Below are 72,089 nucleotides of genomic sequence, written 5' to 3' on the forward strand. Positions count from 1 at the left end.
CAAGTCTGCTACCATACGGGTAATCTCACTTATGGGCCGCCCTAAGTGAGGGCCAAGAATGGCCACTAGTGGCCCAAAGAGGGATGTGGGAGCCATTTGAAGCATGTTTTTCATCCCTGCAGTAAAAGGCTCCTCATCTGGGCTGTAATTTTCTGGACAATAGATGGCATTTTTCACACCTAGCTCCTGTACCACCTGTTGGAGCTCAGCATACATCTGCCATATACCAGGGAAGTATGGTAAATCACCCTGATTGGGCCACGCAGAACAAAGTGTAGCCATAAGCCAATTGAGAAGGGAGTGGTTTTCTGAGGTCTAATGTGCATTTTGTAATCACTGCCTCAAGGAAGGATCAACTGTCAGGGAAGCCAGCCATCCCATCTCTGATTCAGACAGTACAATTCCATCACCCCCATATCCCAAAGACACAGGAGCAAAGCTGATATTGACCCCAAGGGCTTCTGTCAAAATTGGGAGCCCAAATCCACCAGCTCAGCCTGAGTCAGAGCATAGAGTGCTTCATGACCTGGGGAGGGGGCTGCACCTCTCCCAGAAGAACCCTCAGTTACTGTGTCTTTATTTTCTTTACAACGACTGGGCGTGCTTTCAATAGAGGAGGGGTCGGTACCTCCGGCACCAACCCTTAGTCCTTCCCCAGCTCCTCCATTTCTGGGGCTGATAGAACCTTTCTCTCCACTCCTCCAAGTGCCTCCTCTGCTACACCCTTTACCTTTTCTACAATGCCTCGCAGCAATGCTAGCTCAGTCTTCAACAGTTCTCTTACCTTCACCTGAATACCTCGCAGCTGGCATTCTCATGCTGCCTCTTCCTATGCTTCCTTCGGGAGTACAACCTTCTCCTCCATGGCCTTTGCCTCCTTCAGAGCACCTGGCAGCACTGCTGTCTCATTCTGTAAAGAATCTTTTACCTCCTCCACTGGACCTCACAGTTCACATTCTCACACTACCTCTTCTGCTTTTTGCAGGGGTATGTCCTTCTCCTTCATGGCCTTTACCTCCTCCACAGTACCTTGCAAACACCATTTCATTTTTTAACATATCTTTTACTTCCTCCACAGCACCTTGCAGCTGGCATTCTTGTGCTGCCTCCTCTTGTATCAATGCCATTTCATTCTTCAACGAATCCATGGCAGTTCACAGCTCACATTCTCATGCTACTTCTTGCGTCTCTTTCAGTAGACTTTTAATACTGTGAGAAACAGCCAACCCATAGTTCCTGCCACCTCATGGGCATTCTATTTCTCAAAGGACCTTCTTATCATACCAAGGGCCACCTCTACTGCCTCAGGTGTCACCTTCACCTGCCTCCAGTCCTGGGGTGGAGCCCAGCCCTCTAGATGGCAAGACACCTCATATCACATGCACTGTCACACCTGACACTCAACTGTCTCCCCATTCACAGGGGCAGCCTGCTGAAGCACCCCTCCTATAAGGGCAGCCTGTTCTGTTCCTCAGTCAACTGGGGCTGGGATGGAATCACAGAACACAGGTGGAAGTAATCACCTTAAGGACCCCATAATTTCTGTATTCCTTTCAGCACCTTCTGTGGAACTGGTGTCCACTGAAGCTTTTGATGAGTTCTTTGCAAGTTGCCAATTTTCTTGACATGGGTTTCAGCTCCAGGGAAGTTCACTATGGATTCAGTGAGACCGAAGAGTGACAATGGAACATTCTTGGGGTAAAAGGGCTTATTACCCGGCTTTGTTTTTCCGGGATAGGTCAAGCACTAGAATTATGTCTGCATCCAACAGTCTGCAGGTCTGTAATCCTCCTTCATCTCTGCCTCCACCCAGAGCACTGGGTAGAGATCTCTTTATATAGTGACTCAGTCAATAATAGCTTATTGCCTATGGGTGTGGAAACAGTAGTCTAACAATAGCCAACTACATCATCCAGTAGTTTAGGTTCAGGTGAGGATCCTGGTCATAGGAACTTCAATTTTCCCCACAAATATGTTCTCATTTGCAATTAGATTAAAAATAATAAATGCTTATTGACTTATTCTTTGAGATAAATCTTACTATTAATAGTTGTATCTCAAGCTATACATTATTTTATGGGGACTTTTTACTATAACAAGTCTTCTTAAAAATCTTTTTTTAAAAAATTCTTTTGTGGTTTTCCATTATTACAGAAAATATTTAAAAATTAAGCACTAAAATTCATTAAATGGTTTCAACTTTAAAATTTTTCAAACCCATCTCTATTTCCCACAGCAGACTATTTCTTTCATTAAAGTTGCTTATCAGCTTACATATCCTTGGGGCCAGTAGCTAGGATGGAATCACAGCTGAGAGAGAGAGAGAGAGAGAGAGAGAGAATGTGTGTGTGAACACAGGTGGAAGTGATCACCTTAAAGACAGAGAGAGAGAGAGAGAGAGAGAGAATGTGTGTGTGAACACAGGTGGAAGTGATCACCTTAAAGACCCCATAATTTCTGTATTCCTTCCATCACCTTCTGTGGCACCAGTATCTACTGAAGCTTTTGATGAGTTCTTTGCAAGTATTCATTTGCAGATCTTTCATGGTGAGGTGAATTACTGAGTCTGAAATGATTGAAAAGAACATGTTGTTTTGGATGTTGAAAGCAAGTGAATAAATAGAATGGATTGTAAACATGTTGGGAAAGGGCAGTTTTAAATACCTAACCATATCATTCCCTGCTTAAAAATCTTGAAAGGGTTTTGTTTTGTACTTTCTTTTATTATTAAGACTTTATGATTTTAGACAAGTTTTAAGTTTACAGCAAAACTGAGCAGGAGATATTGAGTTCCCATATACTCCCTCCTTCCCATCAATATCCCGCACCAGAGTGGTCTATTTGTTAAAAATCAGTGAACTTACACTGACACATCATTACGAAACAAGGTCTATAGCTGACATTACCTTTCACTTTTGGTGGTGTATATTTTAAGGGTTTTGATAAAATGTATGACATATATCCACCATTATGGTATCAGTTTCACTTTAAAAACCCCACGCTCTGCCTATTCATCCCTGCCTCTCCCTAACCCTTAGCAACCACTCATCTTTTTACGCTCTCCATAGTTTTGCCTTTTTCAACATCAGAATTGGGAATCATATGGTATGTAGCCTTTTCATATTGGCTGCCACTTGGTAACATGCACTTAAGGTTTCTCCATGTCTCCTCATGGCTTGATGGCTCATTTCTTTTTAGTGCTGAATAATATTCTATTGTCAGGATGTACCAGTTTATTTATCCAATCACATACTGAAGGTTATCTTGTTTCCAAGTTTGGGCAAATATGAATAAGGCTGCTATAAACCTGTGTGTGCAGGTTTTTGTATGGACATGTGTTTTCAACTCACTGGCAAATACCAAGGAGTGGAATTGCTGGATCATATGGTAAGAGCATGTTTACTTATATAAGACAAAATTGTCTTGCAAAGTGGCTATACCACTTCATATTCCCATCAGCAATGAGTGTTCCTGCTGCTCCACATCTTCACTGGCATTTGGTGCTGTGTTCTGAATTTGGCCATTCTAATAGGTGTGTGATGGTGATCTCATTTTAATTTGCACTGGCTTGGTGACGTGATGTGGAGTATCTTTTCATATCTTTATTTTCCATTTGCCTATCTTCTTTGGTGAGGTGTCTGCTCTCTGGTCTATTTTTTAACTAGGTTATTTTATTGTTAAGAGTCCTTTGTATTATTTTGGATTAACAGTCCTTTCTCAGATGCCTTTTGCCAAGCAGAAGTTTATTTTAATTAAGTGCAGTTCATCAATTCTTTCTTTCATGGGCCATGCCTTTGATGGTGTATCTAAAAACTCTGGGCTGACTCTCATTTGTGCTTCCTGCACTGTGACCACCCTGCTGTGGTACTCACACACTATTATAACTTGCCTATTAATTTGCTATGCAAATTATAACCCCACAGGGCTATAAGCTTTTTTGTTGTCTTAGCAACTAGCACACACTAGATGACCAACAGTTATAGGAAAAAAGGACGGTAAGAAATAAAAATAAATGTTTTTGTCAGTTCAGGCTGCTATAACAAAATTCCATACACTGGGTGGCTTAAAAAACAGAAAATTATTTCTCAGTTCCAGAGGCTGGGAAGCATAAGACCAAGGTGCTAGCAAATCCGGTGTCTGGTGAGAGCCCTCTTTCTGGTTACAGATGAGTGCCTTCTTGCCATGTACTCACGTGGCTGACACATCTTTCTCACATCCCTTCTTAAAAGGACACTAATTCCATTTATGAGGGCTTCACTTTCACAACAGAATTATCTTCCAAAGGCCCCACCTCCAAATACCATCACATAGGGAATTAGGGCTTCAACATAAAAATTTTAGGGGGACACATTCAGTCTGTAGCAGATGGAAGGTAGAAAAATGGATAAAAAGATATAAGCTAGTTCCAAATGCTTATGCAAAGACAGGAGACCAAGAGAAAGCTGAAGTGGCCCAGCTTGTTGAGATGTTCCTGGAGTACTGTGGTGGAAGTTTAAAATCCACTTAGCTTAGCTCAGACTGCGGACAACCTACTTCAATATGTATTTTATGATGCACTTGTATATAGCAAGAACTTACCCCAAGAACTTAAGTCCACTCAGACAGAAACACGTTGACTCCTATGGACTGGGTAAATGAACACACCCCAACAATTACCATGTAGTGCAAATAATTATGCTAAGTGCATAAACACTACCTCACTGAACCTACTGAAAAGTCCTACATGGATGCAAAAACAGGTTGAGATATTAATTTCCTATAATTACACATAAGTCCTGAAATGGACACGCTAGCTTAAGTTCTATGTTTTTTCCCACTTCTGTTTTACTCATATTCATTAGCAGGAAATGCATTTCCCATCCATCCTTTTGTTCTTTCATGCAACAAAACTGACTAATTTAAGGGCCAGATGCCATGTTAGGCATAAGCAAAAGATATTCCCCCAGGGAAGAGCACTGTTGCAGTCCCTGCCCTCAGAGAGCTGAACCTTTGTGATAACAGAAAACAGGTAATGCGAGGCATGTGGTGTTGCAAAGGGGGAAGCACAGTGCTGACAGGAGCCAAGTGGTTCAGGGTGACTTCTCTGAGAAGTGAAGACTCATTAGGAGTGAGTGAAGGAAAAACCTGGAGCTATAAGGGAGGAAAAGTGAATCATGCAGATGGAGAATGTGCAAAGGGAGAAAGAGAAGGTACATTCAAGAACCTTGGCTACAGGTCAGTTGGAGGCCAGATCACAAAAAGCCTTGTATGTATGTATTTGGGACTAATCCTAAACAATTAGAAGCCACAATTTTTAATTCTTGAAATTCCTTCCCTACAGCAAGAGGCAGAAATCACTTAATTATAAATCACCTCATTTTAACACTACCAAAGCCTGTAGGATAATTGGTTCCAACTAAATTTCCCTGGTCCACAGCAGATGTAGGGTACTATGGAGTTGGATCCCATAGGAACCCAGGTAAAGGACTACTTTCCCCCAAACTTCCAATTACAAGCCCTGCTGCCCCAACAGCACTATGCAGTTGTTCCCAGGAGGGCATGTGGAGAGCTTGGGAAGAGCAGGTCCGCCCCTTCCAACATCTGAACTAGTGAAGTTAGTTACATTATACCACTGCCGCTTGTAATTTATAGTTTGTCCTTCCTCCGCCTTGGGTAACTGCCTCCTCTCTTTCTCTGTGTATTTCAGCTCTTAGGCAATCTCCAAAGGGCACAATGCTCTATCTTCCCTCCTCTGCTGTTGGCCACATCCCACAAAGAATCAGAACATCTCTTGTTAAATTCTGTGAGTCAGGAAGAGTGGAAACCCTCCTTTCAAAACGCATAGCAGGTAGGCAGTATTCTGGAAAAAGTCTAAGGAAGTTATAAGAAAGCATAGGAAAGTTATACTGTTAAGTCAACCTAATAAACTAGCTACCTGGTTGAAATGGGCAAGAAAGCCCTTTGAGCATTTCAGGACAACAGAAAAGAATGAACACATATGGAAAAAAATCACTGATAGTAAAATAATTTTATTTAGTTTCTTTTTAAAAAAGGTAGCATTTCACATATAAATTTAGACTTCAAGATTACAGTGTGTATTTGCCAAAAGGAACATCCCTGAAGGAGGGATTAACTTAAGAGTTTGAGGGAACACAGGGAAGCACACTCCATGGGGAGTTTAAGTGGAAGTACTTTCGTTAAAACACCATAACACTATTTCCCTGTTTTTCAACTCTGCCACCAGGGCTTCCAAAAAAACCCACATCCATCACTTTAGGGCAACAGCTTTTAGCTCATGGGAATAGGAAACATCTCTAGAAAGCACAAAGGTCAATGATCCAGATTTCCCACAACAATCATTATTTATCTGCAGCAATAATATGACAGGTGAGTTTTTATAGTTCCAAGGTTCTTTAGAGGAGGGCTACAGAACACAAAATCCATTCATAAAGAGAATATATATAATTAAACGAGCAAAAATGAAAAAATGATTTTCTATTACAAATGCCTCTCTAGTATAAGGCCTAGGGAAAAGACCCACTCAAACTGGGGCTCTGTTCTCATATAAAGTGTTTGGCACAATTCACAAACTGTCATGAGACTGACAGGACTGAGAGCTCAAAGATTTCTGGGAGTGGTCCCATGACTTTTCTGTTAGGCTTGAACACAATGTAGCCAAAATGTCTTAGGAGGCTACACAAACTCAGGCCTAACTATGGGGCACACAGTTTCAGGAATGTTCACCTTAAGGGAAAAAAGGTCAAGAAGAAATAGGTCTCCCATAGCCACAGACTAACTCTGTCATCCTCCTGTGGAAGATTAAGTCCACTGGCTGCCCAGAATGCAGTGAAATCCTGATCACCCAGGGAAGGTGAAGGTTGAAGAACAACTCTGATTTCAGCACTTCAGGACCAGGAAGGATGGGGACAAAGATGACCACGGATGCTTTCTAAGTTACTTTGTTCCACACTACGTGGGCTCCTGATGAACAACAGGAGGAGAACCAGTTGTGCTAATAACCTGGGCAACCCTAGGATTTGGCCTTCAGGCAGAGGTATTGGGGCAAATGACTGTACCCCAAATCCAGTTTTAAAAATAAAAACTTCCTGCAGTTAATGATATGCTACTGTGCAGTGAACAGCTAGGAATCTATGCTGCTGCTATTTCTGGTAAAATCCTGCCCCACTCTTGACCAGCCAGAGCTGAGAGGTGGCATATAGGAGTTGTTTGTGGCTAAAAATCAGGCACCTTAGTCACACATGGCCTGGGGCAGTGACACAGACAGTCATCACCTAACAGAGGGGAATGCAGGGCCCCAGAGCTTTGGTTCAAAGCAAAGGTTTCATCTCACCCAAAAGTTCAAATCATGCTCTATATCTGAGCCTACTAAAGCAATAAACTAATGATTAGGAATCTCTGGTTGGATGGCAGGTACATGTTGCAGCAGGCCACCAACTTGACTGGAGGAAAACAAAAAGGTGCAAGTCATATCAAGTAAATGGTTGATCAAGTGGAAGATCGTTTCCTGGGAAACTTCGGTGGACTAATCACATGGATGAATGCTGAGATTGGACCCCAAAGAGAGTCTGGGTCCCAGGTGCAATCAGTCATTTTCACACTTACCACAGCCTGGCCGTCTTCTCTCTGGCCTCCTATCTCTTGAATGGTTGAGCACACATTTCCCAGGGGACCAATGTAAACATTATTCAATGTATCTTAGCTCAGAAAAACACAGCTTGTTATATATTTAATGTTTAACATTCCAGTGCAGGCAGTATCTTAGCATCAGACCTTCCCTACTTCGTGAGGACCAGTTTAGAAAGCACACACACAGGATACTTGATAAAACTGCCACTGAAAAGACCACTGGGTGCCAGACAGCTGGCTCTATTCTGCAATCAGCTGATAAACCAGGACTACCATAGAAGAGGCAGAACAGACAGAGCACAAGTTCTCTGTAAATCTGAAGAGTTGTATAACCATCATTTCCACTTAACCCCTTGGGCCACATCTTGATATGGGAGAACATTTCCACCTCTTGCATCAACCTGTGCTCTCTTTGTTTTGGATAGGGTTGTCTCCAGAGGGTTCAAGAGCCTCCTCAGAGGGGAGAGAGTTTCTTCTTCCAGTCCTAATATCTGAATATTTCAAAGCACAAGAGGAGTCCACGAACATGCTAGGGATGTTGTTGCCAAAGTAGATCTTACTGTTAGAAGCAATGGCTTCGTACCTTTTGAGCTCCAGATATTCCGGGGTCAATTTGTGCTGTGTTGGGGCAAACAAGAGCAAAGACATCAGGACACTTTGGTGCAGTAGTCATTTCCCTCTGCATTTTCCCTACTGCTTGCTCTCCTGAATATCATTACTGAACTCTGAATCAGTGCTAAGGACCCTCTTTCACTTTAAAGTACAACTATCACATTCACAGTTACATTCCAGACTTAAAGTTCCTTCAACAAGTCCCTGTCCTAATGTAGGAGAAGCTGTTCATTTTTAAATTAAAAAAAGGATTGAAGAAGTGGGTTTGGGGAAACAATCAGTGATTGTTAATAACAACTAACATTTCCATAGTGACTTGGGGCCTGTAAAATACTTCCCACTTCACTTAGCTGAACTCAGCCTGGAACTAGCCTGGAATTTCTGCTGGTTCTCTTGAGTGGCGGACAGGTCAATGGGTAAGAGTGGCAGAGTTTCAAAGGAGGGGTCTGGCCTCATAGCCTTTTAATTAACAATCTCTGATTCTGCTTTTCCTGACCACATTCTACAACTGGGAAAGATCTCAAGAAATCACCTGGTCTGGCCTCTGGTTTCTATTTGGAAGCTGGATGGTCAAACTGTTTGTGATGGACAGATGTTTGTCAATTACCAGATCTCTCTCCCTGTCACAGTGTTTTATTTTGCTTAAATCATGTTGCCAAGATATATCCAATCAAAATCTCTCTAGGTTTGGTTACTCATTTCCAGTGTTTCCTGGAATATACTCTTCTCAGAATCTTCCCTAGTGATCCTCTCCTTGAGTCCCTGCCTGTCCTCTAGGCAGAGCCCATCTTGTCTTTATAGCTCTGCAACATCTCCCACTCTCGGATCTACACCCCCTCCAGTAGATTCACATCCTGTGCTGTAACACTGCAATCGAATCTGGCCACAGTGCATAACCAAATTATTTCCTAAAGCCTTATTAATATATGTCAATATCTGAATAGCATTTTTCATAATGGCATAAAACCACTACCCCTTTCATCAGAAGGCTGATCTAATGACAATGTCTTGATACCCGGGGCCTGGCTGGCCAGCTCCCATGACAGAGTTGGATGGCTAGTTTTTTGTCAGCTGAAGTTTCTCATCTTGCCTTCATCTTAGACAAATTCTATTCTATTTTTATAAAGCATGTCTTACAATATGTTAAATTTATTTCTAAATGTATAATGGATTTCAAAGCACTTACAACTCATTATATCAACCTATCATGTCTTACATTTCTTCTGAATACAGATTGTGGTATTCCTCTCTAAATTGAAAAAGTTTAAGCCCTGTCTGTATCTTGAATCTTTTTTTTCAAGATTCAGTTGTTTCTACTTCTATTACATGAAAAACAACAGAACAGAGCTTTAGTGGTCAGATTAAGACAAGCAATTCCCATGACTCAAAACTGTGTGGCCAAGTGACTGAAGCATCAGCACCTGTCTCAGAGTCTACTGCCACACACATATGCAACTGTTGAAAATAGACAACTACTTATTAACTCATTAGTGTTACAATTACACTGAAAATTTACATATCATTGTTGCTTTTATATAACTGTCCCAAACTTGCTGTTCTCTAAATTTATCAATTTAAGGACTATTATATTAAGAAATATTTCATTTATAAATCTAATGCTAAATTTTCCTTGCCCAATGTTCCCTTGGTAAACATGGTGAATGACCCAATGAGTGAAATTAATAGCAGGCTTTTTATACCTTAAATTTATGACCCTAACCCTTCAAACTGCATTGTGCACCTTAGCAACCTCTTTCTCAATTCTCTGTTCCAATCCATTCTACAGTTAGTAACACCTTAAAAACCTTGGTCATATTCTTCCCTTCTCAGTGTATCACATGGGTTCTAGCTGCCTCTTAATTAATTCCAGCTAACTCGGCCTGTACTCTCCAGACCCAACCTCACCTCAGTCCCTACACAAAGATCACTCACACATATACCACTCAACCTCCTTTCTCAAGTTACCACACAGCAAATTCCTCATGACTAGGACATTTAAAACATCCAGTAAACAAGCAGTACTCAACTGGGGGCATTTGGAAATATGTGTGTGTGTCGATGGAGAGGGGGTGTTGATAAATAATTATGAGCACTACTGACATTTAGTAGGCAAGGGTAAAATACCCAATGCATGAGATAGTCTTCCACAATGAAAAAAAGCATTTTTTCCCCAAGTGCCAAGATTATGTCTGATAAGAAAAACTGCTCTAAATAAGCTGAGCATCTTCAATATCTGGGAAGCAATTCTAAATGATCTGTACTCTCCTCCTGTCACTCTTGTCATTTTAGAAGACCCTCAACTATCCTGATTTTTAAGCCTTTATACAGTAGCACAAACAAATGTAATTATGGCATTTGACCTGTGTTTATGTATCTGCTTGCTTTGTCCTAGCTACTCACTTTTACAAGGAACTATATGAAGTTCCTACCCAATAAATGTGCAATGAAATTGCTAAGTGACTGGCTGATTCTAGAGGGTCTGATGATAACTACCCTTCCTTGACAGTGTAAATCATCTCTGTCACATTAGAGCTCCCCACAAGGGAAAGCAAACACCCAAATTATAATACTAGGACAGTAGCTTGGAGAGGCAGTCACCTTGTTTGAGGTGGCATATTTATGTGCAGCATAATATTCAGCATCTGCTTTTGCCTTCTCTCGGGCCAGGAATGCAGCATCTAGCAAGCAAAACAGAGTCAGGGTATTTAAAACAAAGAAAGGTTGTGATCCATTTTCTCAGCTGGCTAAAGAATCTAGACTTTACTGTAAGTAGGAGTCCCTTTCTCTACTGATATTTTAATCCTTTACTTGTCTTTAAAGGCATATAACAATTATTACAGTTTTCAAATCTCAGGCCCCAGACAGCTCCTTCTCAAGGGGGAACACTGTTGTCAGTGTTAAATAATTCTCAGCTCAACTGAGCCCATTTCATTTTCCACCTAAAGTTGCTCCTTCTTTCCTCCAGCCCCTATAACCCAAAGTCTCACACCGCACCCATGCTCTGGGCTTCAAGTAAAATTACTAAGTTCAGACATGAAATCTCTGCTTTATTTACTGCACACTGTCCCCTTCCCCTCCAAATTTGATCCAGAATGACAGGAAGGAGCAGTATATAAGCAAAAGAGGTCTTCAAGACTACGAGCTAAGAATATCAACATCACATTACATGAAGTCAAGGAGCTTGAATCTCTGTGAAACTCCTTTTTTCCCAGATGATTAAAAAAAAAATTCTTTCAGTTGACAGGCAGAAAAAGAAACTGGTAGTGGTTGGGTTTTTTACCTTGTATATTCTTTACAATTGGTTATGGGTAATTCTCATACCTTGCTTGCCTGAGAACAATTTTGGGAGAAAAAATAAGTCCCAATTTAAGGACAGAAAATGACAGGTTGAGTTACCCACTGTCCTGAACCAAACCAAGTACTAAATAAGTAATGGTAATTAAAAAATACATATGTCTAGAGTATCAGGCCAGCCACTTCCTGCAGACCGGATTACCTTGCCTATGGTCTTTCCACCCACCACAATCAAAAGCCCAACCCTCTGAGGCAGAGAGGCGACTCAAGACAGTCAGAGCCTCTTCTCTCCGAGGTACCTTCAATTTCAGAAATGTGCTTTTCAGTTTCTTTCTCCATCACCTTCTGCTGAAACTGAATTTTTGCCACTTGTGCAATCTTCTCTGCTTCTATAATTATACACAAAAAAGACACATTCAAAACATTTGTCTAGTTTCAGTGGTACTGAGAATCATCAGCACAAAGTCTAATACTTAATTATGTAAGTTTTAATGCGCTAATTATTTCATTAAGTTTAATCCATCCAGACTGTAAAAAACTCAATGGAAAAAAGGTAATTTATTTCCTATTTCACTGTTCTATTTTAACAGTGCTAGTTTTGTGGAAAGGGGGAGTACAAAAGATAACAGTTTCAGTCCTTCATGGGATTAAATAGCAATGGTCCACAGCTAATGGGAAAAAAAGATACTTCATGAAGTACTTGGAACAAAAACAGAGCAACGTAAATGCATGGCAACACAGGACAATTATATAATGTGGCAGGAGGAAGAAAGAATAAGGAAGATAAGTTAATCCAAGAAAGGCCCTCTGGAAGAAATCTTAAATAAAATAATGAATGTGACCTACAAGAACATGGCAGAAAGTGTAAAGACAAGAGAGCAAGTCTCAATGAAGAGGTGATTTGGAGACAGCTAACAGGACAAGACAACAAAAAATAAGTAGAGAGAGGGCTGGAAAACCCCTATCTTGAATGACAGGCTGTACAATTTAGCTTTAATATACTCAGGATCGACTGTTAAGTTAACCATCAGAGAAAAGACAAGATGAAAATAACACCAGAGGAGGAGTATTCTGACTGCTGTAGAAGAGGAAGCAGGATGATTCAGTAGAGAATGTGCAAACAAGCGTTGGGAATGAACAACTGCAGAAGGCAATTAAAGGCAGGAAAATACCCTTAGTAAACCTTAGGCCTAACCAAAAGATCCAAGGACCAGGGAAGAAAAACACTAATTACACTTTCAATTCAAACACTGCAATTTCTAAAGAACATTCTCAATTCTCCTTTTCATCCAAAAAAGTTAAGTATTTTAACACAGTTTATCTCTGGCCCCTGAGGGAAGTACATAATGGAAAGAAAACTTCCAGTGGTTTCTTCTTTACAGAAGATAGTACCTTTTATCCACTACTGCAGGGCATACTTCCCCATCAGTGTAATACTCAATCTGTATCATACCATCCTAAAAACAGACCACTATGTTCAACCAGGCTAGAAATTTAACTATAAGTAGAAACTCAAGATGAAAATTGAATAAAAGGTAAGGAATCTGAAGCCTGCAACTAGAACTCAGAGAACACTGGGGAACTTTCAGTAATCCCATTTAACACTGCTCTCTTACATGGGGGAATAAACCAATAAAGAGCATGACCAGATTTCTAGTTCTAAAAATGATAGAGTAGGCTAATGAGAAAACTCTTCAGCTAATACCTTAAAAAGCACTAAATAAAATACATCCACTTTTTAATGCATGGCTAAGATCACAAGAAAGAATGGAGATCCTTAAGAGACATGGCAAAGAGAAAGGAGAGCTGAGAGCTTGTATGGTGGCAGCCCTGGGGGTAGTTATTAGACAAGTAAGGGAGACCTGGGTTTCTGCCTATGCATGGCCAGTTCATGAGGCTTTGAGATGTTAGAACCAAGACTCCATTAAAATGGAGACTGCTAAAGGGCTTCAGCTCCTGTGAAACTAAAAAGCTGTACCCCCGAGCCCAGACAGAAGTTAGCTTTTCTCTACCTAGACACATCATAGTGAAACTGGAGAACACCCAAAGACAGGGAGGAAAATCTTAAAAGTGAAAAGAGAAGAGCCCAAACAAAAATGAAATAATACTGCCAAAGTGACAAAGAAAAATAAGTTCAATTGGGCTTAGAACTGTAGGCTAAATTACCATTAAAGAATGAAATAAAACACATCAGACCAAGCAAGACTGAGTAAGTTTTCCACTCGTTAACCTTCCTTGGAAAAAAAACTAGTGGAAAAAAGAATGAATTGCCAGAAGCAATGGAGAGGGAAAAAAAAAATCACTTAACACATATAAATTAAAATGATGATGACAATAATCAATGGGAGAATAAAACCAACATGAAACTAAAATACTGGGCAACAATAATATGTAAAGTGGAGGACAGTGATAAGAATTAAAGCATTCTAGAGTATTGTTCAAGAAGAGGATGGAAAGAATGGTTAACAGTAGACTTTGTCAAGTCAGGTAAGCTTTGTTAATATTTTACAGGTAATGACTAGTTATACATCCTAGAAACAGAATGTAAAACTTTCAGTCAAGTGAAAGAAAAGAATAAAGAAAATTTGATCAATTCAGTATCAATCAGAAAAGAGTGGAAAAAGCAGAGAAAAAAACACATGGTAAATAGCATAAAATTCAATAATACAAACAAATCCAAAAATAGCAGTAACCACAATAAATATAAAAAGACTAAACTCACCAGTTAAAAGACAGATTCTCACATTGGATAAGATAACAAAATCCAGCTATATGCTGTTTACAAGAGACACACCTAAAACATAATGACATAGAAAAGTTGAAAGTAAAAGGATGGGAAAAGATACATCAAGAAAATAACTAACCAAGAGAAATCTGGCATTGCTATATTATTATCAGACAAAATAGACCTTAATCCAAAAAGCGTGTTTGGGATAAAGAGAGTAATTATATAACGGGAGTAATTCTCCAGGGAGATGTAACAATCCTGAACCTGAATGCTCTTAATGCTACAGCCCCAAAATATATAAAGAAAAAAATGGCAAGTCAACAAATCCATGGTCATAGTGGGAGACTTTAACACACCTATCTCAATAATTATAGCTCAAGAAGGCAAAAATTAGATGAATACAGAAGCCATGAACAACAAAATTCATAAGCCTGATCTAATAGATATGTACAGAAACCTGTATCCAACAACTAGAGAATATACATTCAATCTTTTCAAGCACACATAGAACATTTACCATAAAGGATCATATACTGATAGGCCACAAAGGAAATTTCAATAAGTGTTTAAAAATCCATATAACAGATCATATTTTCTGACTACAATGCAGTAACACTAGAAAGCAACAATAAAAGGTAGCCCCCTGAAAGCCCTTTCAATCATACATTTTAAGTATGTTTTTAATAACTCATGAGTCAAAGAAGAAATCACAATGGAAGTGTTTAAAAAATTAAAACAGAACACCACTAAACCACATTTTAAAACTTGCAAGATGTACCTACCTAAAGCAGAATTTAAAATAAAACTTATAATCATACATTTTTTCCATTAGAAAAGACTGAAAAGTAAAGAATTAGAAAAGACTGAAAACCAAAGAATTAAGCAACACAAGAAGTTAGGAAAAAAATGAGTGAACTCAAAAAGGGTAAAAAAAAGAGAAGGGTAAATAATAAAACTGAGAACAAAGTGACAATAGATTGAACCAAATCAAAATCCAGTTCTCAGAAAACATGAATAAAGATAGACCCCTGGCAAAATTGATCCAGCAAAAGAGAAGGCACAAATAAACAATATTAGGAATGAAAAGGAAGCACACAGATTTGGTAGAAGGTTTTAAAAATCATAAGAGAATTCAAACAAATGTATGTTCCTAAATTGGAAATGTCAGATAAACTGGACAATTATCTAGAAAAATTTAACTACCAAAACTGACTTAAAAAGAAACAAATACCTGATTAGACCTATATTCATTGTAGAAATTAACTCAGGTTAAGTGTTATCACAAAAACAAATGAGTATATAAAAAAGCACAAACCCCACTAAGACCAAGATGGTTTTTATAACTGAGTTCCACCAAACCTACAAAGAGATAGTATCTTATACAAAATGTTCCTGTGCTCTCCAACTCATTTTGAGGCTAGTATAACCATGATACAAACAAAAACAAAAACAAAAAACAACTAATAGTAAGAGTATAAGAAAAAAATTACAAGCTTATCACACTTATGAAAATAAACATAGAAAATTTAAAGAAATAGAGAACTGTATTGGAGTGACTCTCCTACATTATGACTAAGTGGGTTTATCCTAGGAAGACAAATAATTCAGTGACAGAAAAATTTATTCATATAATTCACCACATTAACATCTCTAAAAAGAAAAATTATAATGTCATCTCAAAAGATAGAGAAAAAAATTCTAGAAAGGTTTAAAGGCCATTCATGAAAAAAACTCTTGGCAAGTAAGAAATAGAAGAACGCACCACTAACCCAATAAAACTTACTATTTCTTTACAAACAAGGCAAGAATGCCAGTTGCCCCCTTTCTTTTTAACACTGCACTGGAGTCATAGCCTAAACCAGTTAAGATGCAAAGAACTAAAAGGTGTGGGACCACAAAGAAAAATTCAGAGCTGTCCTGATCTGAAGACAGTATAACTGTCCACATGGAAAATCCAAGAGACTATTAGAAATAATAGCATTTTCAGCAAGATTGCAAAGTAAAAAAATTAACAGCATACCTATACAAAAGCAAAAACAATTAGAAAATGTACCTTCAAAAAAGCCTATTAATAGCAAAACTTGAGGAATATATATAGTAATAAATCTCAAGCAAAGAATGTGCAAGAACTTTAAGAACAAAATTATGACATTTTTTGAAAGACATTTTTCATAGAGAAATATGAAAGATTTGTATGACTCAATATTATAAATATTTTAATTCTCTCCATATTGATGTTTACAAGTAATGTAATTACAATCAAAACCCCAACACAGTGTTTCACAGAACTTGAGGAGCCAGTTTTAAAATTTATATAGAAAAATGAAGGGCCTAGGATAGTCCAAGATCATTTTAGGAATAGTTAAGAACATTTAAGAGCAATAGTTAGTAAGGAGAAACTTGCTCTCCCAGATACCAAGACTTAACATAAAAGCTACAGTAATTTTAAAAAGTTAACACTAGAGAAGGACAGACCAAGAAATTAAAACAAAATAGACCCAAGCAACAGAACAAATTATATATTGGATCTTGTTACATGACACGTGTGACATAAGAAATAAAGTAGAGGGAATAATGAACTTATTCAATAAATAGTCTAAGATAATTGGCTTGCCATTTAGAAAAAATAAAGCTGAATTCCTATGTCACACTAAACACAAAATAAACTCCAGATGGAATCAAGACCTAAATATGAAAAGCAAAACTTTTTTAAACTTTTAGAACAAAATTTTTACTTTGGGGTTGGGAAAGAAGTCTTAAGCAGAAGGAAAAGCACAAACCGCAAAGAAAAAGACAAATCAATTTGATTACATGAAAATTAAATATATTTGTATATCAAAGACATCCTAAAGTTCAAAGACAAATCACAAATTGAGAGAAAACATTAGCAATGCATAAACCTGGGAAAGGATTAATATCCAGAAAATATAAAGAACATCTACAAATCAGTCAAATAAAAGTAATCAAATAATGGATTGAAGATCTTATCAGGCAATTCACATACCAAAAAAGGGGAACTTGAATGACCAATAAACAATATTAAACTCTACTAGTAATCAGGGAAATTCAAACTGAAATTATGTAATACTATGTTAACCATCAAACTGGCATAAATTTTCAAGTCTGAAAACTCCAAGGGTTGAAGAGGATATGTAGAAAGAGGAATTCAACATAGCAGCACAGAAACTGGAACTCAAATACTGCTGAAGAGGGGGTAAATGGAAGAATCACTCTGGAGGGCAATTTGGCAATATGTTGTAAATTTAAAGCTGTGTGTACCCATGACTCAGCAATTCTACTTTGAGATGTGTATTCTAGAGCAGTGCTTCTCAAACTTCCCGTGGGCATTTTTTTTTTTTTTTTTTGGTATTTCATTATGTTAGGAATGGATATTTTGTAAAGTATAATAAAAATGAATTACTAGGAAATAAAAACAAACTCCAATTTTTTATTATTAGATTCAGCAGACATAAATCACCATGTTAAAATGCTGTTAACACCTTCTAAACACTCATTCTCAATTTCTGTAGTGGCCTCACTGCAGATCAGAAACAAAAAGCTGGTGATAAGACACCAACTCACACCACAGACTGGGTAGCACTACTCCAGGAAAACTCCTGCATGTGTGCAGAGAGTCATGGGGAAGGGCATTATTGCAGCACTGTCTGTAATAAGGAAAAACTAGAAACTACTTAACTCTTCATTAGTAATCTATCAGAATGAACTGAGGTTCACTCACAGAATGAACTAGGTCTACATGTCTCAATATGAATAAAACTCGCATTTTAGTTAAAAAAAAGGCAAGCTGTGAAATTAGAGTTTGGTACCTTTTTTGTAATTTTAAAACAATTCTACCAATCATGTATTGTTACATGCTTACAACAAAAGTATAAAAATGTAAACAGAAAAGATATATATCAACTTCAGAATAGAAACTACTCTGAGAAGACAGGTCAAGAAATAAGACCAGGAAGAGTACAAAGGAAGCTTCAAACAGATACATAAATTTTCTCTTAAAATATGATCTGAAGGAAATGTGGCAAAATGTTAAGCCTCCACTATATTGGTCTCTACACATTCCTGCATATTTGAAATATTTAATAAAAACTCCTCAAACTTTGAGCATTCCAAGGAACCAAATAAGAGCCTAAGATTGCAGTCTAACATACAGTATCCTAGAATATTAGGGAAATCACTGTGATTCAAAATGAGCTGTTAAGTAATCCTGCCATACTTTTAGAAGTAGCAATCTATCCATCCAAATAAAACAGGGTGCATGTTAATAGCAAGGATGCATGCTGTCATTCCAAGCTTTGGCCAAAAATTTCCTTATTCTTAATCTGTATAAGCAAATGCTCTACTCTGGGAGGCTAGAGCTGCCCCCAAACCAGATCCAATCTTCCTATCCTTGAAATAAACAATACCGGTGTCCAAGAACATAGTGAAGAGCCAAAGCACTTCATATTTACTGGCCTCATCTACTTTTAAAGGCTTCAGGACATCTGAATGCATAAACAAAGGAGTTTCCATAATTCCCCACTATGTATGATGCAGTCTTATGTCAGTCCCATCAATACGCAACGTGAGACTGACAAAGAACAGGACAAACTCATAACACATGTACTCAGACACATCCATTTCAGAAAGAAATCCAAGTACCTATAACAGCCTTTTTCCTCTCTGTCTCAGCTTCTTTCTCCACCACCTTTTGTTTCTGTGCAGCTATAAGAAGTTTTGTCTTCTCAGCCTCCCTGTGGAGCAAAATATTACAAAAATTAGAAGTGCTATGTAGTAACAGGTAGTAATTCTGACTCTATAATGGGTCAGGGAACCATTTTCAACAAGAACTTTCTGACTCATTAAGGTAGATAAGAGAAGTGTTAACCCTATTTATAATGAATCTGAGGTTGAAACGTTAAATGATTTGCCTAAAGTCTTCCAGATATAAGAATCAAATTTAGTACATCTGAAGTTAAGTGTGACTCTTTCCTCTAATTCTACCATGGAAAGGCCTATGATCTGGAAGTAACTGGAATACATAAACGCTTCCTTTGCTGTTAGGCCTCCAGCTAGCCCATTCACACTTCTGGGCCAATCAGCGAAAGAGAGCAACCTCTGGGCAGATGCAGTCCTTCAGGTGCAGTTTGGCAAGCAGAATGGAGCTGGATTCCATCCTCTCCTCAGGCAGACAACCTTACGCAGTGGCCCAACTTGTACGGAAAATACAACTAGGCAGCAGTTATAGGTGAACTGAGGTTCAATGTAAGGAAGAATTTTCTAATCTGAGCTAATAATGGAAATGGCTGTCCTATCACCAAGCGTGTCAAGTGGCGACTAGGCAACCACATGGTAGAAATGGTATAAAAAAAGATTACTGTTAGGCAGGAGGTTAGACTGGATGATCCCAAGGTGGCTTTTAATTTTGGAATGCCAGTAGTCTATAAAATTAGGAAAGATGCAGAATTATCTGAAAAGTAACTCCAATAGGTTCCAAAAAACATTTCCCCCAAAACCCTCCCTTTTCTTCCGGCCAACACTGATAAAGATGTAAAATGACATTCTGTATGCTATGAGTTATTTGAGGGCAGAGAACACACAGTATTCATCTTTCCATCACCAGAAGCTATCATATTTAAAGCCTAATACACCTTGAACCTTCAATAAATTTTTTTTCAATAAATGGACTAGACCCATGAACTACCCAGCCTTGCACTGTGTCCTTTAGAGTTCTTTTTCTACAATGAAAAATGGAAACTAAAACTCTGCATAATAGAAGACATACACTTGGGACAGTAAGGATACAGAAGTATACCCTCCATAAAGAACTATTATTATTATTGGACGCCCTGTATCTATTGTATTCTCAATATCTGCAAAGTTATTTTTTCAGCATTTCGTATTTTTCCTCTTAACACATCAGCCAAATTTCCCAACAAATTGTTTCTTCTTTTTAATACCTGTATAATACTAATTTTGCATTTTTACTGCAATACATATTTCCTTAAAAGGAATCTTCTAAAACACTTAGAAACTAATTTCATGTCAAGCAAGAACTTCCCATTCTCAGTCAGACACATGAAAGAGAAGACTATCAGGAGTCCAACTGGGAAAAGCTTCCCCAGAGGCAAATGATCAAGATCCAGGTCTAATTTTAGACACATAATCACACACAATGGAAAACCAAACTTTATACCAATAAGTTGTCTATTCTTGCCATTATAATACAGTAACAAAATATAGGCATTCTCTTCAACCTTAATAGCTAGGACTCTTTTTTTCCTCTATTAGTATTTAATTCGAGGTATTTTTCACACAAATTGTAGCTCCTTCAGACTTCCAACAATAGTTATATATCAAACTGCATTCTTAGCCACTGAAGCTGTTCCTAAGATGTCCATACATAGAGAAAGCTAGTAAGAGTCTAGTGGGAATTAAGACACCAGGACAGGCTATCTTATTAGAATTAAAGTATGGAAGACAGACATATACCCCACCCCAGAATGTACTCTCTCACATGTAAGTTTCCTCTAGACTGGCATATTAATTATGTAGACAGCCCTAATTAGAAATATTGGGATCCCATGCACATTACTCACATTAACTCAAAATTTCTTCTTATGGCTTCTGGAATTTTGGGTTTTGTAACACGTACAGCCTAAAAAATAAAAGTGAAAAAGCCAAAGTATATTTGAAAAATAAACCTTCTAACTAAATCTTCTACAGAAGAGCTTCTCAAATGAAACTAATAAAAAAACTTTGACATAACTGCCTACTAACATATGTGAGGATCCCACAGAAAATCTACTTTTCATGCCATTACACCAACAATCAAAGATAGGCTGCTTCCTGTTTTCCCTAAAAAAAAATGCTTGGCTCACAGGAAAAACCACTCTACCCACTGAGGAAATTAATTCCTTTAAGAAATAAGTTCTCCCTCAAAAGATCTTTCACAAGGCTGTTTACTTGGGTACTTCTGTTGCCTTTTCAAACCTTCAAACCAAATGGAGCTGTATTTCAGCCCCTCCAGCTGAAGGAAACAGAAGGCAAAATTCTAAGATTTAAACTGTAATATAGAAAACAGTCAAAAACAAAAACCAAAAAACCCAGGTCAGTATATGCAGTTTACTGCAGTGGACAGTAAATTAGTTTACCACTTCCTAAATCTACAAGCACTCAATACTGGCTGTAAATAAAACAGCTCAACACTGAAAGAAAACAAATAGCAATTTACAACTTATTTTCTTTCTTCCTAGAATCTTGCTTAGAACAAAGTCTACTTTTTTTGCAGACATTGTTTACTAGATACTTTCTTTTCCTAATCATAGCGTACTTTGTTGTAATTAGGATTATCTGTTTGGAAAGTATACTTTTTTGAAGGCTGATTTTTCTACATCAAGGACTTGATCTCTCAAAAGCTTCTGCTTTTACTTGTTAAACATCCCTCACCCCCTACTATACTGCAAACACACACAAAACACTTTGCTGATCTGAAGAAAAGTTTTCATTTCCCCCTGAAAACTGGCTAAACTTTGTAGCAACAAAGGCTTTAAGCATATAATCTTCTCTTAAGGGTCTGGTAAGATGAACTTTTAAAACTTTTAAGCAACATAGTCTTCCTAGTGAAAGAGAACAATTAATCTGTATATAATTTTGAGGACTACCATACTAAATACAAGAATTAGAGTGAAATGGAGTAAGAAGCTGGGGACTATGATGAAAAAACTCGTTACATGCTGAGGATAAGGCAATTCATTGAGGTATCTATCAGACTCAATTCAGAACTGGTCACTTAGGAGAGATGCCAGATTTCACTAGGTGGCTATGAGAAATACAGATGACTTCCAGTATGTTATAATGAGATTCAGAGGGAAGCACTGTCATACTGCATTTAATTAAGACACTGGTCATATATTTTTAGTCTTATAAAAAGAAGTACAAAATAGGACTGTCTTATGAAGATTTCCATCTTGCTGTATGAGGCTGAAGAACATACCACATGCTTGCCAATCTTAGGAAATCTCCTAAGTTTCAAATATGTGAAAGTATAAAAATCTACTGTAACAGAAACATGAGTAAGTTGCATCATAAGAGATTTTAAGAAATGACAACATATCCAAAAACAATGGCCAAAATAAACACACACAGATACATATGTACACTATATAGTGAGTGGAAAAAAGGTGATGAAATGAATATATCTGTTGAAACTGACTCCTGGGTTATAAGCATATATTTTAAATCAAAAGCCAGCATGTAATATAGTCACTCTCCTAAATAAAATAGGAAAAAAAAAAATCAAGGATGCCTACCTCCACTACTCTAATTTGATATAGTGGTTGTTCAAGAAGAAAAATGGAATATAAACATAGAGAAGGGAAAACAATACTGATCGTTACAGAGAAAGTTCATTTGATAAGCATTAACTGGGTGATTTAGTCTGTGTTTGTTTTAGGCAAAAAGTGCCATTTGTTCTAGGCACAGTGGATACAGCATGAAGATATACAAGATATCTTGTAAGTATACAAAAAGTTTACTAAGAATTATTTGTATTCATAAATGCTTTTAAAAAAAAGACTACATATTTAACAGCATTTAAACTCTTTAAATCCTTAAGTATTAATCTAATTTGGGACATGAACTGCTCACTAGGTCAGAAATTCCAAAAGAAACAAAATTGTTATGGTTAAATAAAGCCATAAACAATGTTCCTAATTTTTTTTTTTTTTTATTGAAGGGTAGTTGACACACAGTATTACATTACATTAGTTTCAGGTGTACAACACAGCGATTCAACATTTATATACATGATAATTCTAGGTACCAGCTATCACCATACCAAGTTGTTACAATATTTTGACTATATTCCTTATGCTGTACATTACATCCCGGTTACTTATTTATTTTATAATTGGAAGTCTGTTTATATATATATATATATATATATATATATATATATATATATATATATATATATGTATGTATTTTTTTTTTGTGAGGGCATCTCTCATATTTATTGATCAAATAGTTGTTAACAACAATAAATTTCTGTATAGGGGGGTCAATACTCAATGCACAATCATTAATCCACCCCAAGCCTAATTTTCGTCAGTCTCCAATCTTCTGATGCATAACGAACAAGTTCTTACATGGAGTACAAATTCTTACATAGTGAATAAGTTACATGGTGAACAGTGCAAGGGCAGTCATCACAGAAGCTTTCGGTTTTGTTCATGCATTATGAACTATAAACAGTCAGTTCAAATACAATGTTCCTAATTTTAAAACTTACATGCCAATTTAAGAACCTGAGATAGCTTGAAAATATCAGTAATGAAAACTCATCTGGAAGAATAAAGCTGCTAGAAATACAAAGGCCTTTATTTTTGGAAAGATAATATTTCTCAAGAGATCTTAAAAGTGAATAAAAAGTTGAATTCTCATAACCATATGGTTATGTGTTAAAAAGAAAGGCTGAAAAATGGCCATGAAGTTCTAAAAATTTATTCCAATTATTTTATAACAAGTCTAAAGCAACCAAAACACTGGAGATTTTGATCTACCAGTTAAAAAATGTACCATAAATCAACATTTCTGTCATTCAGTAACTATTTTTATAAAGACAACAAATATAACTAAAATTAAAAGATCCTTTTTCTGCTGTGCATAAAATGATGTGGACAAGGGGGTAAGAGGGAAAGCGGGGAAATGACAGGAGACAGCTGTAAAAGTCTAGGCAAGAGATGGTAGCTGGTAGTGGCTATTTTATCCATTTTAAAGAGTTGAAATAATTAACATATAAAAAATGGTTTATGATGAGAAAACAGATAAACAACTAAAAAACGAGCAAACACAATAAAACATTCACAAATGAAATACAAATGGCTGTTGCCCTTAAAAATAAAACTGTCACATAATACCAGCAAAAATGGTTTTATTCCGGATTAGCAAAGAATTGCAATTCAGGATATGCAAGTACTGCAAAACCGTATGCAAGTCCAACCAGTAAAGGAGAGGTTAAGTTATTTTATGGAGAGGAGGAGGAAGCTGGGAGGGGTTGTTTTGAAGGAAAGTCCATTGGAGAAAAAAGCAGAGTTCAGGGTGATTAGTTGCTCCCTGGCTGAGTTGAGGGGTTGTTCATTTCTTGCAGGAGATGCAATATACATCTTTGTGGGAGGGAGTAATTGGTGAATCCTGCCTCTTGACAATTCTTCTACGGGGGTCTGTAACTGACAATTCTTCCTGTAACGGAAGAGTGGTATAGCTCTCCTTTCTAGGCTCCTGACTCCACTATAGTGAAGCTTCCCTTTATTAATTTTCATATGGCTGATAAATATTTTAGGACATTCAACCTTGATAATTAATACAAAATATCAGATTTCTCTAAATTAAAGATTAAGTGAGTGGGTGTGCCTCTACTAGTTATTTGAGTACAATCACACAATCCAATGTGTAAGCAACTGTAGAACACCAACACTGCTGATGAGAATATAAGCTGCTAACATTTTTCTGAAAGGCAAATCATCAATATGTATCAAAAAGCCTCCAAGAAGGGCATATACTTATCAATCCTACACTTAAAAATTTATCCCAAGGGAAGGAGTTTAAAAGTTGTATGCATAAGCTCGGTCACTGCAACATGTATATAATAGTAAAAATCAGAAGCCATAGAAATTAATAAACAAAACCATTAAAAGTGATGATGTAGCAAATCTGTATTTTTGACTTGAAAAGATATATACTGTTAGTGAAAAAGCAGCTATGGTATGATTCCACTTTGGTTTTGACATTATACCTATAAACAAACATATGTTCCTCTCATTAAGGAGTCTGGAAAGATATGACAAATTGTGTTATTTCTGCATAGTAAGATTACTGGTAAATTTCACTTTGTTATTCATCTTTTTCCTAACATCTAATTTGTTTTACAACATACATAGCATGTGTATAGAATATCCAGAATATACAAAGTACTACTACAAATCAGTAAGAAAAAAACCCAAAGGAAAAATGGACAGAGGATATGAATAGACAATTGACAAGAGAGTCAATATAAATGGTCAAAAAAAATACCAGAAGAATTTCAACCTCATTAATAACTAAAGAAATGCAAATCAAAGAGAGATAAAACTTCACACCTATCCATATGACAAAAATGATCATATCTGACTGCTTTAAATGTTAATGAGATTGTGAAGAAACAAGTATTCACATATACTGCTGGTTAAGAATGCAGATTTGTACAGCTACTTTGAAAGAATTTGTACATACAAGGTGATGTCAGGAATGTTTACAGTTAATTAAAAAAACTGTAAAGAATAAGAAAATGGTTATGTAATATAAGGCAATGAACTCAAGGCAACTGGTAAGATGAATGAGCCAGACCCCCAATTAACAACCTAGGCAGAATCTAAGAATCCATGACATTCACATTTATTATCTTTAAAATTGAAAAGCTACTCTAGCTACAACCAAATGGACAACCAAGAGGGTTTCACAAAGTTAGCTCTGGACATTTCAGATGACCCCTGAACTTTGGTAGCTTCCCCTCAGTCACTAAAGATAATGGCACAGCATGAATGAGGATGGAGAAAACATTCATCACTTTTCTAGTCTTGTTGAGATCACGCATGGTAATTCACAGTGAATGGATACTCTTAGTAGCAGTGCGACACTTAAGGCATGTGACACCAAAGAAAGCTTTAGCTTTAGCTACAATCAGGTTCATCACAAGAATCAACTGATCTTCTAGAAATTGTAAGGACCTAGAGAAGCCATATTACCACTTCTCAGGTAATACAGATAAGGAGCAACAGCTTTCAAATGTTAATTGACCACAACCACAGTGGGAAAACGCATTTTACAATTATACCCAATATAAACACTTACCCCACACACTTTGGTACAACAAACTAGTTTCACAGAATGATATTTAAACTTACTACATACTATGCCCTCTGATATCCCTTCCTATTCAACTCCATTTCACTTAAAATTCTGGTCATGACTACCTAAAACTTATTTTAGATCCCATTAATGGATTTCAACCCAATCAAAAAATACTGACCCCCAAAAGCAGGCTTATAACCTCTTAACATTCTCTCCCAATGCCACCACCACCACTAAATTCATCTGCTACCTTGCTTTAACCCAGGCCACCCCACTCACTTGAAATACCTTCCTTACTCCTTTCTCCCATATAAATCCTATTAACTCTTCCAGACTACCTAAAATCCCAAAACTCAGACAGTCTTTTCCAGGCAGACTCAAAATGTTCTCTAATTCTAAATTTTAGCTGTAATCATCACCCAATCAATTCATCTGTCAATTAATACTTTATGACACCTCTTTTGTCTGTAATTGTTCAACTCTTATATTTGAGATCCTTTTTCATAATCTTAGTGAAGGCACAACATTACTCTTATTAACCATTACTGTATCTTAATGCCTCATGCATAGCAGTATACAGATTTTACTTCTTTGTAAGAGCCTCAGTTTTTCTGTTGCCTATTAGAGTTCAGAGGAAAATGCCACCCATTGTAAGCTACAAGAGTATTCTATTCTGGCAGAGGCCTAAAGTCAAACTGAGAAAGGTTTTCTATAAATCACCATAGCACTTCAATTAAATAACTGGTGAATAAAGTTTGATGAAAGGACACTTATAGTTCTCAAAATTCCCAGAGACTATCCCTAGGCAAAAGGCTTACCTGTATGGTGAGGCCTGGGGCCATGATGTTTAAATCTTTCTGCAGAGCTTGCTTCAGGTTTTCATCTATTTGATCTGTTTTTGAGGCCAAGAACAAAGCTCTGATACTCAAAAGAACTGTTTTACATTTATTCATACTGAAATAAAACCAATCATCTACCTGAAGTTTCTATGGTACTATTCTCTTATAGAGCATAAACTTCTCCATATATATATATATATATATATATATATATATATATATATATATGAAAACACACACACACAGTTTTTCTTTCATATGGGAGCAAACGTAAGGAATTATTAAACAAAGAAATTAAAAAAGATAACAACCAGCTAGTCTAAGTTTTTTCAATAAATGGGGAATCTAGGTCTCTAATATCTTAATTCAGTGCTGTTACTTCATATGTCCTGATTCTCACACACACACAAAATTCCTATCTTCAATCTTTATCCAGATCCCCAAATAACAATCTCATTTCATGTACCTCTGCCTATTATTTTCAACTTAAAGAGAGACAGGGGGAAAAAAAAGGCTCACAGAGGTCTTTGAAGCACACAATGGACAATAAAAATGTCACTTCGCTTGGGCTTGAAACTCATAAATTTTCTATCCACCTCAGGAGTACTTTCTCCACTATTAAAGAGACCAGTGATAGGACAGATCATGACAGATTGTTTTCTCATACACCATCTCAGTAGTTGTCAATCATCAGTGAGGGATCAATTGGTAGATTTCTAAAATTAGTAAGCACACTTATGCATGCAGCTAAGAAATCTACTAAGAATTCCAGGAGAAGGAAGTGCCCAACCAATGGCAACAACCCAATCCCTGGTCAAAACTTCCACTATCTCAAATGAAAACTCATGCAGAAAAGAGTTAACACAGCAGACCTGAAGCTGCAATCCTTTGAAAGGTCTGTTTGGAAGTTACCCATTGGCTGTCATGTGGGAACTTGGATTTAGAGAGGATTCCCACTATTCCCAGAACTGGTAAGAATGACTCACTGGGCCTAAACTGTTTATACGAACAATGTGGTTTATGATGAACAGCTTTCCCTCTGGGAGTCTGGAATTTTGAATTTGCTTGGTAGAGGGTGCCTACATGTCCAGCCCCCGATAAAAACCCTGGGCAGTGAGTCTCCAATGAGCTTCTGTGGCAGACAACATTTCACATGCGTTGTCACAATTCATTGCTAGTGTAATCAAGTACATCCTGCGTGACTCAGCTGGGAGACACTCCTTGGAAGCTCATGCCTGACTTCAGCCACGTGCCTTTTCCTTTTGCAGACTGTGCTTTGTACCCCTTTGTTGTAATCGTCTTAGCTGTAAGTACAACTATACACTGAGTCCTATCGGGCCTCCCAGTGAATCATCAAACAAGGTGGTGGGGGGGCAGGGGGAATCTTGGGAAACTCTGTAAGACACAGACTTTTAAATTTCTCCAATTACCTATTAAAATAGCAACAAAGCTAGTTTTCAATAATCTGTCATAATAAAAACATAATATAGTCTGTAAGCAATGATCTTTTTCTAATCTCTACCAAGTTATTTACTATGCATTTCAGAAAACGGTTATCGTTCCTAGAATATCTTGTCTGAGCTTTATTTAATCATTAAGAAATTTTAAACTTCAGATAAAGACTATTTTAAAGAGAGTTGCTTTATTAACCAATTCAGAAGAAAGGCTCAAATAGCATGTGTACAAACACTATTATAGTACCCAGAGAGTTGAAAAAGAGTTCTAATTGTTTATATATATTTAAAGCAAATAATACACTTACCAAACAACTCAATGTAAACTTCTTGAAGCGTGTGGGCACTGCAAAATTGGTTCAGTTCATGGTGGATTTTATTGAAAATTAAGGTCTTGTCATAATCTGCAGTGTAGTTCCTCACAATATCAAACACTGAAGAAGAAATACAATCCATTTACCCACATATTTTTCTAATTCAACTGACATAATAGTTAGTGATATATGTGAGGAAAAGTGCTAAGGAAATAATGAAAACATGAAACACAACTCACAAACCCTGATATGTTCCTCATGCTCAATTTTCCAGATATTATTGCATTTGTAATTCTAATAAGCAAAATTCAAGTCCCATAGTAAGAGACTGCATTATCTTAGAGGTAATAAGGAATTGTCAAAATTTACAAGCAAAGACATAACAATCAGATTCACACTTTGACAACAGTGTGAAGATTAATTGTGAGGCACTGAGATTAGAGGCAAGGAAAAGTATAAGGCAATTACTGCAAAATAAGTTTAGCTAAGAGGTAAAGGGGGCCTGAACTAACTGAGGAACAGTAGGAATAAAAGAAAGCAGCAGCTGCAAAAGATCATTTTCAAAAAGGCAATTTTTAAAGTCTGTTAAAAAAAAAAGACACCAGGCTACGAGGGAAAGCAGCTAACATTTATAGGGCCAGGCTTTATGCCAAGCTATTTACATATTACCACTTAATTATGATTTTAAAAATCCCCTAATTTTCCATAATAGGAAACTGAGAAGCAGAATTTCGAGATGTGCCTAAGGGCACATCCTAGACCATGCCAGAACTTATGCTCTGCCTATTAAAACATGCTGCTTTCTCCCTTCAGACCCAAAGACTTGCTCCACTGACCTTCCCATGGAGGGTATTCGATGCAACTGGATTAAAGATCACAGTGAATGTACAGGCCATCAATAAATATTTGCTGACTAACTCATTTGCTTGGTAATTGCAAATGAATTGGTAATCCATTATTCAGAATTATCTCTGGCTAGAGAACCAGCAATCTTTCCCCTTCTTCTATTTTACCAACCATAATCTATTCCACGGATTTGTGACCAGGGAAAGGAGATGAAAAAAGACGAAGAAAATACTTAATCTCTGAAAGATATAATCCAAATTCACTTGACAGGAATACAGCCTGCGCTCTTCTCCAAAATCCTTTTGCTACTTGCACCCAGCATCAAAGACATGTAGTTCAGCACGACCTTACATTCCAATTTACATAAAATTTTTAAGTCAGTATCAGGTATTCTCAGGAAAGTAAAAACCCCTTAGGGCAAAGACTCTAACTTCACCTTTTTAAATTGTTTTTGCCAAACAGTCTCCTGTACGTACTAGGTATGCCAATCATAATAATAAGCATGACGATAAAACGACAGATATTTCAGTTGAAAACAGGGTCTTGAAGAGACCCATGTATACCCATATTCACAGCAGCATTATTCACAATAGGTAAGATGTGGAAGCTGTGCAAGTGTCCATTGATAGATGAATGGATAAACAAAATGTGTATGTACATACAATGGCACATTCTTCAGCCTTAAAAAGGAAGGAAATTCTGGCACATGCTACAACCTGTATGAACCTTGAGAAGAACATGCTGAGTGAAATAAGCCAGTCCAAAAAAAAAAAAAACTACTATGATTCCACTTACATAAAGTATCTAGAGTCATCAAAATTGGAGAGACAGAATATGGACTGGTAGTTGCCAGGGACTAGGGAGAGGGAGGAATGGGTATAGTGTCAGTTCTGCAAGATGAAAAGAGTTATGGAGATGGATGCTGGTGCTGGCTGCATAACAATGTAAATGAATACAGCTAAAATTGTACATTTAAAAATGGTTATGATGGTAAATTTAATATGTATTTTACCACAATAAAAATACTGGGGGAAAAAATCTAACATAAAGAAATAGGCACATATTTCTTCAGAACTTCTAATTGCACTTTTGATTTGAATAGCAACCCACTCCATCTCTGTGGGTTTTCATCTTTTACCAAGAAAATGTTTTCCCCACACTGAGGACTTTCAGATAGCTCTGCAAGTTATCCAAAAAGGTTTTTCTATGGTTTCAACTAGAAAAGATTTTTCTATGGTCACAAATCAAAGTGGTCCAGGAATTGCTCAGTTATACATTTTTATCATGCAAGGAAATTATCTCTCATCCTGACTGGATAAAACACTTTCTAGAAAACTTAGAAATAATCAATGATGGTCTTGTTCTTAGAAAAAGCTCAGAAAAGAGTGACGCGTTTAGTTGCAGGAAGTCCAGAACTTGTGACCTATTTCTGCCACCATTCCCTAGAAATGGAAAATATTCCAGTGATTATTTTTTATATACAGCAAAAATGAATAAGGTCATAAAACTTTAAAAGTACCTTTCTATTCATCAGGGAATCTCTCAGTTATAAATATTCTGATTATAACTATAAAAACAACAGGACAGATGGTACTATACCTGCATAAGGAGCCAACATATTAACCACTTCTATTCGGTCAATATAGATCATGACCCCACCACTAAAAACAAAGAAATGGAAAAAGTGTCAGCCAAATACAAATCTACTGTAATACCAGATTAATCCCCCATCATCAAACATATCCCACATGATAGAAATTTAGAAGAAAAATCTAAAGACATAAACTACTGATTGATTAAAATGACCCCACCAATCACTACTCAAATTACCCTACACACAGTCACCTGGCTCTCTCATAACCAAAGGCTCCCCTCTGGTACTGCTGTAATCAAATCAGCTCACATGAACACTAACCTATAACTACTTAGCATGTTGTCCTGTTAACTAAAGCCAACACCTAAAACAGTGTACTTCTCAAACTTTTCCATCAAGGAACCAAGTAAAATGGTTCCCCAAAAGCTATGGAGACCAGCTACAGGCTGAAATTCCTTTCACTTCCTGCCTTATCCTAATAATTCATCAAGTATTTTAATCCTCTTTATCTGTATTTATTCTAGCATGAGAAAAATAATTTTCCCCTAAACCTCAAAGTAAAAATAAAACTTCAGAAAAACAAGGTCTTTTTAATTAATGACTCCCTATACTTCCTGGCCTACCAGCAACAGATCCTGAAGGGTATGTGAACCTCAATTTAAGATACATGTTTGAAATTAAACAACTAAACCTTCCTACTAACTGACAACATTTTTCTGATAAAAAAAGGTAATAACTGATCACTGAATATCTGAGAAACATAGGAAAGCATGGCAATGAAAATAAAATTCACCCCAAATCTCACCAGCTGCCAATTTTGAGTCATCTCTAAAGGGAATCCATATAAAAGAGTTACAGCTAGACATACAGAGAACTTGATTTCAAGTCTGTTAACTTAAAACAGAGGGAAGTTGTTCTTTAGTTAAAAGTATTTGTCTTCCTATAGATGTCAAAGCCTCTTTTATAGGCCTGCAATACTGAGAGTTTAATCATTTACAATAGGGAAGTTAAAAAACACCACGAACTTTACATTCTTCTTTTGATACAATTCAGTGTACTGATTATACTCTAGAAATAATCTGGGCCTTGTTTGCCTTTCTCTCTGTAAACTCTAAAAGGCAGAGATTTTCAAAGGTCCTCAAACAAAGCAGCATCATTCCAGATCAGCATCATCTGGAAACTTCTGCTCGAAATGCAAACTCTTGGGCCTCATTCCAGACTCAATGAATCAGAAACTCTAAATTAGATGGCATTTAATACTATAGGGGAAAAGGTAGTAAGATTTCTTTTCTGTTATAGCTACTCTGGGTCAAGTTCTGGGTTAGACACTTTATATACACTAATTATAATCCTTACAATAAATACAAGGTAGGTTTTATTACTTGATTTGTACAAATGGGGAAACTAAACTTAGGAAAGTCAATGAAGATGTGTGGGAACAAGGACTATATGGGAACTCTACTTTCTGCTCAATTTAGCTATGAACTTCAATGTGCTTTATTTAAAAAGTTGCTAAAGCAGATGTGGCAGTGCTGATATACGAAGCTAGGTCGGCTGACTCTAAAACCCTATATTTCTCAGTAACATTAGAACGGTTCCTAAGATGGAAAGCTCCTATCTGAAGCAGGACTTTACTCAAACATATATATATATGCATACATGAAAGATGTTTAAGTGATCACAGCTTATGAACAGAGAAACTCCATCTGAATTAAGGAAGGTTGGTAAGCAAAGGGAATGCTTACCTCGTTCCACAAGGCACATTTTTAACTTCATCGGTTTGTAGTGTTGTCTAGGGAGGAAAAAATATCTCATCAATACTCAGCATACATATCATCAAAAAACTACTGGTCCAAGAGGAAGATCTCTAGAGAATGACTGAGTGGTATAAGTACAGGAGAGCTCCATTACAATTTCAGTCCCCAAAGATTAGGTGTCACAGTAATTTCTTTTTGTAGCCTATTAGACATGAAAGACTTGAGTCAAAATATTTTATAGCTAATGTTTGAATCAAGATGCAGTAGCAAAGTTTCAATGTTCAATCTCGAAGTTTCAATGTTCAATCTCTCAATCAGAGTCCCTTATTTGCCTGGAGCTAGCCTGGTTTCCCAGGAGGATATTACTACTAGGCCTTGTGCTCTGAACTTTGATTCCACGGCTAATATTACTGTTTACAATGAAATTAAAAGATAACTATTTATGCATACAACTAGTCGACAACTCAAAGGTGCCACTGAACTCAACAGCAACCTTTTTCTCTAAAGCTATGATCAATATTTAAGTTCAGGCCCGAGTGAACTCTCAAAGGGTCTATTCAATTTCCCTTTTAACAGAAGTGCCACCAAAAGCACTGCTTCCTCTTAGTGAACCAACAATCTGGTACTTTATTACTTTGCCTATCACACCTTTGCTCAGATCCAGAATGACTCTATTACACTCTAAGGGCCCCAACAAGGGAGCACCTAGTGAGAATATTCTGGACACACTGTACCTTATTAAGCACACAGCAACATATGCTTTATGGAGTACAAAGGAAATAGGAAGCATGGTCTCTGTTTCCAAAGAGCTCACAATCTAACACAGGAGATAAAATCCTTACAAAGTAATCCATAACAGGCACAAAATAAAGAGTATAAACTTAATTGTTAGGTATTAAGTGACAGAATAAAATAATAGTCTGAAAAGCCCTCTGAGGTAAAGTAGTTATAAGCCAAGTCTAGAAGGAGAGAATTAAGAACAGATGAGGCAGAGAACATCTTATGTTCAATAAATATCCTATTCAAATACACAAAGTTGAGGACAAATTGTGTATAGATGACAGGAAGCAGACTGGCTTACTCAGAGCAGAAGGAGTGATACAGATGAGAGTTGAAATTCTGAGAAGAAAACACTGTGATATTAGGCAGAGGGTTCTGAATATTCACTGGGGGGCTTGTGCTCTCCCTAGTCCATCTATATACAGTCACAAAATGCATCTCTCAAGATTGTTTTTTCTTAATTCCTTTGCTCATGGGATGTGGTTCTCATTACCCATGATAGGCGGAAGCAAGAAAAGTTGATGGGAAGCTGAAATATTATTTTGTTTAGGTTAACTTAGTAAAGGCCATGGAAATTGAAAGCTGTCAATCCAGGAGACATAATAGAGGAAGGATCTGATAAATGGTTGCACGTAAAACTCCAGGAGGGAAAAGAATAGAATATAATTCTAGAGCTGAAAGATTTTGGTTATGATAAACATTAGTGACAGGTTTTAGGTAGACTAAGGGGAGTTGATGAAGAGATGAGTTCAACTTATCTTATATGCTTCAAAACATTAACTAAATTCAACTTCCATATTCTGCACTGACTTTAAATAAAATATACATTCCTATTTAAACCAAAATGATGTTTTTTAGCCAATTTGCAAACCAAGAACTAGGAAAGAGTTCAAATGTTCAGTCTGCATGTTAACATCCTATCTTCATGTACTTTTATACTTCTGCTACATTATCGCAAAAATTATTTTCCCAGTATGGGTACTTCTTTTAAAATTCTTTGGTTATGTATATATCCTTTAAAAGCTGAATATTTTCATATTTCTCTATAGTTTTCTTCTTACATCATATATGGGATCTCACTTTTCCCAAGATGCTTCATATATATTCCTTTCAATTGCCAAGTTTGTTAAATCATTTGTTTATATAGACTATGCCTTCTAATGTGTTCCAAAAATTCCTAAAAATAAATTTGTCTCATAAGAGCAATTTCTTAAAAAGAGTTTTATTAATATAATTCTTTCCTAGAATACTACTGTTCCACATACAAAAAAGAACATTCTTACTTAGTTATACTGGTTCCAGCATTATTTTGCAGATTTAAAGTATATTAGTTTACACTGAAATCCTTTTAATTTTTAGTTCTAACTTGATAGTTTATTACTATATATGTGTATATATACATATTCATTGTATATTTGTTATATACACAATTAAACTCTTAAATATATTTATTATCTCTATCTGTTTGATATATCTCTGCATCAGTATGACTCAAAAGACTAAGCTCCAAGAAATCAGAGACAGATTTGCCTTGGCTTTGAACAAGACCTAAAAAAGCCCCAGATCTCTAATGATCTGAGGATGCCACTACTAACATCATTACAGATTGGGCTGTTGATGAGGTCATATAATTAAGACCCCTTCTTTCACAGAGGAGTAACAAGTCTACAACAGTTCAATTATTTTTGCAAAGTCATGTAACCAACTGGTGTCAGAGTTGGAGCCAGAACCTAAGTTTTCTGACCCCATGTTCACTACACATACTGTTTTCTGAGAATCAGCTCAATTTAACAACATTTGGCAGAAGTAGAAAGGTCAGAAATATAAATACTTCACAACTACTGCCTTCAAGAAGCCTGGAGACTTTCTGGAAAGAAAATACACGTGAAAACTTAGAGAACAATACAAGGCAACATTATTAAACGAAATAAGACCAAGGGCCAAAATTTACAATACAGACTTTAAGAGCTATAGATGAGAAGAGGGATTTTCAATGAGCCTTAAAAAGGCTGGAAAGACTTAAGACAGGAAAGAAAGAATGAAGGGAGAGGTGGTGAGAGAAGAGATGACAGCATGAACCAAGGCAAGAATGAATAAAATAAATATGGGAAGACAATATGGCAATCAGTCTGACTAGGGAAAGCTACATTTCACTTCAACAGACAAAATTCTTGCCTTAAAGCCATCTAAAAGAGAACTGGAAGGAAACCTGGAGGACTTAAGTATTCATAATGAAACTCTCATTTATAAGGAAGCCTAGACTTTAATTATAAGATTAAATACGTGGAATTTTCCTGAGTCCACAAAAATTAGCAGCAAACTTCTGAATCCAAAGATTTATGATCACACTGAACTTGCAGCAGTAGTCACAATCTAATTCCATTTTGTCAAAAGGTATTTACTAAGTGTCTCCCAGGGTCAAGACACTGTTTTCAATGTCCAGATGCTCATTTCAAATATTCTGGGATGTTTTCAAAATATAACATTTACTAAGGCTCCACATAAAATCGTGCTTAATGTGCCATGCAAAAATGTGAGGCAGAAAAATTCAGCTATGTGAATCAGATGTGTGAAAATACAAAATGTATGTATACAAATTCAGATCCTCCATGTTAACAGTAGCCCAGGAACTTGCCTCTATGGAAATCGAATACCGTTCTAAACCAAGTAATCACTGGTTTGTCTGTCTAGTTGTGTTTCAAAGTCCACTTTTATTCTGACAGGAGCAACAGAAAAGCTGTTGCGTACCACAACTTAGAAGTCAGCCCTTCCAAGCTGCCTACCTCATACTTCTAATACACGTCAAGAGAGTGAGCTTGTTCAAAATCATAACTTGTGCTGTGACAACTGTACTCTGAACTTTAACTCCTGTATTTAAATAAATACTGTCCTTTGCTTAAGCAATGAGGAACTCCATCTCCACCCATGAGTATAGTAACTGTTCCTGTCACACCTGTCTATCCAGCGTGTGGGCTTCCTAGGAATCACTCACCTGCACAGATCTGAACGTAGTAATGAAAGGCAACATGATATGATAGCCTGGTCCACTGGGGCTAGTTAGTAAAGCTCCTCCCCTGCAGAAAGATGTTTCAATATGACAAGATTATAGAGAGAAATTCCTTTCCAAATCGAAAATTCTATGATAAATATTCACTCTTACTCATGTTACTGACATACTTAAGTCTCCCTAATAAGAGTTACTCAGGATGAACAACTGCTGATCCCCAAAATATCTGCCACACCTAAAAAAGTGAAAAGATCAATTAAACTGCTGCTGTTACACCTTGTTTCATAAGCTCCACCAACCATACCTCTGGGTCTCCAGCATTGCTCTCAGGTACAAAGGATTCTCCTTGGTTATTAACCTTCTGAGAAATACTTGCGAAAAAAATTCTTATGGCTCTCAGTTGCTGTACTTTAATTGTACATAACATGAGCCAGATCAAAACACAATACATTTAATCATCAGGTTGAATAAAGAAGGTAACACAAACTTTCAAGAAAGGAGAAAATTTCTAAGGCTTGAGATTCTTTTATCTACCTACAAAGCACTTAAAATACTGGGGGTACAACGTCTATAAAAAAATTAGCATGGAAAGATGAAAGGTGAAGAGATAAGGCTATTAACAGACAGGATACAAGTGTGGACTTATTAACTAAATTCTGAAATGTGAGAAATAAGAATGCACATTTTGGAAATATTTAAAAATAAGCAAAAATACAAAAGAAGTCCTGGTTTACATAGTGAATACTAAATTCATAAAACTTAGCTTCCTATCTTGAAAATGTAATACACTTCCAAAGAATTCATGACAATTAATTAAGAGAAGATGAACTGTTTGAGGTCCATCCCTCATTCTTCAAGAGCTGTACCCTGAAATGTTTTTTCCTTTGTTTTACTGTCAGGAACACAATACTCAACTAGATGGAAATATAGACTAATCTTTCCTTTTTTAATGCTAGATCTCTGGATATGTCACTAAAATTGTATTTGAAACTAGCACTTCACAGGGAGACTGTTTCTAAAACTCAGGAAAATCTCAAAGTAGAAATATTATTTTAGAGGGATGATGGAAACAAGCAAAAAGTTGAAGCTCTTTCAAACACATCATTATTTTAATTTCTACAAATTGTACTCTGTATCAAAAGGAACCTGTGGTAACTTCTCTGAAGGAAAAGCTACTCAAGTTCAACTAGAGAGCAACACGTTCCACACCATCCCTTTCCTCGACTTGAAAAGAAAGGTAAAGTTGGAGGAGGGTAGCCCATCAATGCTGTGTTTGTCTGTTGAGGCCCAGGTACATAACAACTACTGTCACTGTCATTACAGCCTTAAAAGCCAAAACCAGACACTAGGGACTTAAAAAGAAAATTCCACAAACAGGACCAGAGTTTTTAAATAACATCTATAGCTGCAAACTAAAAGCCTGTGCAGTTATACTGGACATAACGATTTGTCTCTCGCTTCAGTTACAGTGGAATGACCACGGCCCTCTTTCTGAACTCTTTATACAAAGAACTGAGTTTGCTGTCTACTAAGAACAACTGCAGTCTTAATTAACCTATGTGCAAAATGTACGGGGCTCTAAAACTATCCAACACCTGGAGGTGCTTTGCAAAAGCCTGCCTGGGTCCCCATACTCTCTAGGCCTGGGATGAACATCAGTTCCGAGGGAAAAAAAGGGCTCCCCCGGACGCTGCAAAGGGAACAAAGTTCTAGACTCCGCTCTAAGTCCCTTCCTACCTGCTCTAGAACCTGCGCTGACTGCACACACCGCTCACCTGTAGTACACAGCCAGATGTCCTTCCTCGATCTTGTGGATGGAGGCGTAAAGCAGGATAACCACCAGACCCACCACTGCAGCCACCAGAACCCGGGCTTGAGTCATATTCATCCTCGTTCCTCCTAGAGGAGGGAGGAAAGGACCCCCAGCCCCGTGGGTGACAGGCCCGCCCCCTCCAGTTTCCACCTCCTCTTCGGAAGACTTGGCGTCCTCCCGCAGGCCGGGCCAGTAAGTCCTGTGCCCCTTCTCCCGCGGTGTTTCCTCCTCGCCGAGCCCGCTTCCCCCTTCTCCAACCTCTCCGCCTCAGGCGACGCGCGGGCCACCCCGGCTCGGAAGGCGTCGGGACTCCCCACCCGTCCCAACGGCCCTTCCCCGCGGCGTAAGGTACTAACTGAAAAAGCGGCTAGCCGCGCACTTCGAAGGTAGACAGACCCCTCGGCCGCGCCTCACCGATCAGTGACGCATCGTCCCCACCCGCGCGTGCAGCCGCCTCCCGGGCCGCGGCGATTGCCAACAGCCGGCCCCGCCCACTCGCCTGGCAATGCGGCTGCGCGGGCACGCACGCCGACGCAGCGCTCGCCGCTCTCCTAGAGAGACGGGCAGCGGACGGGACAAAATTCTCCCAGCATCCCGCCTTGCAGCCTCCCGCTTGAGGTAACGTGGGCACCACTCTGCGCCCTGCTGGCTTCCTAACTCCGGAAGGGAAGGGAAGTGGGGAGTCTGGGGTCAGGAGGGATGCAGACGAAGGGAGTGGGCCTCCGGGACAAGAAACTGGGCAGTTCTTGTGCATAGACCCACTCTCTCAGTGTGGTAACTTGCGTTTGCGTTTTTGTGGTTTATACGGAACTCTGCGGTGTGGCAACACGTGCTTCAGGCACCGACCCGGCCCTGAATTCAGGAGCAACCAGATTTGTTCCAAGTAAAGTGCTGTGGAAGTTCAGAAGGGGCAGGTATCCTATCCAGCCACAACATTTCACTTATCTATTTTTCTGAGTACCCATTAACGTGTGGGAATGCTGATCCAGTGAGGGCTTCAAGAAAGCTTTCCAAGCAATAGCGAGGTACAGAATGAGCTAAGTCCTTACGCGTGCCTGTGTCTGTGTTGGTGGGGGCAGGGATGGCGGATCCTCCAGGAAGACTAAAAGCAACAGTGGCCATTTGAGTTTCCTTGAAGCCAGCGTGATGTAAAGGAGTGGGAAGCTAGGACTGGCTCGACCCAGATTTCCAAAGCTTCGATGGCAGTTTGCCGCAGGAAGGGAGAACTGGACGGCTGGAGAACAGAAAGAGTTCTGTCTTTTTCAAAACAAAAAGGACACAGAGTAAAGATGGGAGTGTGATGGATGACAAGGGAAGTAAAGGCAACTTATTAGAGGTTGGGCAGTAATGGTTTAAGCCTTGAAAGGCTAACAGTGACACCACAGCTGGACAAGGTAGGCTAGACTTGGAGGCTTTGTAACCTCTTGGGCTGAAAAGTATGAGAAAGCCTCCTTTAGAAAGCCAGTGAGTATGCAAAATGGTCTAGAATGGAAACAAATTGGAGGCAGGGAAGACCAGTGGTTATGAAATTGCAGGCCCAAGGTTACAATGGGAATAATAGAATCAATTAAAGCAAGCCCTCCCAGACCACTCTACCCTTTGCCTTCAACAAATGCACTTAACCTGTGTCATTCATTTGACATTTATTACCTAGGAATGTCTGAGACATTGTTCCAGATGAATAATATTTGCAGGCTTAGCTATTTTAACTTCCAAAAAGTGAAAAATTACTTGTTCCAGCCCATTTTCTGGAGGACTCTCTTAGTCTTTATAATATTGCTTTAGTTAGAGAATGAAATGTATACAATTCACAACCGCCGTTCAACTCTGCAAAATTATCACCCACCCAAAAATAGAGTGGTGAACTAATGCACCAAAAGCAAATCTGGGGTGATCTCACTAATAGTCTGACTCACACCATCTGCTCATATCTTGTAGATTAGGCTACCCTGATGTCATGCCAGCCACATACCATAAAAATGGCCCAACTCTGTAACATATTTTATCGTTTATTACAAGGATATTTAGAAAATGCACGATCATTTAAAAAATACCTTTAACCATAATTTCAATGCGTGGATGGCTTGCAATGTTCAGACTCCCAAGTAAGCATTCTTACTGTACTGCCTGTTACCTGTTTCTGATCTTGCCATCTAGATCAATTATCTTCCAAGCAACAGGTACCCAATAAATATTTCTTATTAAAATCTTCTAGAACTAAAGAAGCAAGAGAAAGACTGCCTATAGAACAGCTGACAGAATTTACATATTTAGAGAAACAGTGGTATCAGGTGACTAAAAAGTTAAGAGAATCCCAAGGTTTCAAACTACAATGACTGGGAAAAATGAAGCTTATTAGCAAAAAATGGGGATGGTGTGACTAAGGCATCAGTTTATATGTCAAGATATGAGCATGGTTTTTAGATATGGATAGTGGTGATAGGAAATCTAAGGAGAAAAGACTATATTAAAGAAGCTACCTAATATTGTCGTTTCTGTAAGTCCTGTTTAATTCCTAAAGAAAGTACAGTGAAAGCCTGTTATTATTCTGTGCTCCAATTCCACTTCATGGAACCTTCACGTTTTCCCAAACCATATTCAACTATTCTATTATAATCTGATTTTAATAAATAGAGGTTCAAAAAGTAACTTAAAAATCATTTAATACACAAAGTGAAAAACTGTCTAGAATACAAAAGCATTTCACATTTTTTAAAAACAATACCTTCTAAATGACTTAAAAGATGAGAGATCCACAGTCCTTTATCTGGAACCCTTAAGGCCAGATGTTTCCAAATTAAAAAATTTTCAGATTTTAAAAAGGTAATTCAGCACATATACCATAGTACATAAACCCCCAGCAGTGCCTGCGCCAGCATCCACTGCACAACCACCCGACAAAAAAAATTAAAATACAATATTTCTGCTGCAAAATAAATGAATATTCACACTAATGGGATAAGTAGATTGAGTATCAGTTCAGGTTAGATTTGCAAGCAAATGAGTTTTGTCACCAATCTTATGAAAAACCTTGTTTTCAGAGCTTTTTGGATTTTAGAATTACAGATAAGGGAGTGTAGACTTTTATAAATTTGTATGACAAGACATGAAAGACTCCTTAAACAAATTATTCATTTTTACAAATGAAAAAACAGATAAGCTTTCAAATACATTATAAATTAACAAGCATCATCTCATATTATTAAATGTACATCTTAAATACATATACACATAGCACACATAAGATTTGTTAGCCAACTGATAATAAAGGCACAGATGCACAATCCCTTCCTTGTGGGCCAGGAAGAGCACTGTTGAATGCAATACAAGGAGGTAGGGTTTACTCTTTAAGAAGTACAATTTTACTTGTGAGCAGTCTCTTCCACAGAAACACAGGCAGATGACTTAGATCACGTTAGTTTAGGTTTTTTTACTCTTTGTATATATATTAGTTTTGTCCTTATACCCAAGTTAAATGTTAAAAAAAGATATTTTTAGTCAGTTAAATTAATAATGTTGTAGCAAGTCTGAAGACAAACAGATTGCAATGATGTACTTAAACAAGTCCACTGACACAAACTTCTACCTGTTCAAGGGGTAAATTTATCCAAAGTCAAAATATTGTGCTTGTAAAATCATGCGTAGTTTCTAACCATAGCCATTTCTTCCACTGTCTGATGTCTGAACAATAATTTCATGGGAGAAGAATTTCCAGCATCTGCAGTGACAACTTCAACTTGGGGACAGTAAAAAAGTGGCAAGTCATTCTGTTAACCAACTCCAATCAAGATTCTAAAAGAAAGCATGAAAAAATTACAATTAGAAGTTGACTGTAAGTGGTAAGTATGTGGTGTTTTCTGTATGTTTGGACATCTGCTAATCAAAAGTTGAAAATCAGAAGTATAAATAAACTACAATTAGTTTAGTTTTCCTTATTTTCTGCTAATTAAAAAAATTCCAGAGTTTTCATAAATATTTGAAGCAATCAATTAATGAAAGAGGAAATACAGAGTTGACATTGAGAGTAAATGTAGTAAAAGTTACAGTAAACACTAGTTTCTCCAATAATCAATAATTCACAGTAAGCAAATCTTAATAAAATTAATTCTATTATATTCTATTAATTATAACTTTAGCAATGTTGTTCATTTTGCACATAGCAGTTACTGTATTTGAATTACAGTACAAATCCCACTCCACCTTTCTGAAGAAAATTGTATGCTAAAGCAAAAAGATGCAAACCATTAATTTCAGTGATGGCATTGCAAAGAAAGGTCAACTGTTAATTTGATCACAAATGCAGTAGATTGCATGTTGAAGATTATTGACAACATAATCCTAGTACACCCAAGAGTAGAAGATGGGGATTTGAGGTCAAGGTTATTTCTAAAATGCCATTTCTCTTTCCTCTGAATTCTATTCCCTATACACATCCCAAATGCCAGATAAAGGTAGTAGATCAGTTAAACCCTTCACATCCCATATACCTAAAACACACACCCATATCCATATAAAACTCACCATCATACTACTGCCCTGTTCCTCATTTGCTTCATGAATAATAGTGCTTAAATGGCCAAGACAGTTCAAATTTTCTTCTATCATTTGTGCTAAAGTCTCCCTGAGGGATGAAAAAACAAAGTCTTTTCATATTCAGCAGAGAAGCATACGAATTTCATCTACTTTTTGGCCTTCAGGGTCAGGATGGTCACTGCCTTCCTGCAACCCAGAAGCCCAACGTAGCTGATTCCTGTAGTCTTCCATTTGCTTGTCCCCCCCACCCAGAGGCAGAGTCCTGCTTATTTACTCCAAGCTGTTGCCTCTGCTCAGCTCTAATGATAAAAAGTCCACTAAAACTCCAGTCTGATTTTCCTCTGAAATATAAATGTCACTATATACAACCCTTTTCCCTCTGAAAATGCTAATGGGTGGGTGGGGTGGGGGAATCCTTGTGGCACACATAGATGAAAGATCTTTTTTTTCCCTGGAATATTTCCCTTTCCTTACAAGTAGTAAAACATTAGCATGCTTACTTTTGAGACACAAATGTACGGGAAGAGATACAAAAGTATAGTATGTTGTGCAAAGATCAGGGAAAACTCTAGTTGGAAACTACAGATGACAGCAATACAAAAGAAAACAAGCAAGCCGATTCCTGAGGATTGCAGAAGAAAACTGTGTGACGGGAGCTGCCCAGAACCAAAAAGTATTTATATCTGAAGGAAATCCTGATTCTGGTTTCTGTCCTCCATGTGTCCCTCCTCCAGATGGTCTCTATATTCTTACTTTTTACCAGCCCTCAGTCCCTACCCTACTAGAGTAAATTCTAGGCCATGGATGATAGCCACTATTAGCTTAGACCTAAATTAATTCAGCTCTTATTCAATAGATGGAAAAACTAAGGTCAACTTTTCCCAATCCTTGGTGGTTAAGTACCATGGGTACATAATAACTGAAATTAGTTTTCCTTTATAATGTAGTCTTACTGGAAAATATATGTAAAATTCCTATTAGATACACTTTTGCACACAACCACAACCTCAAATTGCAAATTACCTGTACAGAAGTGACATTTGCAAACATTAGCATCCCCTAATAAACCTAAATGCCTTTAATAAAAACAAAAAGGTTACTAATGTATTAAATCTTGTTTAAACTGATTAATGGACTATTTCCTAAAGTCTATATAATTAATTATAGCCTGTGCTATAGCTGTGGACCTATTACATTGGGCCAAATCTTTAATGACCCCAAGATATACCGTGGAACTTGCTTTCTTTAAAAAAATAAAATACCTGATATCAGCTTGCCTTCCTGCCATGTGCTTTTCTCTCATAAAAGTAGAGTACAGAATGTGCAACTGCATGACCTCCTGAGCAGTGATGCAACATGGCTGCATTTCTGAAAAACTAATTATGGGCAGAGCTTCCAGGAAATGCTGGTGCTGTAGAAGTCTCCATGAGTTGTGAGAAAAGCGACAATACACAAGCTAGCAAAGAGCCACTGGCTCTGGATACGGCACATCTTATGCTGAGAAAAATAACAGAAATGGATAGTCATTCAGCTTTTAGCAAAAGAGTAGGAAAATACAGGGCTTCAAACTTGAGTTCTTATTTACAAAACTGATTTAAGGCACTGAAAAAAGTCTGATTTTAGAAATACTAAATTACAATGTAGAGTAAACTCAGTAATTCATTAGAAGTGTAATCAAGGACCCCAAAATGATAAATGCAAGAAGATAGCATAATTTCTCAGAGATAAATGATTAAGGAAGGAATAAAGTTTGGATGAAAGAACTGATAAGCCACTAGCAGAGAAAGACCTTAAAACTTTGATTGAGGTAATAAAAAGTAACATTTGCTTAAATTTACTTACCAATCATTCTACATGCATTATCTAATTGAATTTGCATAGCAGTTTCCATTTTATAGGTAAGGAAATGTGAGCATTAAGAGTCAAGTTAACAGTGCAAGGTTATTAGAAAGGAAGGGTCAGGACTCAGCCCTGGTCTTTAATGCAGTGAAGACTATGCCTTAACCACTATGCTCTACTGCCTCATCCTACCACTGCTCTTGAAAATACAACTATCTATTGTTACAAAGTGAACCCACCCATCTTGAGGAGTTACCACGCATGGCAGAGTATGTTCATGTTCTACTGAAGTTGGGGGCAGCCATGCCGATGCCTGAGGGGTTACTGCACCTTCTAAACTGGATCCTACAAGGGAGCGGGCAGAACTCTGTGTCTGAAGGATAAAAAAAACAGAAAGATTACAGGCAAGCACCTTCATTGATTCATATAATTTCCTACGATAGTCCTAAGACTTAAATTTCTATCACTCCTTATATGTACAACCAGAGTATTCCTGTGCAAAATTATCCCCACCTCTACACACCACCATCTGCCCTTAACCCCTTTCTTCATTGACTAAAACCAAATGTATCTATCCCTCTTAATTCCACTTTAATTGGAGAAAAAGACCACCAGTTGAACAAAAGGTTGGTTTTATTAACTAGTTAAGCACATCTATCCCCAAATCAGGCTGGGAGAATTATAAAAACGAGACTGGAAAGATAATGAAGGGTGATCATGAACTTCTGCATCTGAATTGCTAGTCAGACACCAAGCAAAGAGCATAAGCATCAACCCAACACAAAATATACACGTCTTCAAGCATGACCCAGATCATGCTGCTACAAATCACTTTTGCAGGAAATAGCCGCAAATCACTGTCACATTAAATAATTCGTTAAAAGTTACTTACACAGGCAATTTTAAGGAGATGCCATATTTCTTTCTGCCTCTTGCCTTGCATAAACATGACAGTATTGTCAGCTTCTTTGATGTTACTGAGGGCCATTTCCACCTTGGGCAGTAGATCAATAATCTTCTGCTTACAGCCCAACAACTTGCTAGAGAGAGAAAATCAATGTCAGACACTTAAATATCCCCCAAGATTATATACCATACTCCTAAACCCAACTGGGGAAATGAGCCATAATCAGCATTAAATTTAATGATTGATCTCCAAAGAGGTGCACACAAAGAGGACACCTAAATGCCCTATGGTCAAACTACACAAGTACTGCCAGAACTCTTCCTGGGTCTAGTACTATTACCAGAAAGGGTATTATACTTTGAAGGGAACATGATAAAAGTATACTGGCTTTTCAATAGGAAATAAAACAATTTTTCTACCTCAGATGACCAAACAGCTCCTTGAGAACCCGGTCCTGACTCTGCACTGTATGCACAATGATCTTCACCATTTCTGTGCTGTCGCTGTAGGAGTGATCTATAAAAGAGCTCAGTCAGTGGGTACAAGCTCTCTTCAGCATGTACATATCAGCCTCCAAACAAAAAATGCCTAAAAATCTGAAACTAGTTTTAATTAATACACATTAAATTTCACTTAAACTCAAAATTGGATTAAAATGAAAGATTTTAAGATTATATAGTATCTGTGAATAATTATATGTGTGTGTATGTATAAACAAAGTATGTGTGTTTATATACAGATATGTATATATACATATAAATTTATCACTATCTTCAAAGACCTCAGTTGCCAGTCTTGGCTATCTTTAACCCATACTAAAATAAATTCCAGAAAGATACACAGCTTTTTGGCCAAGAGACTGATTTTTCTTAGATGATTAACATTATTTATTTAGAAACAGTAGGATAATTCATCAGACTTTCACTGCTTCAAAGGAAGAAGGCCTTTGCCCCAACTAGGTTGCTTAGAATTTCATGTTTCATAACCATTTGTTTACAGCACATGAAAACTTTCGGAAAAGCTGACATATTGCAGCCAGAGCTGATGCACTAATAAAATAACCTATAGACACCCCAAAGGTTCAGTTGGAGAGTAGTAGGACATCTTAAAGCAAACTGGCAGCTGACAGTGTCCTCAGATGGGATGGTTGTATGGTCACAATGAGTGAGTTCTATAGTTTACAGGAGATGCTACATCAAAACAAACCAAAAAACCAATTAGCATTAAATGTTATGTTTCAGAAAATGTCTTAAGTTTTAAAAAGTTGGAAGGCTGCTCATGGATCATACTGGTATTTTCTTGGATGATAATTAGTCTCAAATGCAAAAGTATTATTATTATTATTACCTGCTTAACAGTTTTCTCATTTAACCCTCATGTGAGCCCTGTGAGATGGCTACTGTTGTTGCTCACATTTGATGATGAAATGAGTATCAAAAGAGGTTTTTAAAAAGTTGTGTCCTTTGTTATCATTGCAAAGACCTCCCCTATAACTCAACTTTATTCCCCATACATTTCTTTGTCTCTCCCTAACCAACAACCAGACAGAAGCTCCAAAAAGGCTACTCTCCAAACAATAGCTTTCCCATATAACTAGCTCTTTTAGATGGTCAAAAACCTCAGAACTTTAACCTTCTCCAACATAAAGAATGAAGAAAGCTGGTTTTCACCATTTTCAGCTAAACAAGATTCTCAAGTCGACTCTAAGCTAGAAAAGATACCAGAGACCATACATCAAGTGTGATTATATAACCACAACAATAGATAAAACCTTTGTTACAACTCATTTGTCATTCAAGGTGACTATCAGTTCAAAGAAGCTACTGGGTTAGCAAATTTATTTTGAGCCCTCTGATGTGCTGATATGCTAAGAGGGCTACTGTGAAGTTGTTATAAAAGTAATCCAAACAAATGTGACTGTGTAAATTAATTTGAGTCAATATGTGGAATTTTATATATCTTCATCTGCAATTATCTGATTCATTGGCCAGAAGACTGGAAATAATGAATATTGATTAAGGAAAAAAAAAGAATTAGACTTGGCTCTATTTGAAATCTTACATTTCAATATTTTACTCTAACCACAGCTTCTATCACATCACTTTTCATCAGTATCTTCAACTTTTCTGTCCTCTTTTTCTATCACCAAATCCTAACCCTGGATAAGTCTAACCATCTGCTCTATCAGGTTCCTGTATCCAAGCTACAAAACTACCAATCAGAAAATCACACTACTATTCCTTCTCTTGTATTCTCAGGTTTTCACTTCTGCTCTGGATTCTTAGTAAGTGTTCTGGGTCAGCAACATCTTCCAATGCACATATCAGCTTTTAAAAATCTCTAGCATACTCTTTATATCTATGAGGTCATCTCCTTTTCCATTAACCCCATCACTTCTGTTAACAGTTAACCCCATACTAGTTACTTCAAGATAGGAGGCCTTAAGGCAGTAAAACCTTACCTCCCAATCCCTTCACCCACAAAAGTGTCTGTATCCCTCCCATTCTCCCTCTAATACCAGGGGCAGCAAGCCTAATTCTTCCCATTAGTCTCTGAAGTCAGCCTCTCAAACTTGTTGATGGACCAACCTCTCTACAGGTGTTCGGCCCCAAGCACATAAATTTGCCCACCTTTTCCCTTTGAAAGTTGACTTCCCTTGATTTAACATCTCCTCCTAGAAGCTTATCACTGTTCTTTCCTTAACAGCCAAGCTTCTAGAAAGAATAGCCTAGATAAGCAGTTCTCAAATGTTATTCTATTCTCTAAAAAATTCTTAAGAATCCAAAAGTGTTTTTCAGGAAGTTAAACTGAGAAATTTAAAAATACTTATTTAAAAACAACAAACTCACTACCTATTGACATATTTAAATATATATATATTTTCCAAAACAAAAAAATTTTAAGAAAACTATCAGTTTTATATTTTTGAAAATATTTTTAATATTACTACCAATCTCATCACAAAGTCTTTAAGTACTGAAAAGCTGACAAATTTCAGCTGATGGATACAAGTTTTCCTAATCCTAATTTTTTGCTTGAAACAAGGAATCTTATCACTGACAACTAATGTTGGTTTTTCTCAGTGACAGGCATGCTTAATTTTTGAGAAAAAATATGCCACATGCCCACATCTGAATGAACAGTTGGTCTGACAGTCATTCTTTCAAATAAAAATGATGTTCCATTAAGGAAGACACCAGTCACCAAGTCCTGTAAACAAATGCTGACATGGTTTCCTTAAGACAGCCATCAGACTCAGTATGCAGCAGAAGCATGTTATGAGTGGCCCACTTTATCACACTATTAACAGATATTGACTTTTAATTAGAATATTAAAAGATATGTACTAAGGTGGAGATTTAAATAAAATTTTTACTGCTTTATCTAGGACCCTCTTAAATGAAACTGGCATTTTTTTTTTAAACTATGAATGCGAGCGCATGGTGGTTAAAAATGTAATGATTACTAGCATAGTTTAGTGCTAGTGGCCTTGGTTTATGCTAAGGTGCAAACCGTTTACCCACCAATCCTTCTGCAGCATCAGTGAAAGTCTCAACACAGTGAAATAGGCAAATAATGACTTAGTATTATATAAAGTTTTGATCTCACTGACTTCCTGAAATGTTTCAGGGATCCTCAGGGGTTCATGAGCCACAAGTTGAGAACTGCTGCTCTAGGCTGACATCTCCATTTCCTCTTGTCCCATTCCCTCCTCAATCCACTACCATCCAGTTTATGGTCCCAAAAGGCCATTATATTTTTGCCAAGATCAACAATGATGTCCAAACTGCTAAATCCAATGAATATTTTCATTATTACTTTTACTACCATCTCTCAGTAGCACTTCATTGCTCATTTTCTTTTTGAAACTCTGTCCTGTTACTATCATATCATTCCCTCTACATATTCTGACCATTTCTCAATCTGCTTTGCGGGCTCTTCTGCTTCTAGCCATTCCTTGAATATTGATATTCCCCGGGATTCTATCCTTGGCTTTCTTACTCAACATACTTTTTCAGGATGATCACTTTATTCCTATGGCTGATTACTCTCAAATAGATAAATACTAGCCTGGACTTCTCTGTTAAATCCATATACATATGTATGTATGTGTGTATATATGCATGTGTATGTGTGTGCATATGTATGTATTTGTGCAGTTATATACACATACATACATAGATACATCTAATTATCTAATGCTACTTAATAGATTTATCTACTTGAATGTCCACTAACAGCTTAACACCAACATGTACAAAAACAGACTCATCTTCCTCTCTCATGAAGTCTGTCACCCTTATACTTCCTATTATGGTGAGTGATCTACATGCACCTAGCTGTCCTAGCCAGAAACTTGGGACGCATCCATGACTCCCTACTCCATCTCCAGCCACCCATATTCAATCTGTCACTCAACACTATCAGTTCTACCTCCTAAATACCTCTCTTGCCTTTACCCTACTTGTCACCCCACTACCATAGAGCAGGCTTTCTGGCTCTCTGCCTTAGCTAATGGCCACCTTTTACTGAGCTACTATTTTTTCAACAACCCTGTAACTAATGCCCCTGTCTTTAGCCTAGCCACACTTCAATCCATTATCTACAATGCTACCAGTGTAGCATTTCTAAAATGCCAATCTGACCATGTCATTCCCCTGCTTAAAACTTTTTAGGGTTTCTCTTTGCCATCTTCATGAAATCCAAACTCATTACCATGACATACAGATCCTTTATGATCTTTCATTCTAAAACTCTACAATCCAGTGACACTGCATTTCCTCAAACACACTAAGTACTACACATGTGTGTCTTTATGTATTATATTTATATATAGAAGAGCCCACCTCCTTTCACCTTGCTACTGCTACTTATCTTTTAAGGCTCATCCCAATGTCATCTCTTATAGGAAATCTCTAACAGTCCCTGACCTCTCCCCCATTCAGGGTTAGGTGCCTATCTTATATGTACCTCATAAATATTTGTTGAAATAAACTGAACAAATTCCATTGTGATAAAAACCAATGTAGAGGAGATCACATTATTCATTAAGTAAAATTTCACATGTATTTTAATTTGCATGTGTTTGTAAATTTTAAAGTATAAACTTATATGTTGTTCTTTTTTACGACTTAGGTATATAGCAAATTAAGGCACATTCTTCTATAACCATTCAAAATCAATTATCAACTGAAGGATAGTATCTTGTAGGTACATAATACTTTATAGTGGTTTTCGAAGCATCTTCACAAACATCCTCTCAAATACATTGCCACACACACTCAGAGTTAGGAAAGCTAGGTTTCAACACCATTTTGCAAAAAAGGGAAATTAGATACAGGGAGATTAGGTTCTTGGTCAGTAAAGTGCCCAAATGAGAATTCAAGCCTTTTGATTCCCAATTCCGCGCTCTTTCTAACAGACCATGCTCTGAATTCAGCAGATGTTAAACAGGAATTGTTTTATCGATGAAATTAGCAATCAGTGACCAGGTGCAGATGAAGGCATCATTTTCAAGGTAAACTGCTTTGGCCTAGCACATGGTCCTTCCCTCTGAACATTCCACACCTAGACCCATAATATCAAATTCTTTCCAACCTCTCTATCTTGAGCAGCACTTATTTTTTTTCCATCTTTCCATGTTCTCCTGCTTCCTCCTCCCCTTTGAGTTCCTTTTTACTCTTTCATTCCTTCCTTTCACTTCCCTTTAAAAATTTTTCTATCTCAATTTTCTTGTTACCATGAATGTCTAATCTTTTAAATTCTTACAAACTTAAACGCTGTTGTACCAAAACATCTCAATGGCAACCAAACCTGGAATTTATTCTGCAGCTTGTGTAGAATCCAACCCCCTGATTTGTTAAACTAATGATAGTTTCCTAAAATGCCTTTGTGTAGAGTACTAAAAGTCTTTTACCTGAAGGTCTGTGCTTTAACTGCTTATATAGATCAATGGCATGCTGTTCCCTACAAAGAAAGAAAAGATGCTGCTATAGGTGAAGATAACTTAATGACTAATCCACAAATTGAAATGAACAATATTATTTGAATAATGATCTCATTTAAAACAAGTACATATTACCAACAAATATTCTACATAGCATTTCATTGAGTAATAAGCAAGATCCTTATGCAAAGTTTAATATACTTCAGATCTGCTCTCATCTACCAGCACATATACAAAATCCTTGTACCAGAAACACTTAAATGGGCAAAAATTATGGCCTGTGATTAGAGAAAACAATCTGAAGTGTCTACTCAAGACACTTAGAGGTTAATTCATTTAGGATATTTAATAGACAATACCTTTGACCAGAAGCAGGATAAGTAAGGAAATAGTCTGTAACTTAGAATACTTGAAAAAACTTAGCACTCACATGAAACCCTCTTATCATGCACATGAAAAGATACTTTGATTTAAAAAGCCAGGGTCAACCCAAAGAGTTATTTCCCAAATTTCCGACTAAGAAAAAACTTCCTTCTTAAGTAGGATACCAATACATTTGGGGAAAGGAAAACTAGAGAAAAGATCCCATATAGGTTTAATCTATCAAATGTACACAGTAAAAACAATCTGCTAGAATGGATACAGAAACAAGACCCTCTCTATGCTGCTTTACAAGAGACTCATTTCAGACCTAAAGACATAAATAAACTGAAAGTGAAGGATGGAAAAAGATATTTCACGCAAATAATAGGGAGAAAAAAGCAGAAGTATAGCAGTACTTAGACAAAATAGACTTCAATACAAAGACAGTAACAATAGACAAAGAAAGATGTTACATAACAATAAAGGGTTCAGTCCAACAAGAGGATATAACAATTATAAATATCTATGTACCCAACATAGGAACAACTAAATATGTAAAACAAATACTAACAGAACTAAAGGGAAAAACAGACTGCAACTCAATCATATTAGGGTACTTTAACACACCACTTACATCAATGGACAGACCATCCACACAGAAAATCAATAAGGAAACAGAGGCACTGAACAACACATATCAGATGGACTTAACCCATCTATCTACAGAACATTCCATCCAAAAGCAGCAGGATACACATTCTTCTCAAGTGCACATGGAATGTTCTCTGGAATAGATCACATACTAGACCACAAAAAGAGCCTCAATAAATTCCAAAAGACTAAAATTATATTAAGCAACTGAGACCACAGTGGTATGAAACTAGAAATAAATCATACAAAGAAAACAAAAAACCTACAAATACATGGAGGCTAAATAAACAACATGCTCCTAAATAATCAATGGATCAATGAACAAATTAAAGTAGAAATCACACAATAAATGGAGACAAATGCAAAAAAAATACAACCATTCAAAATTTGTGATATGCTGCAAAAGAACAGTTCTAAGAGGAAAGTACATAGCAATACAGGCCTACCTCAAGAAACAAGAACAATACCAAATAAACAGTCTGTTTAAACTCACAACTAAAGGAACTAGAAAAAGAACAAATGAAACCCAAAGTTAGCACAAGGAGGGACATAATAAAGATCAGAGCAGAAATAAATAAAATAGAGAACAATAAAACAATAGGAAAAAAAATCAATGAGACCAAGAGAGGGTTGTTTAAGAAGATTAAAAAAATACACAAACCCCTAGCCAAACTTATCAAGAAAATGGACACAAAATCAGAAACAAAAGTAGTCACAACTGACACCACAGAAATACAAAAACAGAATTCCATGAAAAATTATATGCCAATAAATTGGACAACCTAGAAAAAATGGACAAATTCCTAGAACAGGACAACCTTCCAAGACTGACCCAGGAGGAAACAAAATTTGAAAAGACCAATTACCAGTAATGACATGGAACTGGTAATCAAAAAGGTCCCAACAAACAAAAGTCGATATCCAGATGGCTTCACAGCTGAATTCCACTAAACATTTAAAAGAAGAGCTCTACCCACCCTTCTTAAAGTATGCTAAAAAGTAGAAAAGGAAGGAATACTTCCAAACACGTTCTATGAGGCCAGCATCACTCAAATACCAAAACCAGACAAAGATACTACAAATAAAGAAAATTATAGACCAATATCCCTGATGAACACAGATGCAAAAATCCTCAACAAAATATTAGCAAACAGAGTTCAAAAACACAAAAGGTTCATCCATCACAACCATTCCTGGAATAGATCCCATGCTCATGGATAGGAAGAATTATTGTCAAAATGGTCATGCTACCCAAAGCAATTTACAGATTCAATGCAATCCCTATCAAAATACTGATGGCACTTTTCAATGAACTAGAGAAAACAGTCCAAAAATTCATATGGAACCACAAAAGACCCCAAAAAGCCAAAGCAATCCTGAGAAAGGGGAACAAAGGTAGAGGGATTACACTCCCTGACTTCAAGCTATACTACAAAGTACAGCAATCAAAACAGTACAGTACTGGCACAAGAACAGACCCATAGATCAATGGAACAGAACAGACAGCTGAGATAGAAACCCACACATGTCTGTGTGTAAAGCAGCCATGAATAAACAATGGGGAAAAAACTGGACAGCTACATGCAAGAGAATGAACTGGATTACTAACTCAGTACACAAAAATAAACTCAAAATGGGTTAAAGACCTAAATATAAGACATGAAACCATAAAACTCTAAGAAAAAAACATAGGCAAAAATCTCTTGAACATATGCACGAGCAATTTTTTCCTGGACACATCTCCTTGGGCAAAAGAAACAAAATAAAAAAAGAACAAGTGGGACTACATCAAACTAAAAAGCTTCTGTAAAGCAAAGGACACCATCAACAAAATGAAAAGGTACTCTATAGTATGGGAGAATATATTTGTAAATGAGTCATCTGATAAGGGGTTAACATCCAAAATATACAAAGAATTCATATGCCTCAACCCAAAAAACAAATAACCCAATTAAAAAATAGGCAAGGACCTGAATAGACATTTTCCAAAGAAGAAATACAGATGGCCAACAGGCACATGAAGTGCTCCACACCACTAATCATCAGGGAAATGCAAATCAAAACCACAATGAGATATCACCTTACACCAGTTAGAATGGCCACTATACAAAAGACAAGAAGTAACAAGTGTTGGTGAGAACACGTGGAGAAATGGGAACCCTCCTACACTGTTGGTGGGAATGTCAGTCAACTTGTCAACTGGTACAGCCACTGTGGAAAGCAGTATGGAAGATCCTCCTCAAAAAACTAAAAATAGAAATACAATTGGACCCAGTACGCACCAGTTTATTGCCACATTATTTACAATAGCCAAGATATGGAAGCAACCAAAATGTTCATCAATAGATGAATGGATAAAGAAGATGTGGTACATATATACAATGGGATATTATTCAGTCATAAAAAGGAAAATAAATTCTGCCATGTGCAACAACATGAATGGACCTAGATGGTATTACGCTAAGTGAGATAAGCCTGGCAAAAAAAGACAAATACCATATGATTTCACTTATTTGTGGAATCTATAAACAAAATAAAACAAAATGAACAAAATAGCAGTAGACTCATAGACAGTGGGAAGAGACAGGTGGTTACCATGGGGGAGGGGTTGGGCTGGGTGGGTAGAGAGGGTGAGGGGGATAAAGGGGCACAAAAATTCTCAATCGTAATATATGTTTTCATGGGGATAGTAATACAGCATGAAGAATATAGCCAATGATTCTATAATATCTTCCTATGTTGACAAGATAACTGCAGAGTTGGGGTAAGGATTTAATAATATGGGTAACTGCTGAATCACTGTGCTATATACTTGAAACCAATATAAGATTGTATATCAACTATACTTCAATTAAAAAGAGAGAACAATCTGCTACAAAAACATTACAGATACCAATACCAACAATATGAGTACATCCTTACAGAGATTCCATCAAGTCTCCCTGACGTCTTCCATAGGGGCTCTTCTGTAGCTCCATGATTTCAGTGTGCAGGGACATGATCTGATCCTCCAGGTATCCAATGATCCCCACCTAAAATATGATGAAACACAAAAGAAATGATAGGCTCACCACCACACAACACAGAGAACTCGGACAGAATGATTTGCTGCTGCAGTAGAACTGTATGATTTATTATGAAATACTGATTTTGTTCAAGCCTTTCATCTTTCAGATTCAGACAGTATTTCATATGAGAACATACTTATTCCTAAGTTTCTCTTTTTCCTTTCCTGACAACAGTAAACTACTAGCATTTTCTTCTCCTCCTGAGCAGCAGATAGACTTGTCACTAACAAGACAGAGAAAAAGTGGCCATCAAAGCTACTTCATCTCAGTGCTGTGATTTTCATTGTCTCTTGTTCCTGACTACCTTGAGTAAAAAATATAGAAAGACACTGGATTTCCCACTCCAGGATACCAACTGCCCCACCCATGTGCTCAGAGTAAGGACTGGCATCAAAAGAGCAACAATTTAGTGGGACCATGGACTGATGTACCTGGTAAGGAAGGGATGTGCCAACTAGAGAATAATCTCTACCTAGCATGACCATGTAATTTATTGTCTAAGCTGGCATAATTTTGAGAGTAAAAGGTTGTTCTATTGTTAATTTTGGCAAGACAGGTATACTGGCACTGTCCCAGGTAAACCAGGATGTGCAGACATCCTATCTAAAACAGTCATAAAAGTAACAGCCATAATTACCATTTATTATTTACTCCCATTTAATCTGCATAACCCTACTAACAAAGGTATAGTCCCCATAATATGGAAACTGAAGTGAGACTTCAGTTTAGCCTCATTTGCCCAAAGCCTTTGTTTTTATCCACTATGATACTTCTGCCTATATATACAAAGCACCTACTAGCTATTTATCTGATATTCAGGAATGCCATGAAAAATACCTACCAAAACTAAAGACAATTTCAAAGGGGACCTCAGGAACTAATAAGCACACAGAATGAGCTCAGTGATTTTACCTCAGCATAGTGGATAGCCTTTTCTTCCATTTCCTTCCATGCTTTTAACATTTTTTCTGAGGCTAAAAAAAAAGTCTTAATTGGTTATTTCAGAAATAGCCATAGCTTTAATTACTGACCTACCCACCTCTTTGCCATAGAAACATCAAAAATGATGTTTCAGGTTGAATTGTCCCCCCAAAAAAGAAACGTTGAAGTCCTAACTCAGTACCTCAGAATGTGACCTGATTTGGAAATAGGGTTATTGTAGATACAATTAGTTAAATTAAGATGAGGTCATCCTAGAGTCAGGTGGACTCTTAACCCAGATGACTAGTGACCTTAAAGAAGAGAAGAGGGAAAAAGACACATGTATGCAGAGAGCTCCATCTGACAACAGAGGCAGAGATTGAAGCGCTGCAGCTGCAAGCCAAGGAGTGCCCCAGATGGCGGACAAACTGCCAGAGCTAGGAAAATGCAAAGAAGGATTCTTCTCCACAGATTTTAGAGGGATCATGGCCCTCCCAAGACCTTGATTTTGGACTTTTAGCCTCTGGAGCTGTGAAATGGTAAATTTCTGTTGTTTTAAGGCACCTAGTATATAATAGTTTGTTTTGGCAGCCCTAGAAAATAAATACAGATCATTGTCTCTTAAAAAAAAAAGTTAATATGTGAACAAGGTTTTTTTAAAAATCAAAACACTATAAAAGGATATAAAAAGAAAAGACTCTCTTCCTCTGCTTCATCTTAAGGGACCTTATTGTTAATCACTTTTTACAGAGATACATACCCTTTTCCCTCACAAGTGGGGCCATCTATACATATTTTTCTTTCTTTGGTTTTATCCCCAACTTGAAACATCGCTGCAATTAAAGACCCAAGTGATCTTTTAATATCAGCATTTGGTCTACCTTACTCATTTTTAACATTGTATAAGATACACAACTGACAACTCAAAGATAATTTGATGAAATAATGTTTTTCCCCTTCACCTGAATGCCTATAATACACAAATAGAAATAAAACATCAATCACAGAACCAGCTCTAGTAAATTTATTCACCAAACTGGATACTGCTGATAATTTACTCTGAGATACACCTTATTTAAGTATACAAACAGGATTTGTTTCATGAAAGGAAACAGAAATGCTGGCGCTGACCCATTCAGTTTATTATCTGATTTTTTTACATTTCCTTAGTACATCTGTAGGGAGATATGCTTGAGTCAAAAATGTGAAAAACTGGAAGCTAAGTTACAATAACAAGCAATAGACTCCACAGTAGATGGTTTGGGAAAAAGCAAAAACCTGAAATTATTTGTATTATTACTTACAGAAAGGTAAGTAGTTTACAACTTCCCTGGCTAAGAAGTCACAGACTTTGTACCTATTTTTAAAATGAGACTTGAAAAATCACAAATTCTTAAATCACTTTGTATTTTTCCAGAGCTGAACAATTTTAGTCCAGTTGTGAAAAACAAAAATATCAAAAATACGAAGTTGCTAAACAAAAGGTTTAAAAAAAAAGGAGCTAACATTCAAGACACACATGGTTTATGATGACTTGAGGTATCACTCATCTCATGTTCTAAAGTGAATATAAGTGAAACAACTGTCTATGAGGCAAGAAAGAAAAATAGCAGGTAGCTTCAAGAGACCAGACACTTCTTTCAAATACCATCTAAACACTTACATATCCCGTACGTCATCTGCTCACTATATCTTTCCAAATCAAGCTGAATGCTTTTGTGAAAAAACTCCAATTTAGCTTTCAGTTGCTGAGATGCTGAGATCAAAGTGTTCTTCATTTTTGTCAAGTTAGCATTATATCTAAGAAGACTTAACCTAAACCATAACAAATAAACAAAATTAGAATTTCAGGAACATTGGATAAAATATAAAAACTTAAATTGACATAGACCCCAAGCCTAAGTTTCTATTATCAAACTATAAGAAACAGCTGATTTCTAGAATCTGGTCTCTAAAGAATTCAGGAACTACTCTCAAGCCATTGCAATTGATGGTGTCAGACCATTAGTTTGAATTCTCCAAGTCTGATCGGAATATTAGATTTCATATTGGCCTAATATTTTTATATTGCATGGAATATTGCTTAGTGAAAACCAGTAAGATTAATTCTTGAGCATTCGTGCACATGACACTGCACCTACAGTAACAGAATCCACTTACATCGCTGCTCTTTGTCCCTGAAAGAGCCTGCTGTAGTCTTCTTTTAGCCCAGACACATAGTGCACTGCTTCAGCCCATACTTTACGCAGCTGTATAATTGGAAGCTGTATTTTGCTGTCCTGTACTATATATAAGAAGATAAAGGAGAAGGAAGTTACTTTTTTAAGATTTTAGAGTTCATTTATCATTCCTTATGATTTTCTGTCCATAAAAATTTTATTCTCCTAGATACTAGAAAGAACCATTGGTTACTGTCTCATTCAGTTCAATATACATTTCCTGAGCATCTTCAATACATGAGCCCAGTTCCAGATACAAGGAGAAATAGAAATGAATAAAACATAACCACTACATAATCAAAAGCTGTGATTATTTCTTTTTTTTTTTCTTGCTTCTCTCCAACCTGAAATACTTTTTCTCTCCATTGATTTAAATTATTTCTTTCAAGTTCTAAATCAAGTCCCATGTCCTTCATAATCCACCAGTCTTTCCTGCCTTTGAATAATAAACTTCAGGAAAATATATAAGGTAAATAACAGTTTAATAAGATATGCTTTCTTTAATGCCAGACTTACAAAGTTACCTATATATGATTATCTCTTGCCCTGTCTTTGGTAAACAGAATGCTACTTTCTAAAACCATGGCAGTTATATGTTAAATTCAATGAAATGCCATTTTAACATTATAAAATTCCCCAAGATGGAAAGAGATTCAACCTATACTTTAAGGTGGCAATTCTATTCTTTGTTATTCTTTTCCAGTGAAAACCTTCCAGAGAAAGGTTGTTACACAGGGTTTATATTGAGAAAGCACATGACCTAAATAAAAGAAAGAAAGCTATGTATCTAGAAAAATCTTTTCCTCTCCCAGTTAATAGCCTCAATTAACTTTTCTTCCATTTTTATATGCCCACAGACTCCTAAGGCTTCTTATATCAGACCAAAACCAAACCAAACCAAACAAAACAAAAAACCTCAACACTTTTTTTAGAAGTCTAGGAAAAAGGAACCTGACCAAAACAAACAAAACAAATCATATACTTTAAAAAATAAAGTCTGAAAGGGCCTAAGAAATGATATTCCAGTAAGCAACCAGCATACCTAAAGTCCAGATCTTGGATTCTAATACTATTCTCCAGAAAAAGAAACCAGGGCTCCTTGGAGAAATGGGATTCTAGGACTACGGCGTGAAATACACAAGATGGGCCTGGAGCATTGTACTGTCAGAAAGTAAGAAAGGGCTTAAACAAAACAAAAGAAAACAAAAACCCTTCACTGATTGGGCAAGTAAAAAAGCACAGGAAGCTAACTGAAAGAGCTAATGGCCAAAGCTGCAATAATTTGAAAAGAAAAACTAGTATTGGATTATAACCCAAAGTATAAAACAAAAATCCACAAACTGATACTGATATAATAAGTGATTGTATAAATGGTAGAGAAATGAGAAATCCAATGTGCAGAATTCCAAACAAATTATATAAACACTCAGCCCTAAAGAAGGGGAGCATGACTCCCCACTTCTTAAGACTAGGTCTGCATAATGACTTCCTTCCAAAGAGTACAGTAGAGAAAGAAGGGAAAATACTAAACTGTACAGTGGAGAAACTTGACAAACACTAATTAAGCCAGGTGATCAAGGTCAATACGAAAAGTCAAAAATCATGTTATCGTATGTTCCCTTTATATAATATGATTGAAAATGGCACTTCACTTCGGTGATCATTCTCTTAAAATCCCCTAATCCTAAACTAATCATGGCAAAAAAAAAAAAAATCAGACAAATTGCAATAGAGGGGCATCCTACAAAATGCTTGACCAGCATTGCCCAAAGCTGTCAAGGTCATCAAAATAGGGAAAGTGAGAAACTGACACAGTCAAGAGAAGCCTAAGGAGACATGGTAACTAAATGTAATGTGGTGTCCTGGATGAGATCCTGGAAAAACAATGACACCAGATAAAAACTAAGGACATCTGAATAAAGTGTGGACTTTAATTAGTAATACTGTATTGGTTCATTAATTGGAACAAATATATCATACTAAGGTAAGATGTTAATAACAGAGGAAACTATATGTGGGGAGAGGGAGTAATATGAGAAGACTATACTCTCTGCCCAATTTTTCTGTAAATCTAAAACTGTTCTAAAAAGAATAAGAAGGTAAAGAGAGGAAAGATTACATAATTTTAGCTCTTATGCCCAATTTTGTTCCAGACTTTACTTACAGTTTTGTGTTTGATTTTAGTTTTGGGTTGACAGAAATTGATCACTAACTTCTTTGAAGAATAATTCTCACAAGATAAATGAAAACATCTGAACATTAAGTAGTATTCATACGATAAAATGAAATATTTGAACATGCTGAAATAATGAAGCACCAACTAAAAAGTAGGCTTAATTAACAGTACAGATTCATTCCTCTATCTGTGAGAGCCCTATCCGAGGGAAGTCAGTCTACCCCCAAACGAGGGATCTGGTGGTGATTCAAACTCTACTTTTTCAACTTCCAAACTACATAAATCCATTTTTCACCACATATAGAAACCTGAGGTATGAGATATAAGACAAAACACCAAAAGACCATTTCTAATAATCATGTTGAGTCAAAATTATCATATTTCAGTTTTAAAGCCCAGCCAGTAAATGGACTATACTTACCAATATAATTTACACAGTCAGATAAACTTCTGGAAGCAAACGGTCCTTCATATACAGTTTTACTTTTATCAAACAAATAAACCATATAGCTATCACAGCCTCTCTGAAAAAGAAACAAACATTAAAAAAAAAAAAAAGACCCTTGAAAATCCCAGGTTCTCTAAGGACTTAAGTACCAGATTTCCTATTTTAAAATGCAAATGAATTAAATCAATATTCATTGCATACATCTTACAGATTTATGGTCTAAACTTTAGGAAAAATAAAAAAATAACTGTACTATGGGCTAAAGTGAAAAACAATCACAAGACCCAAAAGGATGAAAGCAAAAAGTCATAATAACAGATATCCATACAATGGGAACACTATTCAGTAATCAAAAGGAATAAAGTCCTGATAGATGCTATGACCATGAATGAACCTCAAAAACATAATGTTAAGTGAAAGAAGTCAAACATTACAGACTACAGATCGTATGATTCCATTTAGATGAAATGTTCAGAAAAGGCAAACTGATAGAAATAGAAAATAAGGTAGCAGTTGCCTGGGGTGGGCAGAATGGACATTAAAAGTTAATGGACATGAAGGATCTTATTGAGATGGAAATGTTTTAAAAGTGATTTATGACAATGGCTGTGCAATTAGGTAAATTTGCTAAAAAAAAAAATCACTGAATTGTACACTTGAAATGTGTAAATTATATGATATATAAGATATATCTCAACAAAGTAAATAAAAGAACAAAAAAAGAGTCATGACCACAATCACATTTATCATCCCTCTATCCTCTGGCAGGAACTATGAGACTACTGGCCTGATTTCAAGGTTTTAGGCTTCAAGTACAAAAAGGGGGAAAAAAGAAGAGAGAACTGACACCAAAGAAAAGTTATTCAAATTTCAAAACAACAAATGTTTCATATCTACCAGGAGATTCCCAGTATATATAAAAAAATGCAGGGCATGCAATCCTTCAATGCAGATTTCTTAGACTGTAGGTATATTAAAATTCTCTTACGACTCCGTCTAGAACACATTGAGAGGCTGGTTTCCGAGGATCCAGAGAATTTCCCATCTCTGACAGAAGCTCTTGAGAACCAGTATTTATTCCAGTTTCACGCTCAATACGAGACTGCAGTGAATGAAGACTTTCATCAGGTGGTAACAAAAAAGAAATTATCTTTGCAGAAGTCATATTTAGGATGTGTACTATCTGTATAAACATAAGAAAACATAAGTGAAGTGATTATTGATAATGGGATAAACAGAAGATTCGATGCTAGATTCTAAAGGGAATATAAGCAAAAGGCACTACCTCTGCACTATAAGGTTCAACATTTTCCAAAATGAGATCTCCTTCTCTAATTATAAAATGACATTCTGAAAAAAAGAAGAGTTTACTTTTCTCCAGCAGATATTAGTTCCAAGGAATAAAGCTTCAAAATTCTAGGGAGGTACAAAGTCAAGAAGTAAGAACTCCAATTTAAAAAGGCAACACTTATTTATTCTGAGAAATATATAGTAGACCTGAAATGGAACATTCCCATTTCTGAGCCTAACAGATGCCAACCACAGATTAAGTGCTTTCACATAAACATCCCATAAATTGGATCTTCTAATCTCCATTTTGGCAGAGAGAGAAACCAGAATTTTCAGAAGTTAACTTGTTAGGGACCAAGAACCAGTAACTGGTAGACTTAGATCGGAGCTCCCATCTGTCCACCTTACACTGTCTCAAAAAATAATCATCTGATAGAAGAGCTAGGCCTTTCTTTAAGCAGGAAAAAAAGTATTATCCAAAGCCCAGAGCAGTGATCTGCCTAAGGACCCAAAGTTGATAAGAAAACAGTCATTACTCTCACCTAAAGCCCCTCTGCAAGTAGCCTCATATAAGCCAAGTGAGTGTGAGACTGAGTTAGGTGGGGCTTTAGCTAGGCAGAGGTAACTGAGGTAACCACAGACTACCACAGAGTTAGAGGGCAGTCTTTTGAACACAACATGATTCTAAATCCTCTTCCTTCCCCTGCCCTTCGATAAGCCACACAAAATTAATACCTATTATTTGCCAGTGCCTTACATTAACTAGTGTTTCCAAATGATTAAAATTATCTCTACTAGAAATGTTTATTACAGTGGTAAAGTATTAACTTTTCTTTAATATATAATAACCTTTCATGTTTAAAAAGGTGGGAGGAAGAGAAAGGAATGTTCAGAGTTGACATGGATTCCTCCCCAGCCTAGGCAGATTTCACACTATAACAGCTGCCACTAATAGCAAGAAACTTAGGATGAAAATCCTAAGATGGACATTTACTTTTACACAGGAGATAAGTTAAACAGGGTAAATCATCATGGCATCCCATTACCAAAGCTAAGCCAGAAGAGAACCAAAAAAAAGGAGAGGAAATACAACTTAATTATCCTTTTGTTCACTGAAATATTTAATGAGCACTTACCATGGTACATACTATTAAGTGTGAGTAGGCAAACTGAGTAACTTACGATTCCTGCCCTCCATAGCATAATAGTATATCAAAGATACTAGGAAACATTAAGAGAACTGAATACAAGGCAAAATGAGATAGGTGCTACAAATGTAAAGAAAAAATTGTACAGATTCCAAAGGAGATTACTTGGTGGAAGGAAAAGGGGTACTTTATAAAAGCAGCACTGTTCAAGCTAAACTCTGAAAGGAAGAAAAGTTAGAACAAGGAAAGCTTGAAAGAAGAAAATAATAGGCAGAAAACAAGGTAATGGGGCAGAAAGGTAGAAAGGGATGAGCATTATCAGATAATATAAATATCCAGTTCACATATTCCTGAACAATGCTGCCTTACGGCATAATAGGAGCAAGGCTGAAAATGTAGGATGAGAGAGACCAAGATAGATTCTGAATATCAGTGTAAGGATTTGGAGTTTATTCAGCAAGCAGACAGGAACTATGGAAGGCTTTCTAAACTGAGAATCTGACAATCCCAAAACTGTTAAAACATTTAAAAGCTAAATCTGACAAAATAATTGGATATGGAGATTGAAGGAGAGCTAGTCAGACAGCCAACGTTTCCCACCCAGTTAACTAGAAAGATGACAATGCAAGTAAGAGACACAGGTACAAGCAGATTTAATAGAGATGTGTTTTGTTTTTAATAAATAAAGTCTTGGGTGCCAGTGGGACCATCAGGTATAGTTTATAGAGCAGTTACAAACACTCTGCAGAAAATTCACAACTGAGGAGATAAATTTGGGAGTTATCCATATTCAGCTTATAGTTAAACTCACACAATTGAAGAAATTAGCAAAAAAAAGGAAGAAAAAGTAATATAGAAAAAGAGAAAACCAAGGCAAAACTCTTAGGATATAGTCGTACTTTGAGGCATGAAAGAGGAAGCAAATAAAGGATGATTAAATACTTCTGTTTCACCATTATCTTTGCTGAATATACTTTTTTCAACTTTTCTACATATTTAAAGATTTTCACAATAGTAGGAAAAATATGCAGATTCTCTAGTTCCATTTTTTTAAAGAAACATTTCAGTAACTGTTCTGTTGATTTCTTTTTTAAATGAAAATCAGACAGATGTCATTCCCTCCTTGAACAACTTAGAAAATAGCCTACAATAATACCAAGCTGTTTTGCAGTTCATGCTTCTGTCTTCCTGATAGTCCCTGCCTGTAAACCTTCCCCCCTGCCTAGCCCTAACTCTTATCTTTCAAAATTCAGTCATATCATGATGTCTACAAAGCATCTCTGAACTACTATGAATAGTACTCTATGCATACCTTATTCTGCACAACTTCATGATAATACTGATCCTTTAAACAAGGTATTACTGAGACCTTATACTCTGAAAACTACAAGACACTCATGAGAGAAATTAAAGAAGATACCAATAAATCGAAACACATCCAGTACTCATGGATAGGAAGAATTAACATTGTCAAAATGGCCATCCTGCCTAAAGCAATTTACAGATTCAATATAATCCCTATCAAAATACCAATAGTGTTCTTCAATGAACTAGAGCAAATAGTTCTAAAATTCATATGGAACCACAAAAGACCCCGAATAGCCAAAGCAATCCTGAGAAGGAAAAATAAAGCAGGGAGGATTAGACTCCCCAACCTCAAGCTCTACTACAAAGCCACAGTAATCAAAACAATTTGGTCCTGGCACAAGAACAGACCCATAGACTAATGGAACAGACTAGAGAGCCCAGATATAAACCCAAGCATATATGGTCAATTAATATATGATAAAGGAGCCATGGATATACAATGGGGAAATGACGGTCTCTTTAACAACTGGTGTTGGCAAAACTGGACAGCTATATGCAAGGGAATAAAACTGGATTATTGTCTAACCCCATACACAAAAGTAAACTCAAAATGGATCATAGACCTGAATGTAAGTTATGAAACCATAAAACTCTTGGAAGAAAACATAGGCAAAAATCTCTTGAATATAAACATGAGCAACTTTTTCCTGAACGTATCTCCTTAGGCAAGAGAAGCAAAATAAAAAATGAACAAATGAGACTACATCATGCTAAAAAGCTTCTGTACAGCAAAGGACACCATGAGCAGAACAAAAAGGCATCCTACAGTATGGGAAAATATATTTGTAAATGACATATCCGACAAGGGGTTAACACAGAAAATATATAAAGAACTCACACACCTCAACACCCAAAAAGCAAATAACCCTATTAAAAAATGGGCAGGGGATATGAACAGACATTTCTCCAACAAAGAAATTCACATGGCCAACAGGCACATGAAAAGATGCTCCACATCGCTAATTATCAGGGAAATGTAAATTAAAACCATAATGAGATATGACCTCACACCAGTTAGGAAGGCCAACATAGAAAAGACTAGGAACAACAAATGCTGGTGAGGATGCAGAGAAAGGGGAGCCCTCCTGCACTGCTGGTGGGAATGTAAACTAGTTCAACCATTGTGGAAAAGCAGTATGGAGGCTCCTCAAAAAACTAAAAATAGAAATACTATTTGACCCAGGAATTCCATTCCTAGGAATTTACCCTAAGAATGTAGGATCCCAGTTTCAAAAAGACATATGCACTCCTACGTTTATTGCAGTACTACTTAGAATAGTCAAGATACGGAAGCAACCTAAGTGTCCATCAGTAGATGAATGGATAAAGAAGATGTGGTACATATACACAATGGAATATTATTCAGCCATAAGAAGAAAACAAATCCTACCATTTGCAACAACATGGACGGAGCTAGAGGGTATTATGTTCAGTGAAATAAGCCAGGTGGAGAAAGACAAGTACCAAATGATTTCACTCATCTGTGGAGCATAACAACAAAGCAAAAACTGAAGGAACAAAACAGCAGCACACTCACAGAACCCAAGAATGGACTAACAGTTACCAAAGGGAAAGGGACTGGGGAGGGTGGGTGGGAAGGGAGGGAGAAGGGGAATAAGGGGTATTACAAATAGAACACATAATGTAGGGCAGGGGGCACAGGGAAGGCAGTATAGCACAGAGAAGACAAGTAGTGACTCTATAGCATCTTACTATGCTGATGGACAGTGACTGTAATGGGGTATGTGGTGGGGACTTGATAATGGGGGAATTTAGTAACCACAATGTTGCCCATGTGATTTTATATTAATGATACCAAAATAAAAAATTTAAAAAAAGGTATTACTGTACTCAAACTAAAAATAAATAAATACTTTCCCAGATTCACAGATAGGTAAGTAATGGTGCTGCAAACGAACTAAAGACTATAGACCACAAAATACATAAATAAAACTCTTTCCCCAAGCTCTATGACAAGCAGATGCTCATAGACCCCTTCAAAGTAGAAATGATGCTCTGATTACCATGAGAGGTCTGCTGAGATAAAAACCATAAACATTTTTTGGAGGAAACAAAGAACTAAAAATTATAACCAGTTCCTGCTTGGCTGTCACCCTAAATAATGATTTGATTCTTCGGCACAGTAGAAACAACTAAATCAAGAAGCCAGATATCTTTTCAATACCAAACCAAGAATGACATAAACATGACCTCAAGTTCCTGTTTAATAGAGTATACAAAGATTAGGGTCAAACCTTATATAATTTCTTTTCAATTTTAGAAACCCTACCTACTACAAGCAATTAATAAACATAGAAAGACTGCAGATAAGAGTTGTTTCTGGGTACACAGCATTAACAGTGCCTCTCATTCTTACCAGTGAATATTTACTGAGAACCTGGTACATGCCCTGCTTTGTACAGAATGCTGGGGTGTGGTGTCATGGTAGGGTGGGTGATTGTTAATAAAAGTAGTAAAAACAATCTGAGAATCAAAGAAGACAAATCTATATGAGTGGAATTAGAGAAATAATTAAAGCATATAATAAATATGATTAAATGACAAACTGTATGGCATAGCCCATTCAGAGATCAGGAGAGTTAACATGTGCCAGTGTAGGTGAGGAAATACAAAGACAGAGATCATTCAGGCAGAAGGACAGCATAAGTCAAAGCACAAAAATGGGAAATAGGCTTGATGGCATAAGGAGCAGTGACAATATGTCCTGAGTAAAGTAAAGGATAAGAGAGGCAGGTACGAGACCAAGGATTTCACTTTAAGACTTGACTTGGTAGGCAAGAAAAAACTATTTTAGTTTCTCCAACATGAATATTAAAAAAAGCATTTCAGAAGATAAAATGGGCAGTTCATTGCTGCATGGACTATAGGATGGGGAAGAAGTATAGAGGTATGAAAACAAGATAGGAACCTTTCTCCAAAACCAAATCCAATATGATCAAACCTAAATGAATGCGGTCTAGTAGCACCAATATGAGGAAAGGGAAAATGAAAAAAATGCTTCAAAGGAATAATCAACAAAGACTTAGAAATAAAACTGGGAAAAGCTAACTAAAGAAATAAAAATGTATCAGTTCTAAGAATAAAATTTCCTTTTTCAAATAAGCATCAGGAAAAGATTATTAAACTATATTTATGCTCATTTTCCAAATAAACTTGTTAACTTCAATACAGGCTCGTGAAGTAGACCCCATTCAAACTAACCTTCAAATTCAAAATGTAATCCATTAATATAAAACATCTTGGCTGCTTCAAAGTAAGATCAGTAGGTCCTCCTCTCTGCTGAGGATCCCAGTTCAGCATCAATTGCAGCCAGTTTTCCATGGGTTCTACTATTAAACTAGAAAACATACAAAAATTAGGTGAAGATCATTATGTTCCAATTTTTTTTGTATTGTAAAAAAGTTAATTTTATAAATGCTGTCCACTTCCTTTCTTGTTACTTGTCTGTACCACTTTGCATCTTACTTTCAAATAGTTCGTATGACACAGACAAACTTTTCTCCATAAAAACAACCCAAAATGCAGATATGTAAGTTAGCTACTGGCGATTTCAACAGGTTAAGTCCTGTTCCTTTTTCCAATGAACCGATTTACTTCAGTATCCCAAAAGTTTTCTTCACACTAAGCCAATCAGCTGAATGGCAGCAGTCATTGTTTCTACTAGACCTGTGCACTGTCCAATATGGTAGCCAGTAGCCACAGTGGCTATTTGCATTCACTCTTAAGTTAATTAAAATAAACAATTTAAAATTCAGTTCTTCCACCACACTATCCATCTTTCAAGAGCTCAACAGCCACATGTGGCCAGCCCACACGTAAAATGTTTCCATCATCACAGAAAGTTCTACTGGACAATGCTGCTTGAAACAGACAACAATTCTACTGTTCTTTTACAACCCTGAAGAAACTGAGGTGAACTTCCTCAGCTAAAACATACATACCTACAAAGGCTGTTTGGTTGAGGTAAATGGCTACTAAACCGAACTTCTCCTGTCATCTCTTCACATGCAAATATACATTTTGGATCCTTCTTCTTAATCTTTTCATGCCTAGAAAAACAAAAGCTACCTCAGTTGACAACCTGATTCTCACAAATACTCTGATTTTTTTCCATTTAATTTTATTCAATAATATGTTTAAAAGGCAGTTATACTATTTGAGAGAAGAGGGGAAAAAGCAGGCAACTGAAAATTTCTATTCCCCTTAAGCATACCAAGGAGAACCAACGTTCTCTTCCATTTCTTACCAGGTAAATGGCTGCAGGTGATGCAAAAAAGGCCTATATCCAGCAATACATTCAAACACCATGGTCCCAAAGCTCCAGTAGTCAACAGTGGCTGTGTAAGGCTTATTCTCAAAGAGCTCTGGGGCCTTCAAAAGAAAAAATGCCTTAAATGTCAACACTGTAAGAGAAAAGCTACTTAACTTTTGAACTACTATATTCATGACCTCCAGAAATAAGAATGAGAATGTTGTACACTTATATTCAAAGGAATAATACATGTCCTACCAGATACTGCAATGTTCCCACAAACGATGTACACAGACTTCCTTGATCAACATCTTTGGCATAGCCCAGATCGATTATTTTATGCACAATCTGCAAAACAGTTAAGCATTAAATGGTTGAGAAATTTGGGGGAAAAAAAAAGCAACAATGTCCTCATAAGGCTGGAATAACACAATGTGTGGAATTCCAAGCCTGAGCTCCATCACTTAACTAGCGATGTAATCTTGATGAAGTTACCTAATTTCTCTCAGTTTCCTATATAATGGGATTACTGACAATCCCTACATCATAGAATTGTTATTAGGATTCAGTGAAAATAGTGAAAGAATTCAACACAGTGCCTGGTATGCAGTAAAAACAAAATACAGATTGTCTATTAATTTTCATTTTGGTATATTCAGAATAAAGTTTGTCCATTAAACTGAAAGGCAAAAGTAAGGGTAACTTCCAAACTTGAAGAAGCATTAGAGTGGATCAATGTCAGCAAACACCTGTCTAACTTAAGAAAGTCCTGAAGTCTTGTGGGGGGAGAGCAGAGATAGTTTGTGCCAATACCTGAAAGACTCCTAAGCGAGGAAGCATTAGCAAGGTTTCATCACCTCCAAATGACCACCATCTTCACTAACTAAAGACCGCCCAATCTAATTCAAGGTTCAGGCTCCTGGTTTTACATCTTTATTAGAGTGGAACTTGGGTACTAGAAGCAAAACAAAACTGCTCAAATTATTCTGATGAAAACAAATACTTCAGGAGCCAATTCACAATTTGTGGTTCTTCTCAAAATGACTCATTTAAGAATCAGAGAAATCAAGGCTTTGAATTTTAAATATAGAACTTATGTGGGGGAGGAAAATTGAAGGGCTTTTTCTTAAATAAGAAACTATTTAAGTAAACATACTTTTTTTCTTAAAGTAAAGCAAACCCAGGATGTGTGTGTTTTGTGGATGTGCTTCATAAGGATTAACAAACTACTCACTGCCTGCTATCTCTAGTAATACTGTGATGGAGAAACAAAAGTGAACAAGACAGGTGCAGTTCGTTCTCTGATGCAGCTACTATGTTAGAAAGGACATAAACAACTAAACACAAAACCACAGTTCAATGAAGTGAGGGCTGGGACAGAAAAAGTATAGAGTGCTATAGAAGGGCACCAAACCTCAAAGACTAACTACATGTAAGGGAGACTATATTCAACTAGCATGGAATGTTTCTTCAGGTTTCACCTACCTTTCCACCAACATCTTGAAGAACTATGTTTTCTGGTTTTAGATCACGATGTATAATTTTGTTTTCATGCAAATAACGGATTCCAGACCCTAAATAAAGTTTAAAATGCATTTTGAGGTAATTGAAAACATTTAACTAAAAAAAATTCATCTTACATTTTATACAGATCTGCTCTGATGCTCAAATTTATATGGACCATTGTACTAAATGATTAATGATATTACAGCAGTTCAGATAATCTCCACAGAAAATCCAGTAACATTAAACAAATACTGCAGAATTATATCATATGCTCATTTAACCTATGAGAATTAACATTAAAAAATGGAACAAGCAATTTTAAAAAAATCCCTATATTTATCCTTTGTAGCCTTTTCCTCCCACCTAAATCACTCTCTTCAACTAAACTTTGGCCTCCAGGACGTAGGAAAAGAAGGAAAATCATAATACATAGGGAAACATATTTTTGGCTTTTGATCTTCCTCCAAGGGCCTAGGTACTGGTTATTTTAAGGCTTTTTCAGGAGTAATTCTGATTGAAAAGAAATTTCACCGTAAGAGTTGACTTGAGAACCTATGCTATGAAATGCAATACACTGGTAAATAAAATAACCATAATAATCAAGGAGGGAGGGGAAATAAAATTGAATATGGTCATTTTACATCATTTTTTGTCAGCAACTAGAACATCTATTAGTCAAAAATGGACTCCTAACACAAAAATAAAAAATAACAAAATATCCTACTTTTAACTTAGCATCAAGAGCAACAGTTAAATTTTTCTGATAATTTCTTATAGATGTCAAAAATTGGTGCTTTGACTATTTACAATAGCCAAGAAATGGAAGCAACCTAAATGTCCATCAGTAGATGAACGGATAAAGAAGATGTGGTACATATACAC

At 36.7% G+C, this 72,089-nt stretch overlaps 2 protein-coding genes across 6 annotated transcripts in view; both read right to left on the bottom strand.

The window, feature by feature from the left end:
* Positions 1–5,988: 5,988 nt before the first annotated feature.
* On the bottom strand, positions 5,989–39,112 carry ERLIN1 (ER lipid raft associated 1). Of its 3 annotated transcripts, none has more exons than XM_036899079.2 (12): positions 38,965–39,112; positions 38,513–38,636; positions 36,723–36,804; positions 32,939–32,985; positions 31,199–31,260; positions 28,748–28,873; positions 26,965–27,038; positions 20,857–20,915; positions 18,920–19,011; positions 11,832–11,921; positions 10,837–10,916; positions 5,989–8,244 (listed from the first exon to the last, which is right to left on the bottom strand). In XM_036899079.2, exons 2-12 carry the CDS (start codon positions 38,623–38,625, stop codon positions 8,023–8,025), a joined length of 1,047 nt encoding a protein of 348 aa, XP_036754974.1. In that variant the 5' UTR covers positions 38,626–38,636; positions 38,965–39,112; the 3' UTR covers positions 5,989–8,022. The 3 variants fall into 3 exon arrangements, with proteins under 3 accessions (XP_036754974.1, XP_036754973.1, XP_057362197.1); XM_036899078.2 differs by having other exon boundaries at positions 38,907–39,062; XM_057506214.1 differs by lacking the exon at positions 36,723–36,804 and having other exon boundaries at positions 38,965–39,090.
* A 1,434-nt stretch (positions 39,113–40,546) lies between these two features.
* The window catches only part of CHUK (component of inhibitor of nuclear factor kappa B kinase complex), a 39,029-nt gene continuing 7,486 nt past the window's right edge, over positions 40,547–72,089 (bottom strand). The window contains exons 5-22 of one of the 3 annotated variants that reach the window (XR_005027438.2): positions 71,187–71,275; positions 69,960–70,049; positions 69,696–69,820; positions 69,391–69,498; positions 68,651–68,786; positions 62,611–62,805; positions 61,596–61,698; positions 58,940–59,063; positions 58,443–58,594; positions 56,771–56,832; positions 55,713–55,822; positions 51,747–51,796; positions 46,249–46,345; positions 45,815–45,962; positions 45,162–45,295; positions 44,346–44,580; positions 43,072–43,171; positions 42,307–42,342 (exon numbers count right to left, since the gene is read on the bottom strand). Coding sequence is in view for 2 of the 3 variants with exons in the window: in XM_036899076.2 (XP_036754971.2) it covers positions 42,313–42,342; positions 43,072–43,171; positions 45,162–45,295; positions 45,815–45,962; positions 46,249–46,345; positions 51,747–51,796; positions 55,713–55,822; positions 56,771–56,832; positions 58,443–58,594; positions 58,940–59,063; positions 61,596–61,698; positions 62,611–62,805; positions 68,651–68,786; positions 69,391–69,498; positions 69,696–69,820; positions 69,960–70,049; positions 71,187–71,275 (1,853 nt within the window). In the remaining variant the exon portion in view is untranslated. Of the gene's footprint in view, positions 42,343–43,071; positions 43,172–44,345; positions 44,581–45,161; positions 45,296–45,814; positions 45,963–46,248; positions 46,346–51,746; positions 51,797–55,712; positions 55,823–56,770; positions 56,833–58,442; positions 58,595–58,939; positions 59,064–61,595; positions 61,699–62,610; positions 62,806–68,650; positions 68,787–69,390; positions 69,499–69,695; positions 69,821–69,959; positions 70,050–71,186; positions 71,276–72,089 lie in introns of all 3 variants that reach the window. The other 2 variants (XM_036899077.2, XM_036899076.2) reach the window with 2 other exon arrangements.

This window comes from Manis pentadactyla, chromosome 8, assembly GCF_030020395.1.
Source record: "Manis pentadactyla isolate mManPen7 chromosome 8, mManPen7.hap1, whole genome shotgun sequence".
Taxonomy (NCBI): Eukaryota; Metazoa; Chordata; class Mammalia; order Pholidota; family Manidae; genus Manis; species Manis pentadactyla.

What these genes read in the sequence shown, in the direction of transcription:
- ERLIN1 (XM_036899079.2), bottom strand. Translation starts at nt 38,625, where the DNA reads ATGAATATGACTCAAGCCCGGGTTCTGGTGGCTGCAGTGGTGGGTCTG. An exon ending in TATGTTGGCTCCTTATGCAG is followed by an intron (nt 28,874 to 31,198) that starts GTATAGTACCAT and finishes TTTCTTCTTCAG; the next exon opens with TGTTTGATATTGTGAGGAAC. An exon ending in CCCCAGGCCTCACCATACAG is followed by an intron (nt 20,916 to 26,964) that starts GTAAGCCTTTTG and finishes TTTATTTTTTAG; the next exon opens with GCTGTACGTGTTACAAAACC.